General features: G+C 39.5%; 7 protein-coding genes and 1 pseudogene across 11 annotated transcripts in view; 4 read left to right on the top strand and 4 right to left on the bottom strand.

Moving 5' to 3' along the window:
* Nucleotides 1-1,376, top strand: part of LOC307017693 (thialysine N-epsilon-acetyltransferase-like) — an 8,881-nt gene extending 7,505 nt beyond the window's left edge. For both annotated transcript variants that reach the window (XM_079647395.1, XM_079647394.1), the window contains exons 3-6: nt 242-325; nt 522-623; nt 725-765; nt 986-1,376. In XM_079647395.1, coding sequence (XP_079503521.1) covers nt 242-325; nt 522-623; nt 725-765; nt 986-1,165 — 407 coding nt within the window. In that variant the 3' untranslated portion in view covers nt 1,166-1,376. The remainder of the gene's footprint in view (nt 1-241; nt 326-521; nt 624-724; nt 766-985) is intronic.
* Nucleotides 1,377-2,718: 1,342 nt separating this feature from the next.
* Nucleotides 2,719-9,232, bottom strand: LOC307019792 (claudin-15-like; annotated as a pseudogene). The gene is made up of 5 exons (XR_013810560.1): nt 9,013-9,232; nt 5,841-6,005; nt 4,694-4,775; nt 4,505-4,615; nt 2,719-3,519 (listed from the first exon to the last, which is right to left on the bottom strand). The product of XR_013810560.1 is annotated as a claudin-15-like (transcript).
* A 4,727-nt stretch (nt 9,233-13,959) lies between these two features.
* Nucleotides 13,960-22,489, bottom strand: grk1b (G protein-coupled receptor kinase 1 b). The gene is made up of 8 exons (XM_079650897.1): nt 22,312-22,489; nt 21,045-21,751; nt 19,552-19,679; nt 17,900-18,057; nt 16,748-16,831; nt 15,592-15,716; nt 15,313-15,514; nt 13,960-14,326 (listed from the first exon to the last, which is right to left on the bottom strand). The coding sequence occupies exons 2-8, from the start codon at nt 21,741-21,743 to the stop codon at nt 14,043-14,045; spliced, it is 1,680 nt and encodes a 559-aa protein (XP_079507023.1). The 5' UTR covers nt 21,744-21,751; nt 22,312-22,489; the 3' UTR covers nt 13,960-14,042.
* A 5,202-nt stretch (nt 22,490-27,691) lies between these two features.
* On the top strand, nt 27,692-36,440 carry slc25a35 (solute carrier family 25 member 35). Its single transcript, XM_079651679.1, has 5 exons — nt 27,692-28,181; nt 28,282-28,347; nt 28,691-28,843; nt 29,942-30,076; nt 34,729-36,440. The coding sequence occupies exons 1-5, from the start codon at nt 27,810-27,812 to the stop codon at nt 34,903-34,905; spliced, it is 903 nt and encodes a 300-aa protein (XP_079507805.1). The 5' UTR covers nt 27,692-27,809; the 3' UTR covers nt 34,906-36,440.
* A 2,581-nt stretch (nt 36,441-39,021) lies between these two features.
* LOC307020059 (mannose-P-dolichol utilization defect 1 protein-like) lies at nt 39,022-47,754 on the bottom strand. Of its 2 annotated transcripts, none has more exons than XM_079651161.1 (8): nt 47,737-47,754; nt 46,084-46,318; nt 45,233-45,298; nt 43,833-43,965; nt 42,189-42,274; nt 40,734-40,849; nt 40,103-40,213; nt 39,022-40,017 (listed from the first exon to the last, which is right to left on the bottom strand). In XM_079651161.1, exons 1-8 carry the CDS (start codon nt 47,737-47,739, stop codon nt 39,907-39,909), a joined length of 861 nt encoding a protein of 286 aa, XP_079507287.1. In that variant the 5' UTR covers nt 47,740-47,754; the 3' UTR covers nt 39,022-39,906. The 2 variants fall into 2 exon arrangements, with proteins under 2 accessions (XP_079507287.1, XP_079507286.1); XM_079651160.1 differs by lacking the exon at nt 47,737-47,754 and adding an exon at nt 46,955-47,103.
* On the top strand, nt 43,612-51,739 carry LOC307020061 (transmembrane 4 L6 family member 4-like). Of its 2 annotated transcripts, none has more exons than XM_079651164.1 (6): nt 43,612-43,687; nt 47,743-47,999; nt 48,712-48,777; nt 49,676-49,809; nt 50,596-50,811; nt 51,176-51,739. In XM_079651164.1, exons 1-5 carry the CDS (start codon nt 43,627-43,629, stop codon nt 50,804-50,806), a joined length of 729 nt encoding a protein of 242 aa, XP_079507290.1. In that variant the 5' UTR covers nt 43,612-43,626; the 3' UTR covers nt 50,807-50,811; nt 51,176-51,739. The 2 variants fall into 2 exon arrangements, with proteins under 2 accessions (XP_079507290.1, XP_079507289.1); XM_079651163.1 differs by having other exon boundaries at nt 50,596-50,816.
* A 2,266-nt stretch (nt 51,740-54,005) lies between these two features.
* On the top strand, nt 54,006-62,863 carry LOC307019402 (transmembrane 4 L6 family member 4-like). Its single transcript, XM_079650265.1, has 5 exons — nt 54,006-54,350; nt 55,065-55,130; nt 58,606-58,739; nt 60,324-60,510; nt 62,613-62,863. Exons 1-5 carry the CDS (start codon nt 54,174-54,176, stop codon nt 62,619-62,621), a joined length of 573 nt encoding a protein of 190 aa, XP_079506391.1. The 5' UTR covers nt 54,006-54,173; the 3' UTR covers nt 62,622-62,863.
* An 86-nt stretch (nt 62,864-62,949) lies between these two features.
* Nucleotides 62,950-68,524, bottom strand: LOC307019403 (mitochondrial ornithine transporter 1-like). Its single transcript, XM_079650266.1, has 3 exons — nt 68,251-68,524; nt 64,536-64,693; nt 62,950-64,145 (listed from the first exon to the last, which is right to left on the bottom strand). Exons 1-3 carry the CDS (start codon nt 68,271-68,273, stop codon nt 64,024-64,026), a joined length of 303 nt encoding a protein of 100 aa, XP_079506392.1. The 5' UTR covers nt 68,274-68,524; the 3' UTR covers nt 62,950-64,023.
* Nucleotides 68,525-69,445: the final 921 nt, after the last annotated feature.

Genomic DNA, 69,445 nt, shown 5'->3' with positions numbered 1-69,445 from the left:
AGCTGTCTCCCTTTATAACGGTTTAAAGTTGAGTTGTAAGTCATTGAGGGTCTGTTTAGAAAGCAGCGGTGAACATAAACGCAGCAACCAGACAGTACAAAGTGTGACTATGACGTGTACAATACAAACCAGGGTTGAGTTTTTGAACACTAGTGTAGTTGTACATAGATTTCTACTGGTGTTGGAAGAAGTACTAGTTTACTTAAGTAAAAGTACTTGTTTGTTTGTTTGTTTACTTTAGAACTGGAGCGGGACGGTTTCTGCCAGAATCCTTTCTTTGAATGCCTCGTTGCAGAAGTGCCTGAGGAGAATAAATCTAAAGATGGTAAAGTGTCGATCAAAGCCATGGTTATCTCCCCCCGTCAGCATGCTTCAAACTTATAGGCATCTAGCACAGATAATAAAAAGTCAATAATGATTTTTTTTTAAATGCAAAACCAGAAAACAATGCTCTTATTTGCCGCCATTTCAATGTTTCTGTAACTCTTTCTGCTTGTCTCTGTTCCTTTTTGTCCATGTAGGATTCACAGTAGTTGGATACGCGCTTTACTTTTACACTTACAGTACATGGAAGGGGCCGACAGTGTTTTTGGAGGACTTATACGTGATGCCAGAATTCAGAGGTAAACTATGTGTACTTCTCACAAATACGTTTTACTGTCTTCGTCTTGCGATTTCTGTTTCATTGATTTGGTGAATGTTTTGTTTTATTTACCTTTTACAGGAAATGGATTTGGAAAGGGTTTACTTTGCAAAGTTGCTAAGGTAAGAATGTGCTTTCTTAAAAGATTATTTTTGATTATTACAGCTTAACATTGACAGGAAAGGGAGAGAGTGAGAGGACGACATGCGGTAAAGACTCCCATACATTTGACACACGTTGAGCTAATGGGGCACACCAAGGATGTTTGTTGGCCTCTAAAGCACATTTAAAGAAAAACATTTCCAGTGTGATGAAGAAGAAGATGGCTGTTCTGTTTCTCAGGTGGGGAAGGAGAAGCAGTGTGTGCGGCTGCAGTTATCAGTGCTGGACTGGAATACCCCGTCCAGAGACTTCTACGCTGCTAAAGGCGCTCAGGACCTCACAGACAGCGAAGGATGGCACTTTATACGCTTTGACGGACAAAACCTGGACAATTTAGCCAATGAGGCTCCAAAAGATTAAATATCTGCCGTGGAAAAAATTGATATTGTTCTGAAAACATTTCACTTTCAAACAGTGCCAAATTAAGCTTCACTAAACCTGGAACCCCACCTCCTTGTTTTCTCCTGGTTTAACAATCATGAAAACAAATCTTGTTTCTTATTTACACAACCTACATGAAATCTATATAATTGTAAAACTCATTATTTTATTAAAGTACCTGCATGGATAATCTTTGTCTCCTTTCAGTGAAGAATGCTGATTTTGTGTGCATTTACATTATACTATCAGGGTTCTTACGGTCATTAAAAAAACCTGGAAAAGTCATGGACATTCAAAATGCTAATTCCAGGCCCTGGAAAAGTTATGGAAAACAATATTTTCCCCAAAGTTTTAGAAAAGTCATGGAAATGTAACTAAAGTTGCATCAAATATAATTTATATTTTATCTAATCGCCAAAATAGTAATACTATAATGATATTAAATACTGTATCGTATAGCAATGAAACGAAAAATGCCATTTAACTGACGAGGTGTTTTGCTGGTGAGAGATGTTAATTGCTTTAGCGTGTAGAAGCTAGTACGCCTGCTATTTGATTTGTTTTAGAGAGGCTCAACATGTTTCATATGCAGACCTTATTTTCCTGTTCTATGTTAAAATAAACCATTTTCAGTGGTACCGCTGAGAAAGAGTAATTTTCTTGGTCATGGAAAATGAGGTAAAGGTCATGGAGAAGTCATGGAAAATCATCGGTAAAAAAGTGTATGAACCCTGTACTATATATTCTGTATATATATTTCGGGACCCCCTTGAAAACGAGATGGTGCATCTCAAGGGGTTTATCCCAATCAATAAAATGTCCATATATACCCTAAATATGTTTGCAACCTTAAAAACAAACACTCATTTTTCATATTCACAAAAACCTGCACATAATCAAACTACCACCTTTCAGTGCAAAGTGCTAAAAACCTATTTGCAACTTTCATATCAATATTTGTGAATGAGTGGAAAAAACTGAATATTGCCTTAATCAGGAAATTAGACATAGTGATCTAGTCCTGAGATTATTCCCTAATCTATTTAGTGTCGGTGACGTTGGTCAAAGATTGTGATCAGTTTCCCAACAACACTGGTATTTCACCAATCAATCCTAGGTGTAACACCAAGTCACTCCAGTAGGTGGCGTATTTAACGAACTGAATATGGAAAAATATGTATTTACTGTAGGCATAATATGTGTCATGACTACAATATTAGCTGTATTCTTTTTTTAGTCAAAGGAGACGATTGCAAACAAGCTTTGTAACCCAAAACACATGAACTAGTTTAATTGTTGTATTAATATAACTATCTTTTCATGAAATATGTTGGAAATCACGATCTCCAAGGAACATTTTATATGGTTTTATGCAATCAGTTACTAGAAATATTATACTATAAAACTATAAAACATACTTAAAATCCACAGTAACAAATGCAGAATTACCCAATGTATGACATTACATTTAAAAAAATAAACCTTTATAATGAATAAAGTCATTTACATTTGTGTTTCTCAAATGTTCTGGTTCAGAGGTGGGATTCAAAATAAAATCACACTGTGACTGGAAACACCCACCAGAGTTGACCTGAGAGGAGAGCTTATTGAGCTCTGTGTTTTTAGAGACAAATGATTGACCAGAAAACCTGAGACAGATTTGAGGATACATTACAAAGGATAATTCTTTATACACTAACTGACTACACAATTGTAAAACGGTTAAAGGTGGTCCATTGATTACATATATCTAACTTGAATTTATCCATAGTCCTACTAAAAAGTGATAAAAAAGAAATTAAAAACCATAGAATCTGTAAACCTGAGTAAAATGACATAGTATACATGTCCTAATGTCAGACAATCAGATTCGTCATGGTATATTTATCAGCATATGATAATTGATCCATGCAATCATTATAACAAAGCTGGATAGTACAATTCAGGTACAGCAAAATGTAGCTTTAAAAGGTTTGCATTAAAAAAAATCAAATCAATAAAACATCTTCAACTCCTAAACATTGATTATGATCACTGACAAGACTTAAATGTTGACTTGAATTACATCAACACATTTCACACAACTGTATTAGGTTAGTTGAAAGGAATAATATTAAGTTGCATCTAATATTTTTTCATTTAAACTTCATATTATTGCTTTCAACTAACCTTTTACATTCTTATCAAAAGTGTTTTCCGCTGTCATGGTCTGGTGAACTGGTCAAGTCAACTCTCAGACATAAGCATTTCTTCCATAGTTGCTGGGGGCAGACTGAGTCGCCGCCCCAGCCGACAGCACGTGTCCTCTGGAGGATGGTTGGTATGGATATTGTCTGAAACACAAGACAAGTTTCAGTACTATGCACCATTTCTACTTGTTGGGGAAATACTGAATGTCCTCTTCCAATATCAGAGTAACATGATAACAAAGGTATCCCAACTGTAGCTGTGTCCATGACAGGATGTTTGATTACCTAGAACAGTGGTTCCCAACCTAGGGGCGCGCCACGCCTCAGATGATTTGAGGCCAAATATCATATTTAGATTTTATTTTCATTTTTTATTTTTTATATAATTGTAACGCAATACATGATTGTCACTAAAAGCCTTGTCTCTACATTACAATAAGATATACAAAATAATTGATTAATTAATTTGAATAAAAAGTCAGGTTAGTAGCTATTACAGGCATAACAAGACAGCAATGTATAAGTCTTTCTTTAATAGAAATGTTTCTTCTGCCCGTAAAGTGTCCAAACCAGGCTTGTCTGGATAAGCGCATTTTTAAAACATAGTCATTGTCCATACCGGTTTCAGTTGGATTATTTGTCACAGTTGCTCCGATCAGATCGGTCTCCTCCATTTTGTAGATTATTTACAATTTTTTGAATCCACATAAACACATCGGCAAAATCCGGCTTACTTTGAGCATGTGTTTTAAAACCACTGACCTAGAAGAGCATCAGGACTGTTTGAGGCATATGATAGCTATGTGATTAACATGATGATTCAGCCTCTATGGAGAGAGACATATGACAAGCATGCTCATTTCTGACGTGGAGCTAATCTGAAGTAAACATTGAATACTGCTTTCTATTCCTCCATCTTGTGACTGTGTAACTGCCTCTCTTGGATATCAGCATGTGAAGGACACTGTTCAGGAACTAGTTGATGCTCTGTATGTGATGACTACTTCCATTCTGGAGAGGATCACAGATACATGGATCCTGATGTTGAAGCTCAAGCCGGTGACGACGAGTGATATTTTTCTAACACTAGACACACTCAATGCCAAAAGTTTGCTCAACACATACTCACATTTTTTCGTTGGGATCGTTGACTTTGCAAGCACACAACAGGCATGCTCCTCCACAAATGGCGAGTGTGCCTGAAGACCAGCCGATATACAGGCCCTCTCCGATCTCATACCTGCGACACAATAAGAGTGAAAACATTAGATATTGAGCCACTCTTCCCAACGTAGTGATGCAGAATGTATTTACTCACTTTGTCCCTGGATAAAACTGATCAAAGAACTGCTGCGTGATGTTGGCTGCGTACCAAGAAATGGCAATCATGGTGCAAATCCCTTCACAAAACAAAACATTGTTTACTTTAGACAAGCGGGGTGTATTCTTGATGAATACAAAGCACACAGCTACGATAACATGAACAACCTTTTTTAGTGCTCGAGTCATTTTAAGATTCGATTTGAGCAAAAAAATGAAAGCCATGTTGGGAACATCAGTCCCAATTCATGCAATGGTGGATACATTTGGAGAGCTAGATTTTTTAAAGTAAGAAACTGAAAAACCAAGCTCAATCTTTCCAAGTCCTTCAGATGAAATAGGTAGCAGCACCACCTGAAAAAGTCAGCGTTATCTAACAAGAAAGTTGCTAAGTTGGCCCCACTGTCAGCACCTCCCCCTGAAGCCACTCAAAAAGATCATAATGAAATGTTAAAACGTTGTCTTTGGGTACTTTATTCATTGATTTCGGTCAGGATGTGAGGACTATTTCCCATCTTATCTTAAAAAGCATTAACCCATTCCATCCAATATTATACAATTATTAAGAAACCTGCGATGGTAGACGTCAGCTTTATATCCACATTACAAAATACTTCAACTTGACTAATTGCAAGAGTTTTTTGCTCGGGACACAAAGTACTCTGAGATTACCAGTGTCCGCTCACTGCATTCATTTATGTTCTTAACATAGTGGGACTTATTCTCACAATCCAAATACCTTTGTTAATGGCAGGTAATGCAGGTTTGGATAACCTTTTGAACTGGTGAGCCACTTACTGATCGCTTGTCTTCTGTACACAGAGAGATGGGTGCCAGAGGTGATTGACCTTTCTGGGTGTTTGTGTGTGTGTGTGTGTGTGTGTGTGTGTGTTTATGTGTGTGTGTGTGTGTGTGTGTGTGTGTGTGTGTGTGTGTGTGTGTGTGTGTGTGTGTGTGTGTGTGTGTGTGTGTGTGTGTGTGTGTGTGTGTGTGTGTGTGTGTGTGTGTTCTCCAGTGGGCTATTTTTTTCCTCAGTCATTTTAAAGTACTACGCGGGGACCTTTCTTCATTACCCAAATATATTTCAAGAAACCAAACATTTCCATCGGTTGCATCGCTATTCCCATCCATCCATAAGTCTTTACCCTGTAGTAAAAAGAAGACCTCCTCCAATGGCTGCGATCCTCCCCTTCAGACGTAGTTTTCCTCCTCCTATCCTTGAGCACTTCATTCCTACGAGAGTGCCACGAGGCCAAATGTCCCGAACACGATGGCAGTGATCATGAGCGCCCGGGAGGCCTGAATGTACCCTGTGTGCAAACATAAAGAAAAACACCCATAATGTGGACTTGTATCAACATCACAATTGTTTCCTATTGTGTTAAAAACTCAAGTTGTAGACACAGTAATGACGTTTATTGATACAACAGTACTTGTCGCGAGTGGCTCACTAATGGTTACCCTGGTCCTTTGAGCACATGCAGAACCTTCTAACAAACATAAGGATGTTCTTCAATCCATCCAAACATCCATCGTATTCCAAATGATGGGATATGTTTGTAGATGTTAATGCCTCTGTAGATTCAGTGAGTTGATTCTTGCTTCCTTGAAGGGGAGCCATGCAGCAACTTTTTGAAAACTTAATTCCAACAAACAGAAGTATGTGTGATTGGAAAAGCATGTACTGGGATGTTCACTCCAGGGCTCATGACTAGGACTAGGCATCCAGTTTCACGTTTCATGTGCTAAACATCCCTGGTCTCTTGTATCACTTTGCTAAATGCCTTTACTGGTGGTTTTCGTTAACAGTGTCCAACGGATTCACAAAGATTTTATTAATTTACGAGTCTATTAATGCGGGTTCACGGTGGCTGTGCTTGCTTATCTTCCCTCTCATTTTATTATATCTTATTACCCATTTTGAATACAGATTATGGCCAGTACAGTAGAACTCTCCTAAAGGTACACTACAAAGCTGTCTATGAAAACAGAGGAAAGTAAGGACAGCCGTTTCTCTACTGGTGAGTTTGATCCGGTGGTATAAGATTCAACATGTCAACTCTGTTTTTAATCTGTTCATCATAACCTGTTACAAAAGCCACTTCTCCCCACACAACTTGTACTGCTTTATGAGTAAGGTCTTGCTCATTGGCTACGTGGCAATCCTGATTCAGAATCCTGACTCCTTGAGTAGGTGGATTAGCATTAAAGCCAGATAAGTACTAATAGACGCTAATAAATAAATAATATTATATTGGCCACGTACCATTTAGTGCGAGCAAAGATGGAAAATCCCTGCAGTTGTGAACTCCCGTAGAGTCAGTTGCACAGGACATCCATAGGTTTTCATAGATGGTTGATGTAGTGATAACATTACCATCCACTGAAGAAACCTTCCAGTATCGGTTTGGAATTGCGATCCCAACCATCAGCCAGGCCAGAAACCCCAGGAGGAAGGCCAAAGCTTCAACTGTGGAATTCATACTCGCTAGTTTCCTTTATCCGACCAATGTAGAGTTATCCCAAATAGGAGAAAAGAATACAAACGTTGACTTCCAGATATCTTCCTCCGCAAACGTGTGGATTTGTCGACCCCAAAGTCCCAAAGTGCCAGACCCATTCCCACCAACCCAGATGATAACGAAAGCCACAAATTAATGATTCATCCCAAATAGACCACTTATGATTTCCCCATTTATTCTCAGCTCTATTGAAGCTATTCAAAGACTCCAAATGTTTACCCAAGTCAAGTTTCAACAACCTTTAAACCTGCGTCTGTAGACTCCCAGCTATTTGTCACCTTTTGACGTTTCCTTTGAACACTCTGTCAATAATTTCAAAATGTTATTGATTCGAGTCACGTTTTTTGCTCCTCATGTTACCCAGTTTCCGAGGGATGATGGGTAGGTGAGTGGTGTTGGGTTAGGGTGAAGGTGCATCACACCCAGAGATGGCAAAAGCACACACATCCTTTACTCAAGTAGAAGTACAGATACTCGTGTTTAAAAATACTCTGGTAAAAGTAGAAGTACTGACTAAACTTCTTTACTCAAGTCAAAGTAAAGAGGCTTTGAAATGTACTTCAGTAAAAAGTACCCATAACTAGCAGCTGTTTTAAAGAGTACCTGACCTCCCTTTATATTAATAGAACAATAATGTCATTGTTAGCTAATGAATGTTTCCATGCTGAACAACGGCAGCATGACAACGTTTTCATTGGTCCCTCTTCTTTAGAGAAGACCAGGAAATGATGGATACACGGATCGTGTTCAAATCAATAGGCACGCAATGACTCTAAATAATAATGATCACGCCACCAAACACACATTCAAACTAAAGGAACCAGCCTGTTTGAAAATGTAGGAAGTAGAAAGTATAGGTATTTGAGTTCAAAATGTAAGAAGTAGAAAGTACAGGTATTTGAATTCAAAATGTAAGAAGTAGAAAGTACAGGTATTTGTGTTCAACATGTAAGAAGTATTAAGTAAAGAGTTGTCAGAAAAATAAGTAGTGGAGTAAAGTACTGATTTATTTGTACTCCACTTCCCACCTCTGCTCACCACACACCCAGAACCAGATGTTCCCCAGCTGATAAACCTGTTCTAACAACTGAGCCCAGGAGACGTGAGATATTAGTTAACAAATGAAACGTTGTTTGTCCGCTATCAGGCCTTTATCGTCATAGTGATGTCTTTAGGCCACACAAACAAAAAAAAGTTGACGGCTTGACTAAACTGCTAAATAAGCAAAATAAAATATGCAATTACCACTTAATACGGTAAGACTCATTGGTACGCTCTTGTACAATGTAAGGATATCCTAATTTTGTATTATTGAAAATGTATTCATGCAATAATATACATGTAATCAAGTACAATCCATATTGCTAAGTGGATGTCGATTCCTCTTATTCAACCTAAAAAAATATATACAATTCAAGCTCCACGAACGAGCTAATTATGTATTAGTATTATGCAGCTGCTGTTGTAGATAACACCTCCAGTATAGCATTATATATGTTAATAATCTGAAGTAGGGCTTTCTGATTCTGTATGTTAAGTTTATATACATTTTTTAACAAAGGAAAGTTGTGCTACGATTGTAATATCATGTATATAAAGCAATTTTTCTCTAAGTATGACGTAGATTTGAGAATGCACAGTCAGCTATTACATAAAGCTGATTAATCAAAAACTGAAAGCATATCTATAGAACCTAAAATACATTATTATTAATTACAGTCACATTTCTTCTTCTTTTCGTACAGCAGTTACAACACAAGTGACAGCTGATAGAAAGTCACATTTTCTCACTTACCTGGAAGAGCGAAAAGAGATGGAAAGTCCCGGCAGTTATAGATTCCCGTCGAATCACTTGCACAAGACATCCAGAGGTTCTCATAGATTGTGGAGGTTGTAATTACGCTGCCCTCTGTTGAGGATTCTTTCCAATACTGATCTTCCAGTGATATGAAAATCATTATCCAGCCTGCAAAACCTAGGAAAAGTGCTATAAGCTCGATGATCCCTTGCATCTTGAAAGTGATTGTCTATTAATAATTAGCAAACCTAATAAATAATGCTTGTGCGAGGAGCTCTATTCGCAACTGTATCTGATATACATTTTGGAAGTGTGAGAACTGACTCAGGGTTTCCCCCCCCCCCCCCCCCCCCCCCCCCCCCCTCATGTACTCAAACCTGGGCTAATTTGAACATTGATTTGTTGGTTGAAGCTACATTATAAGTTTTCAATCCCGCCCAAAATGGATGACATTTCACATGTTTGGAATATTACTATAGCGATGTAAATATACATTGAGGTTTTTTTCTCCCTCTCTTTTGATTGGCGGTGGAGGTAAGGTACAATCTTGTAAGACGTTTATCACGGCTTTGAATTTGCGGATCATTCGGCACTGATTGCTTTCATGTGAGGCAGTAAACATTACAATTCACTATCTTACATTGTTTTAAGAGGAACTGTAGTTTTAAATACATTATAATGCATTTCAATATACCCAATGAGACATTTTAAATGATATGATCTCAGTAAGTGATGATATTGTAGGTTTATGGGGGTCATTTTTTTGGGCTGCTCCCATCATCTTGTCCTCTCGCTTGGATCCCCCTCTTAAAAAAAAACGTAGCTTGTGTTTTTAGGGAGGTCATTTGAGGTTCTATCAGCAAATAGCATTGTTAAAATACTGAATATGAGGGCAGAGCAAACATGAAAGCTGGGGTATGGTGGGTGATTTATTGAAGGCAGAAAACGTATATTTCAGTACTGGTTAAGCATTAACAAAAATCTGCAGCGGGACAAAAGATGCATTGCTCTTTGTGAATACATTATTTGCTCTGGAGCGCATAGATTTAACCCTGATGAAATTCTGTGTTGAAATAGTAAAGATAGGCTGTTCAAACACACCCTAATAATGAATTACTCCACCCTATGCATTAAGTACATGGAAGCATGCCCAAATCTATAATATATATATATAAGTACTCATATGTGTACATTTCTCTAAGATGACTATAAAAAGTGAGTCCACCCTTGTTTATCCTTTGTTTGTGTCAAGCTATTTATATATGCGAAACTTCACCATTTACAGTCTATATCTTATCAAATGTGAATTCTGTTTTGCAGACCAGTAATCAGACGCACAGTTCAAAGTACCGTCATATACTTAAAGCATATTGAATAGACATTCAGGCTTTAAATCATAATCTTTTGTCTGTTAATATTTTATTTGCTTGCCCTTGCCTCAGTCTGTTGAACGATTTATTTGGTTGTGTCCCCGTTGACCTCCTCGCTCTAAAGGGAAAGTTCACTCAAATTTGTGTTAAAATCCAAAATGAAATGCACACTTTTATTGGGTGTTTTTCAATCTTTCAGTGATTTGATTTCACACATTAAGTTAGTACATGACTGTAGTTGACACTGACTGTTTAATGTACATTATTTGCTCATTTTAAATGTTGTTTGCTGTAAATTGGCCCCCTTTATTGTGTATATTCAACACACACAGTATTCAACATATCTTTCACTGTCATTATTTATACATTATTATTATTATTATTATTATTATTATTATTATTATTACATGTTACTTGATAGACGCTTTTACCCAAAGCGACTTACTTACTCAACACTGTGGACAATCCCCACATGAGCAATTTGGGGTGAAGTGTCTCAGGGACACAACGACATGCTGACTGCAGTGGGGTTTGAACCTGTGCTCCCCTGATTCAAAGTCCAGCACACTATTCACTGAGCCACAGCCCCCCTATACATTTTGCTTTTTTGTTTTGTTTTATTTTCAAATGTTGAGATGTTTTTATTTCATTCTTTACTTTCTAGTCTTTTTTTAAAATTATGTGAAATGAAAAAAAATAAAAATTTGGATCAGTAAATCTGATATCTTCTTCAGAGAATTTTTTTTATAATAATCATTAACGTGTTTCCATGTGTAGCTTTTTTTAAATCTTTATCTGCTGGTATTTTCCTGAGCCCCTGAGAGTCTGAGCTGGGAGTGGAGGCTGCTTTTTTTTATAAAGGGGGCAAGAGAGTTCTGGATGATATTGGGATCGTTTTGGGAGAGACACAAAACAAGTGTGAGGCAAGAGCAGGCAAAATGCAAACAGGTAAATACTTTGTTGGCAAAATTGTCAAAAACTTGCTGATGAGCAGGTGGCAGGGCAAAGAGAGAGAGAGAGAGATGGACACACAGGCAGGAAAACAAACACATACTGTACACACACTAACAGGGGTTTCAGGGACGGGCAGTGACAGCTTCAACATTTCGAATCCTTGATTTTATTTGTAATAGTGAGAGTTCAGCAGACACTGTAGTGATTGGCTGTGGTGCCATGATGCTGCAAAACATCGGTAACAATGACTGATGATATTAATCAGGAGTCAAGATTCAAGATGACTTTTATAGTTCAGAATATTATGTAACTGAACAAACCTGCACTTCTCCACTGAGCTAACTTTAGATTATGATTCATGTGTGGATTCAGTAATAAGCGCATAAAGCTGTATAAATAATGAGAGTTTTGCCTGACTTTGAACAGTTGTGTACTCTTTGTAGTCAAGTTTCGGTGAAGTCAATGTGTCATTACCTGGTTTCACACACACACACACACACACACACACACACACACACACACACACACACACACACACACCCACACACACACACACACACACACACACACACACACACACACACACACACACACACACACACACACACACACACACACACACACACACACACACACACACACACACACACACACACACACAGAATCACCATGGGTCCCCACAAATTATTTACTTAATTTCTCGCTTATCATGAAATTGTGTATCCATGGTGCCCAGAGGATGAACCCACATGATTTAAGTGATCCCCTGACTTATTCTCTAGCGCCACCATCAGGTTAACATTTTTTTTCTGTACGTGTTTAAGAACTAAATCCTGCAAATACTTATCACCCTCGGCTCCACTCTGAATTAAGTGCTGCTAATTAGAAAGTGTTAGCATGCTAAACTAATGTGCATTTGTTGACTGATATCCACCAAGAGGTGGATGTCGCAAGACGGCTTTCTTTTCCCGGATTTTGTTCATACATCTGATCAGACCCTTCGCGGTCAAATGCATCCCAGGATTCAATGCGCTCTGGTCACAAGTAGGCTACGTTTTGTTTTTGTAAATGACATCTCCCGGACTCAGCAGCAGTATGGGTGTTAAGCAGGCGGAGGAATATGCTGGTGGTGATCTTTCATGAATTGTTCAACAAAAAAAAAGGAAAAGCAACGTTTCTGGATTCTTTTTAACTTAGTTAGCCTACAAGTTAGCTTGTAGGCTAATGTGAGCTGTACAGCTTCTAGCCAGTTGCTAAATGGGAGTCTTCGGTAGTCCCAGCCTCTGTCGATCGTGTAGGCTGGGATTCTGACACATAAAGCATTGTTTTGTGAACAGGTTAGTTTACATGTTTCTACCCTCTTAATCTTGTTAAACAACAAATAATTTGTTCACGGTTGAAAATAACAAAACCATTCAGAAAAATGTGTTAAAATTGTGTTAAAATAAAACGGCCATTCTCAGATAGACTCACTTTTCTCGTTGCCAGTCAGCAGGGCCGTCCCTCCCTACAGGCCGATCATGCAGGCTGCGTGGGGCCTCACATACTGATAGAAATGTGTGTGTAGTTGTTGATACATTGCTGACAGAGGGAACTACATTTGAATACAGATTTAAGAAATATCAGTATTTGAGCATGTTATAAACATGTTTTGTCTTGGCTATATTACAATTATATTATAATAAAAATAATATAGTATTTATATTATTGAATTGATTATGATTATTATTATTTTTAGAAGTAGTTTATTTGCATTAATTATATTTTAATCTTTTTGAGGCTAGTATTCGGCAGGAAATGCAGACGTATTCACTAAACGATTAGTGAACGATATACATGCACATTTACCATTACCTCACTGTATAAAAAAGTAACTGTTGATAATAATAATAATAAACAGGAATTATATTTGCAAAGTATTTTGTTTCCAAAAAAAATTGTTTCACTCCTGTCAGTTGGGGGGGGGGGGCTCATCTCACAACGTCGCTTGGGGCCCCAAGTTGGCAAGGGACGGCCCTGCCAGTGAGACATACAGTATTCATGAGATTGGTATGTAATAAATATAATCACTTTTACTGCTTAATTGCTCTCCGTGTTAATTTAAGATTAACTAGACCTGAGATGCTAGCTGGTTTAATATTTACCCTAACAATAACCCAAGAGACTGAGCCAATCCAAATAAACAAGCACTGATTATTCCAGTTATTGTTTGACCAAAGTAAACACTTTTTAGTATCCTTATCTAAAATAGAGCATCTTAGACTGAACCACTTCCATAAACAGTATGATATAAACAGTTGTGGTTTAATGTACAAGCTGGAAATACAGTCTGATATATTGTATACTGCAGTTTCAAATTCACACAAGAATATCTGCAAAGGGCCAAAGGTGTCTTAATGACAATATTTATATGATAATGAAGATAATCTTTAACCATGAAACATACATCCTGTTCACGAGCACCTCTTTTCACCCTCTGTCTGAAACCAGAACCCAATGTATTCATTAACTTCAGCTAATTTGTTGAAAAGCGTCAAAGAAACACATTGATGTGGATAGTAAAAAAAAAGCGGACTCAAAACACATGTTGCTTTTCAAGCTTTTATTGATTGCTCTTCTATCTACAATGTCTGCCATAATAATAACTTTAATAATAATTGGTATATAATATATATTCTTTGCTCTATTTCCATCTGTTGCAACTCAAAGCAGAACACACCCTCCTCCTTTGGCTTCTACAAAGCTTGAGTCAAGGTCATTTGGCAGCTTGCCGTTCTCTCCCCAGATGTTCATCTCCCCAAACACACCCGTCTCGATCATCTCCTCCTGCCAGGGGATCGGGACGTTGCCGGAAGAAAAGTCGTTGTAGAAATCTGTGTCTTCCTTATCCAGGACCACACCTTTGATCGAGCTGAAGGCGCCCACATCGTCAATACCTTTAGCATAGACCGCTTTAGGATCAGGGACAAATGGTGGCGGTAGCATTCCTTTAGATGGAACACAGACGAAGACCAAATTAAAGAAGATATATTATGCTCGTTTTCAGGTTCATATTTGTATGTTTTGTGCTCTACTCTGACATGTCTCCATGCGTTAATGTTCAAAAAGCTCTTTATTTTTCTCATAATGCCTGTGCTACAGCACCTCTTTCCACCCTCTGTCTGAAACCAGAGCCCTGTCTGCTCTGTATAAGCTCCCAGCGTACCGGACGTTGATCCTAATTTTCGTTGTGGCCAAAGGCGGTACTGCAACTTATGTGTCTCTCTATGACGTCATTGGGCCCAAAAATACTTTTTCCTATTGATTTACATTGGGAAAGAGACATCTGTAAATCAGCTGATAATTTAACTAAATCAACTACCCAGTACGAACACTTTTATATCCCTTATTTAAATCGTTAGGGTCTAAAAGTTGTGAAATGTGCTAAAAGCTGAATCCAGTTATTTATTCATTTGACTGAACCGAGAGTCGGAGATCGGAGTCGGGGCTTAAGAAAAACTCAAGTACGCACTCTCTATGGAGCCAGATACAATACATTTACTCTCGAGAATCAGACCATTTTGGCGTTATGCCCCACTGAGCAACTTTAAAAGGAATAAACGTGGTCCCGCCTCCAACGCTGTATCCAGTTCTCTTTATACATTCATGGCTGTGATTGGTTTGCTGTCCCGCTTTGTTGTGATTAGTCAACTGCGTAGAGATGTCCCGCCCCTTAGTCATGTACAATGTGTTGGAGCACTAGCTAATAGAAGTGCGAGGGTTACATTGTGGGGCAGGTGAGAAACAGAAACTTTGGGATGTCAGCCTTTGCAGACCATTTACATGCACACAATCACATAAATAACAAACTACAGCAAAGGGAAAACCCCAGAAAGCATAACAAAATATGACAGGAAAAATCTATATATTTCTTTATTTGGACCTTATTATGCAGATAAGCCTTCTTCGATTGTATTTGTTAGACGTCACCCACCTCCTTCCAGGCAACCCCAGTTAATATCTTTGAAGAAAGGCTGTTTTTTCAGCTCCTCACAGTCGTTGTTTTTGAACCCGAGACGTTTTTCTGGGTCCTTGTGCATCAGGCCTTCACAGATATCCTTGCAGTCTTTGCTGAAGACCGGTGTGTATGAAACTGGATCATTCAAGATTCTGCGAGCAACCTCCGTATTCTCAACCTAAAGAAAGAGGATATTTGTATGGTTTGGCATTGGACAAGAGCAATTAGGGGATATTTTTGTTACATGTTAGGTACCTTCTCTCCTCGTACTCTAAAGGGCCCTTTGGCGGCAATCATCTCATACAGGGTGACTCCCATCGTGAAATAATCCACTGTGTAGTCATACTCCTTCTTCTGGATTAGCTCTGGAGCCATGAAACCTGTATTCATAGACAACATGAGTGTGGTTTCACCGTAACAATAACCTGGATTAGAGCATTTTATCTACACTTACAGTAAAGGTCCCCTATCATACTGTTTTTCATCAATATATTATAGGTTTCAGATATATACAAAACATGTCTCTGAAGTGTTTGGCTCCAAACACCAAACAGATCATTGCAGCATCCCATAATCCCCTCTGTTTCAGCCCTGTTTCAAAAGTGCTGATTCTCACCAACACGATTTCCCAATTTTTTTCGTGTCACACAGAACAAATTTAAAAGCTATAAATAATAACAAATTAGAAGGAAAAACAGATTTAAAAAAAACAGATTTCAGTATTCTGACACAGAACGATTTCAGAAGCAATGTATTTCTATTGGTAGTATGTTTCGTGCCTGCACCAAATAATAACAAATTAGAAGGAAAAAAAGATTTTAAAAAATACAGATTTCAGTATTCTGAGGCTCTGAGGCCCATTTCTTTTCCTTACCGACGGCAAAAAAGCTCTGACATTATACTATTTAAAATAAAAGGGATAGGGTTAGGTTTACTAAGATATTGAGTAAGAAAATGTTTTTATGAACCACACAGCATCTGGTCTTCCAAGACCCGACCGGACAAAAAGACGCGGTGCAGGCACGAAACATACCACCAATAGAAATACATCGCTTTTAAATCGTTCTGTGTGACACAAAAAAAAATTGGAAATCATGTTGGCGAACACCAATCAATAGATTAAATTAATTACGTGACTATAACACGAAATGCCGTGAGACTGGGTAGTTACACAAGCCAAAAAATCGTAAAGTGGCCAAAATCTGATCAGCTCATTTTCAGACAGGTTTTTATAGAAATGGATCAGGACAAAAAGGGAGAGAATATTTTTTCCTGAAACTTTCAGAATCTCTTTCCACAGAGGGGACACATGGTGATGAAGAAGAGACATGAAGAAGTGGATTTTGCATAATAGGTGACCTTTAAGCAGTTTTGTTAAATGAATCCAAGAATACTGGATTTGCTCATCGACCTGGAGTTCCTGCATATCCACTGGTTTTGTCTTTTCCTGGTGGAAGTTCAACAGCGAGACCCAAATCTGACAGGCGGACGTGTCCTGAATGAAAAGGTATGGATTTTAAACATCATTACTTGAATAGACAACCAAATATGATAAATTATTTCACTCTTACTGCCCTATTAGGGTGTGTTAGACAGCCTGGTGTTTACTCTTTTTGAAGGCACCTCTTAATAACCCACTACAGGAAAGGGAGAACCCCAAAAAAAGCATAATAGGGTCTCTTTAAAAAGATTATATTTACTTGGTTCAAGGTTCAAGAGTTTCATTATCATGTGCACAGTAACTACAGTGTAGTTATGGCAATGAAAATCGTAGGTACCGAGCTCCTCCAACAGTGCAACATATTACAGAACGGACATAAGACAACAAAATAACAATAATAAAAAAAAAAATTGAAATAGTGCAAATGAACAGAGTAGCCTACGATATATTTAAATATGATACTTAAGACCAGATCAATGCTTTGGCTTATGGATGGTTATGGTGATTCTAGCACCAAGATAATACAAATCAGTGTGTCCATGTGAGTGTAAGCGAAACTTCTGCAGCAATGGAGAGTCAGGACTCAGAGAGACACGAGGAGAATCGGAGCTTTGATGCCAAACACCGATATTTATTACAAGTATACGGCTGGAGAAATTCACATCACAAGTCACAGAGCAGCCAGAGATTCTGACTGCCCGGGTGGGTTGCCATGTCAAATCTGCCGCGCCTCTCTCTCTCGATAGACCTTTTAACTAGTTCAGAGAGAGTAAACAACATATTTAGGGAGATAAACTAAACAGCTGGGCAACCTGAATCACTTGCGTCTGACCCTTAATGGCCTCGAAGCCAGTGTTCCCACAACCGTAAACCATTTCGTGACCGAGAGTTGAACTGTTTTATCAAGAAAGCTGGAGCCTCGCATTCCTTAAGAGAGATACCAGAGCCAGGGTTGGTCGTAAACGTCAACACACAGAAAAGGTTAAATATCTAGGAGTAAAGACAGAAATATTCCCTCACAGTGAGTAAAGAAACATGGTTGAAGAGTCAATAATGGACAGGTTAAGACATAGTGTCGTCACAGCTGTTATTTCAGTACACCCTGCAGAGGAAATGTTTCACCTGCATCATCCAGCAGAACGTTCTCTGGCTTCAGGTCTCTGTAGATGATCCTGTGTTGGTGAAGGTGCTCCACCCCGCAGATGATCTGAGCTGTATAGAAACAAGCTCTGGTCTCATTAAAACCAGGATTCTTTTCATCCACATTGTACATGTGAAACCTGCAAGAGATGGCGGGTGTTTAAAGTGTGTTCTGAAGAGTTTGAGATCAACAAGTGCAGAAGTAATCTTCAAATTGATAAAATAATCAATGTATATGGAAGCCTTAATAATGAGCTCATAACGGAGAACCTTTGTACCATGATTGTCTTTCTATATGCTATCAGTGTTTCCTGCTGAATAGTGTTCAAGAATAACGGGATTATTAATGGTTCAAATGTGCGGTGCGATTTAGGCTGAAGGAGATACTGTATAATGTGTGTCTGTGTTTCTAATGGGTTGTATCATAATGTCCTGAGTGTTCAAGGTATTGGATCAGTGACCGACGCAATACAAGACTCTTTATTCTCTGATTTAAAGCATGATACACTTGCAGGCAAAGTATATAGTAGTCCCTCAGCCGTGAGCTTTATCTACTGTAGGCTGATTGTGAGCAGAAAGAAACACTGTTCCCATATTTTAACACAGAAACTAGTAAATGGCATGTTTTTAAGTCAGTCGATGGATGTCAGAGAGTGTGCTGTGTGTTTGTTTGTGTATGTCAGTGTGTGTTTATGTAAGGCTGTACTCAGTGTATATTATATTAAGTATTATGCGTCCACTGGCTCCCCGTCCGTCAAAGAATCCACTTCAAAGTCCTCCTCATTACTTACAAAGCCCTCAACAACCAGGCCCCCCCCTACCTCACAGACCTGCTGCACCACCACACCCCTTCCCGCTGCCTCCGCTCATCAAAAGCCAACCTCTTATCCATCCCCACCCGCACCAATCACCGGACCTGGGGGGACAGAGCCTTCTCCGTCGCTGCCCCCTCCCTCTGGAACTCACTCCCACAACCCATCAGAGACTGCACTGACCTCACCACCTTCAAAAAACTTGTATTATTTGACTTTAACTTTAACTATATATTTATTTGTTGTTCCTTTCTTCTCTTTTCTTTTCTCTTCACTATTATCTGTAAAGCGTCTTTGAGCACCTGTAAAAGCGCTAACAAATTAAATCTACTATTATTATTATTATTATTATTATTATTATTATTATTATTATTATTATTATTATTATTATTATTATTATTATTATTATCAGCAAAATGTACTTGAAGTATCATCAGTGAAATTACTTGTTATGCAGAATGGATCTTTTCACAATATTTTATTACCAAGGTTGTTATATTATCCTGTTTATATACATGTGAGAGCATTTAGGTAATGCAGTTGGTTTGGACCAAATTGAGATACTTGAAATACTGTTAAATTACTAGTACGATGCAATATGCCATATCAGCACATCATGTGTTTATATGTGTACAAAGTAACTAGTGAGTGTTAAAATAAATGTAGTGGAATACAACGTACAATACATTTATCTCTGAAATGTTGTGTATTAGGAGAATACTTAAGTACAATTGTGTCAAAAAAGTACTTAAGTAAAATACTTGAGTAAATGAACTGAGTAACTTCCCACCACTGGCTGTACTTGGTGTTTGTAAAGCTCACCTGAGGTCTCCACCGTTCATGATGGTCATCACTAGACAGAGGTCAGACTTGGTCTGGAAGGCGTAAGCCAGCGACACGATGAAGCGGCTGTGAACTTTAGCGAGGATGCGCTTCTCCACGATTGCTCCCTAAAAACACACATTTAAAAATCAGGAAATAATTGATGTCCAACAGAAGCAACAATGCCAACTTTTAGAAGGAATGAAACCCAGTACCCTCACAGGCATGAGGCTCAAGAGAGGGAAAGCTTACAGTATATTTGACAAACTATCATACTTGTTATCAACACCACAGGAGATGTAGGCTATGTATAAAACAGCAACTGTGTGCAGCTACTGACCTACAATTACACACAGCACAGAAGCTACAGGGGACTGGATGTTTGTAGCAGGTGCTATTGCATTTTGACGCAACAATCATCAATACTAATAACCCCTACAGAAAGATGAGATTCAACAATGCCGGGCTAATATTCTACCTTTAAAATGCAGGATGGATTGTTGAGTGTTGTACACAACAAATTACGTGAACAAATGCATAGACACAGTTTATTACAAAAGCGCAAACACAACCACAATCTAAATCGTAGTCTTTAGATTTACTAAAGGCTGTTGCTGTGAGCTAAAGCGATCGTAATGAAGAGACACCACGGTCAGTGTGCAAACAAACAAAGTCTGTGTGAACGTCCTGCTCATACATCCTGCTAGCTGCAGCCCGAGGCGACAGAACTTCAGAAATATACGTTGAGCTCACGGCACTGAATAACATTTTAGATGCAGCTCGAGAGACAAACACACGTTTGTGAGTTTGTTTGTTTGTTGTGAGTAACGTTTGCTAATGCGCCACTAACGACATGCTGCTACATTTTCTACGAGGCTACCTCTGCTCGGTCTGACATCATTTAAAACATAATTAGCACCCTGAAGTTCTTAACAGTTATCTTATCATTAACTCAATTTGTTGATTGTAAAAAAAAACGCGGTCTTATACTACTGGCTGATATTTGAAGTCACTGAACATTTAGCTTAATTGTCTTGGGGCCTGGTTTTTCTGATCCTGGCTTTTATGCATGGTTTACTCACGGTGTGGCAAACCATGTGCCATAATAACAATTTAGTCTGCAGGGTATTTTAAAAGACTGAAGACTTTCCATAACACATGACACCCCCTGCTGGTACCGTATGGATAGGGGAATGTGATAATGTTGCACTGAAGCTTTTCTTTTATCCATACAGGATGTCTAATATTTTTCCTCTTTTGGTAACGCCTGCCAGCTTTACCAGTCTTGCTTTTAGAAGCAGTGGGCTTTAGTTCAGTATCCCTGAGCGGATCTGTTAGGTATTCTAGAGAGTCACAATTTTCTTTTCATTAAACCATTTTGGTAAAATAAATGTCTGGGTTAAATCCCCTCTAACCTCTTGTTCGACCTCACTTTGTGTCGTTACTCTTGTGATTGCCACTAATGGTTATTTGCTGCCACATGTGTGCTTTACCTGGTAGCCCCCACGTTTCTTCAACCTCTTCTTCTCCAACTTCTTGTTGGCGTACATTTTGCCCGTTGCCTTAGCCTGACAAGCAAACACTTCTCCGAAACCTCCTTTACCCAGGACCCTGAAGTCAGAGAACCAGTCTTCATCAAAAGGCTGGCTCTCCAACCATTTGAACTGGACATAACGCAGGAAGTACATGCTGTCCTTGAAACCAGTGAGGGCCATCTTCTCCAGGTGTTTGAGCATCTGCTGCTCGCTCTCTTTGAAAAGGTCCCCGCGGGCGTTCTTAAAGTCTTCAACGACCCGAGCAACGGCCTTCTCCTCCAGGAAGCTGCAAAACATCTTTGAAGCTGACTTATAGTATTTATTGACCATTTTCTGGGCCTTCTGCGCTCTGTCTGCTTCTTGGCATACGGTGTAGTCTTCGATGTCCTTCCACAGCTCTCCAGCATTTTTATGGGTCGCCTCACTCTCCAGAAACTGCAGGAACAGGTGCTTGCCAATGGGCTGATTGACACACATGCTGTCAAAAGCTGTGTCTACAGATGTTTTCATGTGTTCACAATCTCTGATGTGTGGGAGCTTCAGCCTGGCACGCATCTTCTTGTCACGCATGGATGCTGCTGTCGCTCCATCAATACAGCCACGTGCTGAAACATAGGCAGAGTTTGCCACAACCGTCTCCAAGTCACCGAGGTCCATAGCTGCACCTTTGGCCGACACAAAACAAGAAGGGAAGTTAATGAGAGAATTATGTCTATTCAAAGGGGCTCAATTACGCTTAATGATAATGATGATTAATGTTGATAAACGATCTGCATATTTACATTCTATTCTTGATATTTCTACTCTGGTTTTCATTGATCTGGGTTTTACAGTTAAAAGCTTTTTTCTCCTCATTACATTCATATTTAAAGTAGCAATTAAACCATAGCAACAGCACAATGTTTTCATCTTGTTCATATTTTTAATTATTCACTAAAACACACGTTTGGACAAAATTCTACATAAGTAAAGATGCAGAGTTATTTCCTTTTTACAGTTGAATATAACATTATTCTGACATTTTAATATATGACATCGACATTCCATAATACTTCTTCAGTTTTCTAATTTCTCAGGGGTCTGCCTCATATACAGAATAGTAAAGTTATGAGAATCTTTCCCACAGATGGATTTTGTTGTGACGTGCTGCTCCCTGCTGTTCATAAGACAAACGGCACTGAAGAGGGCTTTATTTCAGTTTCAAAGGGCAGTGAAATTAACCTACGTGCACTTGCTTGTGAACACAATCACGCCAGCAAGGGATTTACGGAGCGGTGAGGGAAGCAGAGCATCAGCTCAGACTGCGAGCACATTATGCAGATTACCCTCCTAATGATTTAATTTGAACTAAAACGAGCATATCCCATGCTGAAATACACTGTGCACCAAATCAAGCGTGCAACATGAAACACAGCAGCAGGAACATGAACGCAACAATAGCAAGTGAACACAGCAGTGGCAGCAGCAGCATTAGCGAGGCAGAGGCAGGAAGCCCTGGCATGTAGGAGAATGTGTTTGGTTGGTTGTAAGAGGGACGAGGTGCGTCACGTGTTAATGTATCATTGGTGCTTGAGTTGACTGCCTGAACTAGCTCGGAGGCTTCGCTCCATTGAACATTGTTGCAAAAAGGCAAGCAAGGAGTTTTTGCTTTATAAAGATGGATGTGTTGCATTTGATTCACGTTTTATCTCTGCTAATCCCACCTTTATCAGTCTCTATGTGGGTATATTTCATGTGTATAAACTGTTTTGTCTCCACCTTGCCCAGTAGGCTTGTTGCCAAAAGTGATAGTTAGCTGACAAAGCATTTTCCTGACTCCACATAATCCAATTTACACTGATTGTTGATACCAGGGATTAACAATACAGATAATTGACCTAATTGTTATTAACTTCATTTTAAGACTTTCTAAATGTGTTAAAACAGGGTCAGAGAGGATCTAATTACAGATCAAAAGCTACTGTACTGTTGGTAAAAGTATGTCAGTAGTATCAGCAAACTTTAGTTAAAGTATCAAAAGTTAAATGTACTCATTGTGTAGAAAGGTCCTCTTGAGCATCAATATTAACCTTTAAGTGTTTGTTCACTTTTTACTGCTTTAGATGTTTAAGTTTGTGCTAGTTTTTACTTCTTTATATATTGTAATATATATATATATATATATATATATATATATAAAGAAGAGCACAGAACAAAGATTCAGGTTTTCCGATGCATTTTCAAGCTGAGTCAGGGGAGTAAAGACTTTATTTATCTTAAAAAGTGGGACTATTTTCTCCAAACAGAATCAGAATCAGAATCTAGAAAACACATTTTTCTTCCAAAATAAAACTGGTGTCTGGATATAGATTTTTAAGTTTGAATTAGGTTATGAAGCTAAACCAATCAAGACAAAACAAACGACAACATCTTTTATGTGTTATATTCTACAGCAAAACCAATAATCATGCCATATTAATACACTGTTGTTTTATTGACAACAATTAACATTGATAAAGCAGCACTCACCGTACTCTTGTTGAAGCCGGGAGTCAAATGAGGAATTGAGGTTTTTTAATTAAATCCAACTGGGGAAAACCCAACATATATTTTACTTTCTTATATTTCTGCCATTAACTTAAAGTAATTGAAATCATCTTGTTGAAGTCCTGACAAAAATCCTGTATTTCCTTTCTTCCCCGACTCATGCCACCTTGTCCCTAGTTTCTCCAATGAGTTGAAAAGGTTGGGGGATCAAGTCGAGGTGCACTCACATCTGAAATCCACTTGGTCGTGCATTAGCCAGTGAGGATTACACCCTGACATTATTAGCGGGAGAAACTCGGCACAACGATTAGAGTAACCCAGCAGCAGGAGTGATTACTGATGATGGGCAACTCAACACACATTTCATGATTGGGTTTTGCATTGTAAAGTAAAATCACCACAAAGCTGACTCTTTGTTTGCAATGCAGTCTGCAGAGGGATAGTCCAGATCAGACAGGCTGCAGATAGATAAGTGGATTGTCTTCTGTAGGTGTGAGAGAACATCACTGCTGCAAAAAGCTCAGAACTATTCTGTGTCTCTATGCAAGGTTGGGAGGGTTATATTAAAATGTTATCCGTTACAATTGCTAGTTACCTTTAAAAAAAAGAAGTAATCAGTAACCTAATCTGAGTATGAAAAATGTGTCCTCCACTCAGAGATTTTATTTATAGAAAAACCTGCCCATAATAATAATAATAATATTAATACATTATCGCTTTTCTTGAAACTCAAAGACACTTTACAGAGTCAAAATGCATAAAAATAAAGGTAAAAAACACAACATTAATTACAGACTAAAAGCAGTTCTGAAAAGGTGAGTTTTGATTTGTGATTCGAACATTGTGAGATGTATTGAGCATATTCAGGCAGTAGCCGATACAGTACACCAACAATGAAACTCATGAGCACAGACTACATTTAAAAAAGAGGAAATAATATCTGAGCAGACAGAAAATGCTCCGTATTATTTGAAAACACACAGTTAACCTGCTGAATTAAAAACAGAACAAATGAACAAAAGAAAATGAAAACCATGAAGCAGATTCAGGGAGTTGCCGTTTGGATTCACACTTAAAGTATTAGCCCACAGAACAGTACAGCTAACAGAGAAGAAATTCAAACTTATTTAGTAACATTTTAACCCTGCTAGTAAACCCAATATTTAGAAATGTGACAGTAATCTGATCATGTCTTTTTAAATGCAAGGGAAAACAGCTACTATTCGTTGTATCATGATAACGATATTATTATTACATTACATGTAAATCGGTTTCTCCCCAAACCTGTGTGTGAGCATCGCTGTATAAGAAAACACTTTTTAAATTCACAGCAGATCAGCACGTGAATCAAAAAGCTTAGAAAGGCTTTCCTGCATGTGTCCAGCAGGTGAGAAAGCCATTATATGTGTAGCTTTCAGGTGAGAGGGTTTAGAGTTTGGCTGAGGAAACAGAGAAGGGATTTGGATCATCTGCTAATGAACAGGACAGAAACAACGTCAGACAGCGGATAAACTGCGGCTGAGCTGCTGTTTAAGATGAAATAATTCCTCATAATCACAAACACAAAGCTGCTTGTAGTGCTGGAATAAGTACTCACATATTTTACTGAAGGAAATACTACGGCACACAAATACTTAGTTACAAAAGACCGCATTCAAAATGTTACTTAAGTAAAAACAGAAAAGTATTAGCATGAAAATATAGCTAAAGTACCAAAAGTAAAAGTAGTCATTGTGCAGATTGGTCCATTTCAGAATAATATATATGATATGTTTTATAATGATTGATTATTAAAGTGTTCTCAAAGCTGGTAAAGGTGCAGCTAGTTTGAATGACTTTGTATACTGCAGTGTAGCTTGTGAATTTACTCCAGGTGGAACTAAGGTTTCACATCATTCATCCACATCTGTAAAGTAACTAAATGTATTAAATACATGTAGTGGAGTCAAACTATACCATTTACCTCTAAATTGTAGTGGAGTAGAAGTACAAAGTATCATACAACGGAAATACTCAAGTAAAGTAACATCAAACTCAAAATCGTACTTAAGTACAGTACTTGAGTAAATAATCTCAGTTCCTTTACACCCCCCCCCCCCCCCCCCCCCTCCCTGCCTGAAATGCATGTAAATGTAATAAGTCACAGTAGATGCACAACTACAAATATGAACCTGAAAACGAGCGGAATAGGGCCCCTTTAAATGTTTACTTAAGTACTGTACTCGAGTAAATGTACTTGACTTGTATTTTCCTGCTGGTTAGCCCCTGCTCTGTCACACTGTGCTTTCAGAGGCTGAGAACACATAATGAGAAGCCTCCGGTTCAATTTGCAAAGCACACACAGCAAATCCCACAATATGCACTGCAACATAACGGGGAGAATTGGCTGGTGCACCTTTGCATTTAGAGTTTGGCACGTAGGCAAAGCAATCATAAAACCCCCTTAAATAGCAGCACGTTTTTAAGTTTGAGATATGTTTACATATTTTGTTTAGAATTGTACAACTTAATTAATGTAACAAAGGCGAGTGTAATAAATTGAGGATTTAATCTACGGTACATCTTTTTAGTCAGTATATATTTATTTTGTCACTATTTCAAAAGTAGTTACTTATTACTTTTAGTAGAAACCTTTGACCTCAAAACATACATCCTAACTGGACCACACTTCTTCCGGTGCATTAATAGGGTTAGAGGTGAAACAGATTTTACTTTGCCTAATCCAGCTCAGTGACGGGAAACGAGCCCACCCGTCCAAGCTTGGAGCTCGGGTGAAAGACCATGAAGTCACAGGTGGGAGCACACAGAGTGTCTTCAATATCAAACATCATCTAATTCATTCAGTTCAAAGCAAAACACCCATAACATTTGCACACGCATTGGGAGTTGTCCAAATGCCTGTGATCCGTCGGCAGCTTAACTGTCAGTGTGTGTTAGCTGATTAAAAAGAGATGTTGTTAAAATCCAATCCTTACGACACCGTTCTCCCTCAGACGGTTATCTCTGATTAAGAGTGAGTGTGCTGCCCTGGTGACCCAGTATTTACCTGAGATCACTTCATTACACTGTCATTGTTAATTAATGCTCAAATATTGATTTCATTAAATATTTTACAATGATTTAAAGTGTTGAAATGTGATCAGTTGAGTTCGTCGCTGTTTAAAAAAAAAAAAAGTGATATGAAGATGCATGGACTGGTCCCTACAATGTGTGTGCAATGATAATCCGACAGAGAAATAGGTCACTGGGCCTGAGGGCCTTTTATAAACCACCTCAGTCACTCATCCTGGGCCGTATGGGGCTTCTGATTGGCTAAGAAGATGAGCGTCAAACTTACGTCTCTACCATACATGGTAAACTGTGATTCCAGTCTCCAAGATGAGACGTTCAGGGGGCGAAAGGAGTGTAGGTTCAATACACATGTCTCCAGATTCCCCCTGTAAATGATTATAATTATTTGTTTCAATTAAATTGTATGTGACATGCATTGTTTGTTATTCTCTTTGTGAAATAACTCTTTTTTTTTAAATCACACAGTTGGGAGGTTACACTGTATGTTACTGTTTTTCTCAGATTTGGAGTGAAATATGTTGAAATGGTGATACCAAGTGTTATTGATTAAATTAGACACTATGTTGTTTTTTTCTTTCCTTTTTGTATACACAGTACATCCCTACAAAATAGGGAATTTAATCAAACATTATATAAAAATAAAAATAGCTAGATATGTCGGTGGGTTATTTGTCGGCACTTTTTAATAGCGGGTAGCTGGCAGGAACTTTTTCATTTCTCAAAATAACAAGCATTAATCCTGGGTTAGGGACTAATTTAGGGTTAGGGTTATTTAGAGAGTCTGAACAAAAAAGTACCAGTATTTCTTTATTAAATTAACTCGTAAACATGTGTTCACATAGGGGAAAAAACGATTACTGTCTCAAGCCATGTAGCCTACCTTTAAATATTTTTGACTCAACAACCAGTAGCCTCTTCTTCGTTTTGGATTATCGAGTTTACGAGGCGCTCTTGAAGTGCTCTAATGGCTGCGCGCTGATGCATCCCACTGTGGGGCTTGTGGTTTGTATGGGTGTGTGTGAGTGTGTGTGAGTAGTTATGTGGGAGGGGGAAAAGCCACTGAGCACAACTCCTGTGTCATGAAGAACGGTTCACTAGCAGGCCTGTGACCGCCGGACAACCGCGATGGACTTCATGCTGAGCGGGGCGGCCGCGTGCGGAGCCTGCCTATTCACCAACCCGCTGGAGGTGGTCAAAACTCGGATGCAACTCCAAGGAGAGCTCAAGACCCGGGGCTCCTACCAGGTTTACTACCGAAATGTGTTTCACGCTTTTTACACTATCGGTAAAGTGGACGGACTTGCCGGCCTGCAGAAAGGTCTCGCGCCGGGGCTCGTGTATCAGTTTTTAATGAATGGAGTCAGACTCGGCTCGTTCGCCATCATTGAGTCCTCGGGTCACATCCACACGGAGGGCAGGGTCAGTGCGGTTAAAACCACGCTAGCAGGGGCTTTGGCCGGAGTGGTGGGAGCCGTAATGGGAAGCCCCGTGTACCTGGTCTGTATCTGGCTTTATTTCCCTTTTATTGCAGGTGTGTGACATTTCAAGGTGAACTGTCCCTTTTGTAACTGTGGACACACATTGTCTCCTTTGATAGGTAAAGACTCACCTGCAGAGTCAGTCTACCTCCTCTATTGCAGTTGGACATCAGCACAAACACCAGGTAACACACACTGATGGTGTTTCATATGAATGACAGCTGTCAACAACTTACCCCTAGTAGACCCCCACACACACACAGCAACATAGATTATAACACCCCTTGTTGTTAAATACCAACTATGTGCAATATGCTGTTAATAACTGTGCAATATGTACCTGGCTGCTACATCTTCTGAACTGTTACAGGATGTGTATTTTGTAAATTGTGTAATTTTTTTAATTTGTTATGCGTGCTTCTTAGTTAACATTAAGCTGTCTTCTGCTGTAACACATGTACATTTCCCCTCTGTGGGACGTATAAAGGTATTCTGAGTCTCCTCAAGTGTTCTTCCTCTTCCTGTCAGGGGATGATCCACGCTCTGGCAGCCATCTACAAGCAGCATGGCATTCTGGGACTGTGGAGGGGCTCCAGTGCTGCTATCCCGAGGGTCAGCGTGGGGTCAGCTGCTCAACTCTCCACTTTCTCCTCCGCCAAGGAACTGGTGCTTGACTTACAGGTTGGAATAGTTTAATACTTCTCCGCTGAGGTTTAATCTCAACGTGGGTTAAAGGCTAACCAGGGGGATGTTGGTTCCTCAGCTTTCCACACTGTTCAGTCTGTTTTTGGGGATATTGCACAACTCACATTGAGCTGTTATGATTAGTTTAGGGGCTGGAAATCACTCTGAATATCAATCATACAATAGCTTGTTTTGATGTTGAAAACATGCTGCTTTTCTTAGACTTATATGATTGTGAAATTAGTATCTAGAAGTCACGTCGAGCCCGCCCTCTCTGAACCTTTCATGGGCGTTTTTCTTTATTTTTTCCTATTATCTAGAGCCCACATTGGTATAGATTGAAGACAAACTTTTGATTATTAAAAAATCAGTAGTCACGTGATTTGGGCGGGATCATTTGTAGTCAGTAGCCGTGTACAGATTACAAAAGCAGTCATTGTGTCCCGACAAAGCATTGCTCTCTTCTGGAATAGAAATTCGATACCTTTCATTGCCCCCCCCCTCACTCTGAAAAAATGTAGCTTACATAACCAGGGCACCAGTTTACCAGCCTTACATCTTTCCAAATGTTCAGAAAACAATTCAGACATCCTGGTTTTCTATTACTACCAGACTTTGAGCCGTTGTGTGTTTGTTTGTAAGTGGTAACAACTGTTGAGTTGCTACGGTGTCGTCTGTTTATTATTTAGTTTATTGACGTATGAAGCAGTGTGTGTGTGTGTGTGTGTGTGTGTGTGTGTGTGTGTGTGTGTGTGTGTGTGTGTGTGTGTGTGTGTGTGTGTGTGTGTGTGTGTGTGTGTGTGTGTGTGTGTGTGTGTGTGTGTGTGTGTGTGTGTGTGTGTGTGTGTGTGTGTGTGTGTGTGTGTGTGTGTGTGTGTGTGTGTGTGTGTGTGTGTGTGTGTGTGTGTAACAGGCACTAATAATAGTCATTCCTCTGTTTCTCTGCATGTATGAGATCACCGCCAGTTAAAATTAGGAGTGGTGGTGATAAACTGGTCTAACATCAATGCACAGTTGCACGAGGTGTGCTACATTCTGTCACTTCTCACGTCTACATTAATGAGCCTCACATTGTGTTGTTCTCTTCTTGCCAAGGTGTTCCCTAAGGACAGCTGGCTCGTGGCCCTCACTGCCGGTATGATCAGCAGCGTGGTGGTGGTGGTAGCTATGACGCCTTTTGATGTCGTGAGCACGCGGCTCTACAACCAGCCCGTGGATCATTTGGGCAAGGTGAGGATATGAGGTTACACTCCTTTAGCTCTGTTTTTATCACGTAGAACCCCACCTTTTCTACCATGGTTGCGGTCCAATTGTCACCCTTTTGCTGAGGAAAGTTTCTAACTGAGGGAACTGACCCGAAAGTACCTGCGTGGCAGCTGTGGTGGGAATGTATTTATCAAATGTGGATAGAGAATCAAACCATTCAGCTGTCTTTGTCGTATTTTATTTATTGCAAGAAAGTTCAGTCAGTCACACAGAGAGCATACGGTCTGCAGAGTGAAAGACGAAGTATAGAGTTTGGGTTGCATATGGAAACACAGAGAGAGGAGAAAGGGAAGGGTGAAGCTTGGTGATAATGAAAGGAGCATTCTGGAAGTTAGGGAGGCCGGATCAGGAAGTTCTCAGTTCACTGAGGTGAAGGTCATACTCTCGGTGCACATGGAGTGGAACTAACAACATTGCAGCACTTCTTCTTAATATGGATTTTTCCCAAGCTTAGCTAAGATGTGTGGGAAGTAGTAATATATACGTGAATACGATTCACATAATGATATTATCAAAGTAAATAAGTGAGTATAATATGTTTCTATTACACAGCCATGATAAGATTTGTTTGGAATCTCTAGATCAGGGGTTCCCAAAGTGGGGGTGACCCCGAGAGGGGGTCGCGAAATGATTACAAAATAAAAAAATATATTATTAATAATAACGTGTGCATAGACATTTTTCAGGGGCGGACTGGCCATCTGTGTAATTTCCCCGCAGCGAGGCTCCCCCCGTTGACAACCCTCTAGCGCAGTGTTTCTCAAACTTTTTCATACCAAGGACCAGTAACCAATAGAAAAACACTCACGGACCACCTGACTCCACAAATATCCAAAAACAATATGCCTGCTTACCACTCCAACAGTTTATAACAGCCTAATAATGACAGCTTCACCTTCTCTATATCGCCTCGTTCACACAATAAATCAACAATACAAACACAACTACAGATTATATAAGCATTTAGTTCAAATGCGATTTTAAAATGCTCAGGTTTTACACCTCTTATGAAATGTACATTTATTACGGAGTTTATGTCCGAGCCAACAAACTCACAGATGGTTGGCGACTGAGAGATATGCAAAATACACCGCATGTAGTACGACACAAACCTCCGCTGTGGATTTTCAAAACAAAAGACAGTAGAACTATGGTCGCAGGCCCAAGTTTAACTCTGAGGTCTAAGCCCTTTTTTCATGTTAGGCTCGCCTGGGCTTTTTTTGTAAAAATGCTATTAAAACATGAACCTTGGTGACCATGGGGCTGGCCTGCATGGTCTGCCTACAAAACAAAAATAAAAAAACGTTTATGCAGCCCCAACATCAGCCTCTGATCATCAACAGACTTCATGAAATGCTTCATTGGATGCATATATTAGATAATAATCTCTATCTCACTCCTAACACATCTAAATCTGCTTCCAGCATGGATAAATGTTCATAAAATACATCCATTGTTTGTTCTATATGCTTCTTGAAATCCTAAAAAACACATAGTTTTTCTAGAACAGATTACAAATCAAAGTGGCAACATGTGTGACGAAGGTGTTGCGCTGAGCTATATCATGCAATCGAAAGTGAAGCTTAAGCTCGCTCCATTGCGGTTATTGCAGATATTCCCGCGAGAGTGCGAAAAACTTAAAGGTGACCTATCATACAAAATGCACTTTTGTACGTCTTTTCTACATGAATATGTGTCCCCGGTGTTCCAGGGAACTCACCAAGTGTCAGAAAACACAACCCTCTCTATTTTCATCCATACCCAAATCTCTTAAAAAGGGTCTGCAACGGATCTGATACAGACTGATCCAGATTTGAACACTTCACAGAAGTGACGCTACGGCTATTGGGCCAACTCCACCAATCAGGAGGAGACAGCCACGGACATTGCAGTTCCAAAGCGCTGGAGACGCTGTAGTACATATGCCAGGCCTGTAGGTGGTGCTGTTCTCACAGAATCAGCCCATGCAAAGACAGTGTTAAATTGAGCGAAATGAGGAATGGCTAAAATGCATGATCTGTTTGGTATTTTGAAAAATAAAAAGTATAAATATGCCTTATATAGGTATGGTCCTACACTATATTATTCAAATATAGCATGATAGGTCCACTTTAAATAAATAAATGTATTCACTAGCACGCCACGTTGACAGGGGTCGCCAGTTTCTGCCACTGTTATTTTGGGGGTCGCGGGCTGAAAAGGTTGGGAACCCTTGCTCTAGATCAGCGGTTTTCAAAGTGTGAGGCGCGCCTCCCCTGGGGGGCGCCAGAGAGCTTCAGGGGAGGCGCAGCGTGAGACACAAAAGAACGAGAATAAGACGAGTAAAGTGACACTTGCCCACTTTTGTCTGTCTGTGGAGACCGAGTTCCCCCACCTCGCCAAAAAGGCTGTTAAAGTGCTCATTCCCTTCACCTCCACCTACCTGTGTGAGTGCAGGTTTTCCGCATTGACTTTGATCAAAAGCAAGTACCGGTAAAGGCTGCAGCCAGAGTATGATCTGCGTTTATTCCTGTGTGCATCAAAGACGCAGACTCATTGTTCCCACTAAAGTAGGGGTGAGTGTGATAAGGAGGCAAAGTTGACGTTCAGTGTGTTGCCGGGAGCATATAAGGATTTATCCACCATGTTGAAAATGTTAAAAAATATATGTCTTGAGAACACGGCGTGCGGAAATATACGGGTCGTGCTGCAGCTAGATGTGCCTGTCCTCTGTAAGAAGGTGTCGGCGACTGACATGCAAGGAAGAACGGCTGTCCACAGGCTGTTCCAACTTTAACAACTGTATGAACTTCCAGGGTAGTGAATTGGACATGCAATTGTAATTGGGTGTGTGGTATATTTTCATGCACGGCACACGCATGTTCCACAACACACAAACTGAACAACACTCAATTTCCCGATCGCTACCAATGTCCTTGCGATCTTGTTATAACAACAAGTGCACGTTACTGATGCAATATGGTTGAGACCATTCGGGCTTATTCTAGAGGGGTGCAAGGAATAGTCCAAGTATTGGGGGAGTTTTATACAATATGTTTAAAACATAAAAATAAAAAGGTTTAAAAAAGTTATTGTTTAATGTTTTAAGGAGGTGACGCTACTCAGCCAATCAAATCGGTGCAGTCAGCACGAGAGATTCAAACACAGAGACGAGACAAGAGGAGAGAAACAGTCGGAGTAATTTCAAATGGCGGAAGGTAGACAGCGAAAACAGAGCATTTAATTACCTTTTCTCTTACTGGACCTCTTTCAAATACAATTGAATACCCCTGCATTATAGCAACAATAATAATAATAACAGCAATAATAATTGGGAGGGAGGGCGCGGCTGTTCTTATGTTCTCTGAGGGGAGGCTCACCTTCCCACACTTTGAAAACCTGTGCTCTAGATGATAGGAAAGGAGCTTCAGCTTTCCTTTATTATACCCTTTAGCTTAGGATACACTGGACCATCCTTTTTGTGATAGGAAAGATATTGTAAGTTAACGGTGCTTATCAAGCATCTTTCAATTTACGCCATAACATTTCATTTTTTTACAAATGTAAAGTCTGTTTACAAGATAACTAATGCAGGTGTCAAAAATAGTTGTATAGAAAGGTATTTGTGACTCTAGAGGGGTTCAAGTGAAGTCTTTTGCCTCAAGTGATGTCAGTCGAGTCAGCTTTGGTTGAGTCTTAAAACTTCCAGTTTGAAATATGGTTGTTGGATTTAGAAAAAAGCTTACCAGCTCTCTGTAGCGCTGAGGCTAACGGCTCAAGCTACATTAGCCACTCCTAACCAGAGGATGCGTTTGATTTGTCCGTTTAGCTTAGGAAGGTTCCTAATGAAGTGAAATGACCCGGATGAACCTCAGTGGCCGCTGAGAAACTCCTCTTATAATCTCCTTTATCTTAGGAAACACTGGACCCTCCTTTGCTGAAGCAATGTCATAACATTCATCTGCTACTTAGTCATTATTTATCTATTATCTAATATATCATGCCAATAACTTGTATATAGACTCGTATTGCACTATTCCATTCTCACTTTAAAAAAAACTATTTTTCATTTTTGTATTACTTTTAATATAATATACTTTAATATTGTTTTAATATTGTCTGCTTATCTGTATTATTGTGTTGCATTGTTGGAGAAGCCTGTGACCTAAGATTTTCAACGACATAATTACTCTCTAGCTATGTTAGTTTGACAATAAAGAACCTTGAAAGGAAAGGAAAAATGCTGTCCCACAATGCCTTGCAGCCGCAACATTTACCGTGACAACAGAACATAAAACTGTAGTTTCCCCACAGCACACACACATTAATAACATCCGCTGGCGGGTCATAAACATGTCGGATAGTGTCAGTGCAGTCGGAATTGTCTTGAAGACCGTCGTCTTTTCCTAAGACCTTTTGAATTCTCCTATCCACTATTCCTTAACCCTTTGACATTTCACACGGAGGTGAAGGAATAGTGGTTCGGAAAAGGAGACAAAACAACTCCATCTAAACTGTCGCTTGCATTGTGGGTAGTATACCTGCCATATTTGGACAGATCTCTGGTTCTGCTGCATGGATTTTTAGATCTCAAACACTGATCACACTCAGGCTGACTTTTCTTTGTCATATTTCAGGGGCAGCTTTATAAAGGCTTCACTGACTGCTTCTCCAGGACGCTGAAGAAGGAGGGCCTGATGGGACTCTATAAAGGCTTGGGAGCCTCTTATTTCCGGATCGGCCCACACACCATTTTGTCCTTGTTCTTCTGGGACGAACTGCGCAAAATGTACCAGCGCAAGCAGCTCAGATAACACAAGGGACAGGGGAGCTGGAAAATGGGTAACTCATTAAGCTCTGCATTTAATGAAGTTAGGAGGAGGGGCTCTTTTTCTTGGTGTGAAAGAGAAGAAGCAAAGGTTACATTTTTAAACTCCAAGATGAACACAAATAAGTACTGTCAAACTATGTCAACCTGCATAGGAACTCAAAGAGAAACGCGTTAGACCTCATGTACAGTTTGCTCTGTGTCAAACACTAGGGCTCTTTTGTAGCAATGAAACTCCTCAGGTGTGCCATTCCACATTTATAAAATAGCATGCACTGGACACACGAGAGTAGCTTCTGGAGAAAGCACGACATATGGCCACAGTTTGAGGAAATGAAGGGATTGTGCCAACACACACATCAGAAGAGTATTTTAAAGGGAAACACAATGTATGATGTCAGGGTGAAACGGAGCGTTCAGATTTTACTGTGAAATTGTTAAAACAAGGCAACGTTTTGAGGAGTGTTGAGTGCTTATACAATGTGCGTGCTGGGATATTTTACAAACCAAGCCTTACAATTATAACATATCAAGTGTCTTACTTGTAAAAAAAATACACTTTCTTCGTTTAATTAATAGAAATAGCAAAACATGTACATTTTTATTAGTTATTGATGACATAAAACATACTTGTTTAACAATTGTCCATGATTAAGGTTACCTGAATGTACTTTACAATACTATTTCATATATTTTAAACTTTTATGTGTTGTTTTTGTTTATTTTTAAAGGGTCAGATACATAACAAATTAATTGTTACTGAATAGATAACTCCATTGAGCATTTCACTATAGATTTAGCTTATCTGCTTGTGCACTTTTTTTTAAAGAATATATATATATAGTGCAATACAAATACACAATATAACCAAAATAATGCTCATGAAGTACAGTAAGAGTAGATGGAGGAAGACGTGATTGCCAAACGACTCCTTAAAAACTGCGCTTTGAGCAACAAATTGTCAAAAGTCATGAAGTTTAAACTACCTACAGTATATTTATTTTACATGTAGGTGCTGGTAAATGTACTTACTGCAAAAAAGTCTGTTTTTGTTTTACAATTTTAAGAATGAACTATAACTATTTAAACTTTACATATAAATACATCATTATGCTGTTACAGTATGGGTTTTTAAAAACTTGCTTTTATTGTTATTAATAATATTTAGTTTCTAAAACATTACATTTGTATTTATGTAACTTCAATCCATTTTTAAGCATTTCTCAGTTTTTTCAGGCCTCCAAAAAGTACCTTCAAGTTCCTTAAAGTATCGGGTAATTAAAGTTAGAGCACAGAGGATGTCCACTCATTATGGGCTGGACAAATACAAATACATCCTGTACATATTTTAATTTGACCCTCTCCAGGTCAGCAGAAGTATACACCAGTGTTCCTAAATGAAATAAGCGTATAGCCAAAGTGAAGACAGATTACATGATGAATACAGTTTGTTTCCTCACAGTCTGTTGTAGTATCAGAGTGAATCACATTTAACATGAAATAAAGAAATTCAACTGTAAATATTTACATATTTGGTGCTTTCTTCACAACATGCACAATACTCCACAACGTGCCAAGGCTTTAATAATACATTATGATAAGTTTACTGTAGCTTTAATAAAACATTTTGTTCTGTTTTAACTTTTTTTTAACTTTCCAAACAACCTGGTTTTTAATCAAATAAAAAATGTCCACTTGTACCGTGAACACACGTGTTTGTTTTGAGTGTTCTAGTGTAATATAGAACAGGGTAAACAAGTATCAGCTGGAGCAAACAGACTATAATAGTCTCTCCCATGACGCATTACTAGACGATGAAGAGGAGTCATTAAAGTAACAGCTTCAACACGTCAACCAGAAAGTATTCCTTTCAGACGTACTAACGTTTGTTTACTTCACATCGAGAATCTGATGACTTTATAAAACTAAAAGCAGATTAGAAACCATACGGCTGTGGCGCAGTGGGTTGTGTGTATGTGTTCGGATCAGGTTCAAACCCCACTGCAGTCAGCATGTCGTTGTGTGCCTGAGACACTTCACCCCAAATTGCTCCTGTGGGGATTGTCCACAGTATTGAGTATGTTAGTCGCTTTGGATAAAAGCGTCTAACAAGTATCTAATAATACTGTGAAAAGTGACTGGCTACACCAGGGGGGTCAAACTCAAATACACAGTGGGCCAAAATAAAAAAATGCCTACTAGTTGAGGGCCGGACTGGTTCAATGATTATTGCAAAACTTATTGAAATTAACTTATTGCACATATTAAAGCTTAAATGGTTGCCTATAAAAACAACATTAAACATTAAATAATCAGTTGCATTCATTTCTTATGGCTCTATCTGCAGCTTTTCCAGAGACATTTCTCATGATTACATTTTTCCACAGGCCAACAACAGCTTCAACAAAACTATTCCCCTCAAAGAACAAACCAAACATGCCCTGTTGTCGTGAGAGAAAAAGTGCAGAAGGAAACATCCATTAAACTCAGTGTGCTGCTCTGTGATGCTAGCTCAGATACTTGGCATCTCGTCTTGGCTGCAAGTTCATCGATGTTTGGGCTCAGGCTCTGAGCTGAGGAGACCCTCAGGATGGAGTGAAGGTGTGAGAGCAATATACCGGCGGGCCAGATCTAATAGTAATTAAAAATTATCCTGCGGGCCGAAATTAAATCCACCAAGGGCCTGATTTGGCCCCCGGGCCTTGAGTTTGACACATGTGGCCTCGACTGAGCCTTTAATAACAATTATTCAGCTGTAAAAGATTTCATTTGTTTTACGTGCCACACTGTCCAAGTTGGCGATGTCAGATTCTGATGATGAAGCCATTTGCTGTAGTTAATTTGTGTGGAAAAGAGAGAGGGTGAGTAAGGCTCAGATATTCTTTTAGTCCTGTTTTAGTTATTGTTTGACCTCATTCAACATAGCTAAACTATAACTTCAATACGGACTCTTTTACTTGAAATACGTCACGTGATGAGCCCGAGGGGAGTTTTGGCTGGAGGTTAATTTCCTCCAGTTTACCAGAATGACTGTGATCTTCTGACTAAATTCACAATTGTGCAATTGATGAATTTCCCCACCAACCTATTGCCTAATTGGAGAACAGAGAGTGCAGCACTGTGAGTTACAGCACTCATCAGGTGACGCCATTATCACATTGGGCTTAACATGCACAATTATTTTTGAGGTTATTTTAGAAACAAAGAAAATGCATGTTCTGAAATATGAAAGGAAAGCTAGGGCATCAATCATTTTGCATTACCGTTATATTTACCTGTGCACTTATTTAGATAGAAGGCAAGTGGACGGAGGAAGTATTTAGATCCCTTACTTTAGTAAAAGTGTAAATACCATACTGTGAACATACTTTATTCCAATTGAAAAGCCTGAATTGAAATCAGAATACATTTATTCGTCCCACATACAGTAGGGGAAATTTACATTTGAGCATACATGCACTCAAAGTATCTAAAGAAAAACCTAAAACAATCAATCGATTAGAAACTGTTCTTGTATGAACTGTGGTTTAATTTAAAATAAAAACATTACATTTCTTAATACAAATATTTACTTAAAGTAGCTAAGGCTGTAAATGATATGTAGTGGACTAAAAAGCATAATATTCCCTATGAATGGTACTGAAGTAGAAGTATAAATAAGATATCAAAGTAAAGTACAAGTACATGTTATACTTGAATAAATGCCACCACTGATATAGTAAGATACAAATGGTGATGAAAAACACAAAGAAACTATTAACTATTATTTGATCTACCTGCAGGCACCAGGGTTTTGTTTTTTCACTTGCAGTAATGTGTATATATCATGTCACATGTGTGCAACAACAGGCTTTAATTTTGTATATTTTGTTTGTATTTAGTCATTGTAGTTTCACTCGATTCACTTGCAGGTTTTCTTTGTGTGTATGACACGTCACATGTCTCGTGTCAGCTGGGTCACCATGGCATGGTGCACAAGGCTAATGCTGTGTGAAAGGCAAACAAAGAGCAAACTGGAGGAGGTCAGCTTTGTATGTACACCTTGATAATGCTCGACTAAGGTCTTCACAGTGCCGACACAAAGGTGAGTGAAGGTGACAGCTCTTTTAAATCTTACAGTTTATTACAGAGACAATTATAATCAGCATAATTAAATAAAGAAATGGTTTATTATCTTGTGATATCTCATTTTGTGAGCTGTTGGACAGAAAACACAAACAAGGTCAACACGGTTACCTCAGTGTGTCTTGGCTGAGCTCCTGCAAACATCCAGTGTTACCGAGCAACAGTGAGCGTTTGACGGCGGGCGTGAAGCATATAAACCTGTTAATGGAAAGCTACTTGCATACAAAATTAAAAACGGGTGCTTAGGAGGAAATACTATACTTTGTTGACATAATATACCATAATTAATTTCTGACATACTAAACTAACTTTTATGACGTTACATTCAATGCATTTTATTCACAAACAGTTTCAAATACAATCATAATACATGATGGAGATATGTGGAATGGGACATAAACGATCCAGACACTAAACAGGAAGTCCAACACATTGTACGTGATGGAGCGGGACTTCTCTCAGCAGTTGACCAATCACAACAGAGCTGGCCAGCTAACCAATCAGAGCAGACTGGGCTCTGGTCTCAGACAGAGGGTGAAAAGAGGTGCAGCAGCACAGGCAGTATGAGAACAATAAAGAGCTTTTTGAACCTTAAAGCATGGAGACATGTAGAGGCAAGAAATACAAATATGCACCTGGAAATTAGCATAATATATCGTCAATATGAAATATCTTAATGTAGCATACAGCCATATATATATATATATACAAAAAGTGTTCTGTACTGTAAACATTTCCTGCTACATCTGTGCTGTATTTGTAGCCATTCTTATTCCAACATCTGGCTCAGAATCCCAAAGCATTTCCTCAAAGGACAGGAAGGATTTGCACATGAGTGTTTGTTCATCACTGTCCTCCACCTCTACTCGCTCTTCTTCTTGGTGGCATCAGGGCAGAGGACCTGAGCCAGGAGGACGCAGCTGAGACAGGCTGACAGAGTGTGGGACACCGTGGCTAACCAGTTTCCTGTCTCCTGTAAGACACAGTTTGGAGCAGTTAGTAAAGGTAACCATGAGAGATTGGAGTATAGTGCATGCTGTGTTTCTGTGTGAGCGTACCTGTAGAGACACAAAGATGAATCCCAGAGAGCCGGCCCAGGACAGAAGCACCGACAGAGAGGACAGCTGGCCCGTGCTGTCGTTACTGTGGTTTGTTCCAGCCTGGAAGACCTGGAAACAACGATAACAGCAAATACATTCTCTGTCCTCTGATAGATTTACATTTTACATGCTTACTTTTAGTTTGTCTCAAAAAGCCATGTGTGTAAAAAAAGTGATCCACTAACAGAGATGTTAGAAAGATATTCACGAGTGTGATTTGTTTAGTTGTATTTTATAATTAGAGAATTCATAGATTTTACTGCATGATTTTCCAGATTCAAGACTGTTATTGTCATTTGTACAATAGCTACCGTGTAGTTATGACAATGAAGATCTGAGGTCCTCCAACAGTGCAACACATAAAATAGTGCAAGTGCATTTGTAGTTTTGTATGTGTACTTGCTAAATATTTTTAGACAGAGAAATAATTTTTTCTTATGCATTTGTGGAAGGTGTTTTACATTAACACATTTCACGCATTATTGGTCTGTTCATACATAATAATTGAAACAAATCTACCTCCATACAGGTTGTAATGGTCATAGGACAGCAAACATATTGAGCTGCAGAGATATGTTTGAGTTGCTACCTTGCTTGCTATTAAAGCCGGCAAACAGGAGGCCTGCATCGCTGAGACGACTGCTGCCGCTGCATAGGACGCCAGAAGGAAAATGGCCCCTCCGAAAGCCAAGAGGAACAGAATTCCTGCCATGAAAAGAGAATAACAGGAATGAATAAAGAATTTCCTGCACAAAGAAAAAAAAAGGCTACACTGAAAACCAGCTCTGGTTTCAGACAGAGGGGGAAAAGAGGTAGGCAGTGCAGGAAGACCTTTTTAAACATTAAACAGTAGAGGCACAAAAAACAAATATGAACTTGAAGATGAGCACAACATGTCCTCTTTAACTCAGTGAAATGTGTTCTTTGAACACAAGGTCCCTCTGAGAAGTTTATGAGACACAAGATAACACCACAAGAGGGCGCTCCACGAAAGCATTGAGCAAAGAATTAAACAGGAAGACTTTATGAGTCACTGATAAACCCTTCTTCACATAAACATCAGACTGAACAACACAAGCGTTTTAGTAGCAGAAATATAAATACTATTAATATACTCATACAGGATGCACAGGAGCTTTTCATTTTTCAATAAAGCATTTGACTTCTTAATGATTGATGTGACTGATGACTCTACAAAAGTCACCTTCTGTGAAAATACAGTTATGACTTTTGACTATATACATTTTTATTGAATAACTCTGTAGAGTGTTTAAGCTTGAAAAAGGCATGAAGGCCTTGCTGAGGCTTCATCTAGTCAGTGCTTCTCAAATGGGTCCGCGGACAACTGGTGGCCCGTGAGCGCCCCTTAGTGGTCCGTGAGTATATTGGTAAAATTTCACATTTGAAATAAATAAATACATTTAAGATTTCCGCACTCTCGCGGGAATATCTCCGCAATGAAGCGAGCTTAAGTTTCAAGCCCAGCGCAACACCTTCATCACACATGTTGCCTCTTGCTTGTACCATTTTCAGGCGATTTGTAATCTGTTCTAGAAAAAGGATGTGATTTGGGATATTTGTGGAGTTAGGTGGTCCGCGAGTGTTTTTTTATTGGTTAAGTGGTCTTTGGTATGAAAAAGTTTGAGAAACACTTATCTAGATAAACCTAATCAGAAGCTATTTCAATGGTTCTTAAATGTAACTACTGTACTGACAAAAGGTGGTGTGGTTTTTGAAAGGTGTTCAACATCAACAATTGTAGGCAATGTATTGAGGCTATCATTTTTGGATAAAAAAGTAAGTAATGACAAAGGATTGGAAAACAAACTATGAAAGGAAATGGTTTAAAGTGATCATAACAGGCATTATTTTGTAATGACAAAGCTTGGGGGGGGGGGGTAGAAGATGCAGCCGCCAGATTCCTCACACACCAGATCATGGCACCACATCCCCCCCCGGCATCCCGTTAAAAAAAAATGCATTAAAAGTACATTCATATTTTGGAATATGAAATAAGAAAAATTGTGCTTGAGTGTGCGCTAACCTGGGAGGGTTCGGCCACGATAATACAGGATGAGGAAGACAATGGCGGCAGTCTGGGTCAACGTGATGAGCCTCTCACCCCAGGCACTGCGAAGAAGTAAAACACATCTATGATAAGTATAATAACAGATATACAGTCAGCTGCAGACAAAAGCTCTCAGAGAAACATCCTTCCATACATGCCAACCTTTCCAAATCCAAAAGAGGTAGGTTTGCACGCGGCAAATGTGCACGCCCAAATGAGGTAATCAGAAGAAATGGAACCCCAGTAATCACATGTATAAACCAAGTATTTAACATGTATTGCATCATTTTATGCATTTTTCAGAAAAAGTGGTAGTTTGGTAAACAGTGACATCAACGATATGTCTGGTCTGTAAAATGCCCGAAAAGTAAAAGAATGGGAGATAAATATCCCAAAGTCTCCACATTTTATAATATTTTTTAATGTGTTTCTGGTCCTCTTTCAGTTGAGACAGTGCAGATGAAGGATGTGTCAGGATGTAGAACTCTTGTGTGAACATTGGATAAAGCCAGGCTCATATTCTTGTTTCATGTTGTTGATATATTAGAGTCAAAGGTTTGCACAGAGCAAAATATCTTTGTGTTGCGCCATAGATCAGAAAATACTGCATTAAAAAAGTAATTTCCTGCATTTTTCTACTGATAAAGTGTGATATAAATAATGTACAGGCTTTCAGATTGCTGTAGTTCACTAAACAGAGACATTAACGACATGTTTGGTGTTGAAAATGACAGAAAAAGTTAAAGAATGGGAGATAAATATCCCTAAATCTCAAAATTGTATTATATTTTGTGTGTGTTTGTGGTCCTCTTTCAGTTCAGACACTGTAGGATGCTTCCGGAAAAGACCAAACACTGGATGTCTTTCAGTCGCCAACTGTTTGAGACACTGATATTAACGGGGAAATCCTGCAGTACTCAAATGCCTCGTCTCTGTTCCCTCACTCACTTAATTGGGGGTGATTACCCATCAGCCCCGGGGGTGCAGAGGAAAGGCAACGTTACCCCCGGTCTGCACGTTGTTTCTCTTTCAGAAACACAGAGGACTGTTTGTATGATGCGATCACGCTGCAAACGGTGTCCGCCAAAAGTCGAGTCCAGTGTCTACGGAGTGTCATTTTTATTTGTTATAGTTTGGGAAGATCGAAAATCGGTAGAGAAAACCAGCTGAGTCGGAAGGCGGTAGAAACATGTCAAAAGCGGTAGACTACCGCCCAAATCGGTAGGGTTGGCAGGTATGTGTCCTTCTCTCCAGAACATTAACAGACTTCCTGTTTAACTTGGCGGATTGACATTAAGGAGTGTACATTTGTTTGAATTGATGTCATCAGTGCACACCCAGTGGCTTGTTCAAACAGTGAGTCATATTCATAAACTGAAGCTAGCTGAGGAAATAACTGCTGAAACGCGCTTTGATGTTGGGCTTGTTGTTGACATCGGAGTATACTAATAGCATCACAGAAATAGATGTAAACGGTAAAGTGAATGCATCTCAACTCAGGACACAGTAGTAAGAGGAATAATGAGTAACATGCAACTGATTAATTAATGACTTGTGGTCTGATCTACCAGTGAATCAGACAGAGAACTCTTTTGTGTTATTTCGATGCTATATACGTACAAGAGGGGGAAGTGGTGTGCTATGGCGTACACGACAGGACAGGAGAAGGCGTAGAGCTGCAGCAGGGCGGAGGTCAGACTCAGACCATCTGCACTTCTCCTCCACAATATCTTCAGCAGCTGGGGGAGCTGCGCTGCACAGAGACCACAACATGCAGTCAGTGTCAGGATTAACAATACATATCTTTACAAATGAGTAAAACATTGAACAATTGCAGTGGAAGACGGAAACATTTCGCTCTTGATTTGCAATTATTGTCTGTATTTCGTTGAGGGGGAGGTTCTTCTTCATCTTCTTCTTCTTCTTCTTCTTCTTCTTCTTCTTCTTATTATTATTATCATTATTATTATTATTATGTGTGGTTCAGTCAGTAGGGGCTTGGACTGGGAGCTGTCGGGTCGTCGGCTCAAGTCCCCGACCAGACCTATAATATGGAGTGTGGACTGCTACTTGGAGAGGTCCCAGTTCACCTCCTGCCCTGCCGTGGAGCCCTTGAGCAAGGCACCGGACACCCCCCTTCCCCCCTCACTCCCATTGCTCCCCGGGCGCTGTACAATAGCTTCCCACTGCTCCTAGTACTAGACTCCTGGTACTAGGATGGGTTAAAAGCAGAGGCCAAATGTCACTGTGTGTGCTCTGCACGTGTGACCATTAAAGATTCTATAATTATTATTAAAAAGAATGTGGAAATATGAAAGATTGTTGTACGTCACAGCTAATGTCATAATATAGTATTTTCATCATATAGCAGTTAGCCATAAAAGAGTCATAAAAAGGCATAGCATCATATGCAATAAAAATGAGTTAAAAAATAAAGTATATCATACAAATTTCCCAAAAAAGTTGTAGTATAGTTTAATGTAAAAAAGTACTTGTATAGTACGTCATAACATCTCACTTTAAAGTCATAATAGAGTATGGCATGAAACAGTATAATCATAATTAATGGTATTTCTTTTTAGAGTTTTTCCCAGTCCTCAAAGTGCTTTACATTACATGTTACGTATATAATACATTAAATACTGTTGGCAATACCCACAGGAGCAATTTAGGGTGGAGTATAGTAGGTCATGGAAAACTCACAGTACAGTACTGTATGTCTTCTTAGTATCCAGATACAATGCTCTACTTTATTTTTGCAGTGGCAGGGTTCAGCTTCTAAGAGATATTTAGAGATGTCACTGTTTCTGCATTTCAGATATTTAAATGCAGTGATGTTGTGATGCCATCAGCAGGCCTGATGTTGACATGGTGATCTACAGGGTTCAGCGTTACACAACAGTTTATCAGAAGAGTTTGTGACTCATCACTGTGGTGGCCATTGATCAATCATTATGGAGAGGACAGACTTCTTTGTTACTGTTGCATGATTACATCAGATGTAAGGCTTATCTTCTTACCCAGGAGAGTGTCCAGTAAGATCAAAAATCCCATAACTCTGCTCATCACAAACCTAAGGCAAGCCCCTGAAACATAGATACAAACAAATATTAAAAACAATAAGAAGTGGGAGAAGTACTCAGATCTTGTACTTGAGTAAAAGTAGAAGTACCAGAGTGTAGGAATACTCTGTTACAGTAAAAGTCCTGCATTCAAAATGTTACTCAAGTAAAAGTACAAAAGTATATTTAAAGTACCAAAAGTAAAAGTACTCATTCTGCAGTTTGGTCCATTTCAGAATAATATATGAAGTGTTTTATAATTATTGATCATTAAACTGTTCTCAAAGCTGGTAAAGGTGCAGCTAGTTTGAATGACTTTGTATACTGCAGGGTAGCTTGTGAATTTACTCCAGGTGGAACTAAAGTCTGATTCCACACTTGATTATATTTCACATCATTCATCCAGATCTGTAAAGTAACTAAAGATATTACATAAATGTAGTGGAGGAAAAAAGTACACGATTTATCTCTGATTTGAGGTGAAGTAGAACTAAGTACAAAGTAGCATAACATGTAAACACGCAGTTAAAGTACAAGTACCTCAAAGCACAGTAGCCTACTTGAGTAAATGTACCTAGTTATTTTACACCCCTGCTTTAGTTTGCATTAAACAGGATTTTGTAGACGAATTACGGAAATAATAGCCACATTTAACACATTATATCACAGTTTGTAAAAACGCTAAACACAGTGCTAGGCTAGAGAAGAAACGCCTCCTCACATCTGGAGATTTCTGCAGGATTTCCCCAGAGACTGTTTATATATTAATAAACAGTCTTCGTTCCAAAAAGTCCTCACGAGGAGCTCACCGTTCATGTGGAAGTTGACGAAAAACCTCTCGTAACATTTTTCTGGCATTAAAAAAGTAACCAGGAAGTTTTTGAAGGCAGACGGGGCCATGGTGGAGCTGCAGCCGGGACTGGTGCTCTGTGCCTGGGGGAGGGACTCTGAGGATCCCCGGTGTTTATAGAGGAGCCGGAGGGTGCCCTGACCTCTGAAGACCCCCCTCTCTCTCTCTGATAGGCTCCCCTGTCCAGTGTCCTGCTGTTAAATATAGGCATCTTAAATAATGATAGCTGAATATATATTTTGTTAATCATTTTGTAACTTTAACAATGAACTATACAAACAACCTTTATTATTAATATGATGTATTCATTATTTTAAATATAAATACGTGACTTGATTAGTTTTTGGTGTAAAGTTTTAGCTTTTTCCCCCCATGTGAAGAAAGGGCCATTTAAATTACTTGTTGCTCTCCTTCCTTAAAAAAACAGATTATAGGAAAATGCAAAAATATTAATTTGTGTTTTCAATTTTATTTATGTGAAAAATAGGCCATTAAAACGAAATCTCTTTATAACTACATTTAGAAGAAGTTTTATTTTTCACTTAAATCAAATAAATAAATAAATAATAATCATAATAATATAGGTGACAATACATATTCAAGATTTTGCACAATAACGTGATAAAAAAAAAAAAATTGCAGCGGGGACTTATACAAAGAAATAATTGAATAAATACATTCCTTAACATCATTTATAAGGGAATCCTAAATTCATTACACTTAAACAATACAAAAGACAACTTCCATATTGCAACAGCCTCCTATGGTTCACCTGCAAACATCCTCAACAAACTTCAATACATCCAGAACTCCGCCGCCCGTCTACTCACCCACACCCGAATCCGTGACCACATCACCCCCGTCCTCATCAAGCTCCACTGGCTCCCCCTCCCCCAGAGAATTCAGTACAAAATCCTCCTGATGACATACAAAGCCCTCCATAACCTGGCCCCATCCTACCTGACTGACCTCCTCCACAGACACACTCCCACTCGCTCCCTCCGCTCTGCTACTGCCCCCCCCCCGCACCCCCTGGAACTCACTATCCCAATCCATCAGAGACTCTTCCTTCCTCACAGCATTCAAAACATCACTCAAAACCCACCTGTTCAACACTGCATTCAACCACTGACCCCCCCCCCCCCCCCCCTATTTTCTGTTTTGTTTATCTCTTTTTGTATGTCTTTGTTTGTTTTGTTTGTTTTTTTAATTTATTTATTTTATTCTCTGTCAAAGCGTCTTTGAGTTTCTAGAAAAGGGCTATTCAAGTCACATGTATTATTATTATTATTATTATTATTATTTCTAAGTTTTCATCTTCCGACATTAAAGCCATCAATTACATTTTATGATGCATGCATTCATTGCAGGTTTGACTCCCTGGTTAGATATATATATATATATATATTAGGGATGATTAATCAGGTAGTTCATCTTTTACAGAGAAAATTGCATTGCATGAAATGAGGGGAGACGGTGTAAACATATAAAATATACACACACATGACAGATACCCCCCCCTATTTAAGTAAGAATAGTGCAAAATATGCTAAATTAAAATTACTCAAATAAATAACTGAAGTGCGTGTGTAACTTATCACACCTCCCTCACCATCAGGGGACTTGTCTTCTCTAAAAACAGGAAGGAATAGAGCAGAAGAGTCAGTGCAGCCGTTAGTCAACAACCACTCTGACAAGATGTCTACTGCAAAATGTTCCAAATTCATCGCCTTTTCTCTGTATCCGTTCGTGTTCATCTCCATCCTCTGTAACATCGTGCTGTTCTTCCCCGACGGGTCCGTCAAGTACGCACAGCAGGGCCTCATCACCGAGGAGGTGAAATACATGGGGGGGCTCCTCGGAGGAGGAATCATGGTGAGTGGAAACAGACAGCAGAATAAAGGCAAACAAATAAAAAGACAAAATAGAGACAAGCCCATATTAGTCCAAATTAAAATAAGGACTAATAGGTGCACATTTTAAAAGCGAAGTGAAATTATGAATGTATATAAGCTTGTGTATAATGCATGTATTGCACGTTGTATTGCTGAGTGAAGTTGCAGCAGAATAACGACTGCGTTCTGCTGCAACTGTGAATGCAAAAGAGTGTAGGCCTATATCGCACATACGGTAGCAGCGTTATTGCACGAGATTGTCACAGTCAGTATTGTTTGGTGGTCTACCAGGGGCCGTGGTGGCTGTACCGTCTGAAGGAGGTGACTTTGGAATAGATGTAACTTGTTTCAGAGTTGTGCTGCCTATGGTAAATGAACAACATTCTCTATAGCGTTTGTTAAATTGGTTTCAGTAAGTTAGTCCTAATTTGGGGCTAAATTGGTCAAAATATGTGTTTTTCTTAACTAGCTATAGTCAACATGTATCCCATTCTGGTGTAAGAGACCGTCAAGAGGCACCAAGACTTCCTTTTTCAAGAAAGGTTTGAAAAGGAATCCCTCTAAACGGACTGTGAAAAGGTTTCTTCGGTGCGGATCTTTTTTTTTTTTAAGGAATGTCATTTGCTATTTTGAACATGTTTTCACACAATGGCGTCCTCTTATTCCCTGACAATTAATGTGTTCCTCCGTAGGTGTTGATCTCATCGATTTACATCCACTTCACTGGAGATAATGGCTGCTGTGGGAATCGTTTTGGGGTGAGTCAGTCGGAGTCAGTAGTCAGAGCGCCTTGAGTTCACATTGTTTTGTCAATCTATTTTTCTCCGGGGAAGAAGAACGTTCTACTAGATTCAAGTGTTCGATGGAGGTTAATCAAGCGGAGAATGACTCAATACAAAAAAAGGAAACGAATATGCTGCATAATGCTGCATCACCATTGCAGAACATGAATTCTCGATAAAGGGATGAAGATGCACATTTAGTTTCCCCTTTTCTTACTTTTCTTAAAAAGCACACTCATTTCTATCGTAATGGCGTCGGTTCAACCAGAAAAACCACTGGTATAATGATACCAACTGAAAATATTTTAAAGGTCCCCCATGATACTGTTTTTCATCAATATATTATAGGTCTCAGATATATACAAACATGTCTCTGAAGTGTTTGGCTCCAAATACCAAACAGATCATTGCAGCATTACCCATAATCCCCTCTGTTTCAGCCCTGTTTCCAAAGTGCTGATTCTCTGTCTGTTACTTTAGATGAAAATAAGGAGCCCCTCCCCACGCCCCTCTGAGAGAGATTTGGTTAAAAAGAACTCAATGGTGCTCTAGGAGGAGATTCAGGTGCTAAGGTGTGGGGGGCGGGGGGGGGAGGGGGTTACTTTGGTTGGTGATTGCTTAATGGTTACACAAGCCAAAAAAATCGTTATGACATCATAAAGTGGCCAAAATCTGATCAGCTCATTTTCAGACAGGTTTTTATAGAAATGGATCAGGACAAAAAGAGAGAGAATCTTTGTTCCTGAAACTTCCAGAATCTCTTTACACAGAGGGGACACATGTTGATGTAGAAGAGACATAAAGAAGTGGATTTTGCATAATAGGTGACCTTTAACATCTAAATCTCTGACCTTTCTTTGTCATTTGACTGCAGATGTTCCTCTCCATTGCCTTCGCTGCAGTGGGGGTGGCCGGCGCTTTCTACAGCTTCATTGTGGCGTTGATCGGTCTGAACAGTGGGCCCCTCTGCTACGCTGACGGCGAATGGACGACACCTTTCAAACACAGGTTACGAACAGATTTCCGATTTAAAAAGGACATATTATGCTTATTTTCAGGTTCATATTATAGTATTTAGTGTCTCTACTGTGACATGTCTCCATGCTCTAATGTTCAAAAAGCTCTTTATTTTCCTCATACTGCCTGTGTTGCAGCACCTCTTTTCACCCTCTGTCTGAAACCAGAGCGCAGTCTGCTCTGATTGGTTAACTGGCCGGCTCTGTTGTGATTGGTCAACCGCTTACAGATGTCCCGCACCTTAGCCTATCATGTACAATATGTTGGAGCGTTAGCCATTGTTACTAAGTGATGTCACTATGTTACGGAAGTAAACAAAGGAGTCCAATGGAGGCGTTTCTCCCTCTGATGGAAACTTAAGCCTTTGTCAAAGTCAAAGTCAACTTTATTGTCAATCTTCCAGTTTCTGTTTTACAGACAGAGAGCTCGAAACACGGTTTCTCACAATCCTAAATACAAAAATAAATATGTATGCAAATATGTTTATACCTATATATACACAATCAAAAGAAACATTTATGCACACATTAAGACCTAAATAAAAGCACTACAATCAATATATACAAAATAACAGTCACTTCAATATCTTTGAGAATTTAGTAGTGCAAGACTGTCCATAGCAGCGTTAATAAAGTGTCTGGTGATGGAATTTTGCAGCCCATTTACATGCACAAAAACCTAAAACATACTATATGAAAAGGAAACCCTCCAAAAACAGAATAGGGCCCCTTTAAAAACGATGAAGTGGTTGTCATTTAAGCATCTTATTTCCCACAGTAACACCTCCTACCTGGCCGACTCTTCTTTGTGGGCAAAGTGTGTTGAGCCTAAGAACGTGGTGCAGTTCAACATCGGGCTGTTCCTCACCCTGATGGCCACCAGCTGTCTGCAGGCGCTGCTCTGCGCCGCGCAGATAATCAACGGCCTCGCTGGCTGCATGTTTGGAGCCTACAACGAGAACAAGCTGGATGAAGCCCCACTATCATAAGCAAGGCGAGGCAAGTTTATTTACATAGCACCTTTCGACACAAGGCAATTCAAAGTGCTTCACAAAAATGAAAGACATTAAGAAACATATTATGAAATGGCATTTAAAAACACTCATTTAAAAGCAAAGATGATACAACATGAATATCAAAGGTACATGAATTTAAGTAACAGAGCAGTGTGAGAAACACACATCTGAAATGTTTAGGTCTCTCAATCATTGCTCACTTTTTAGCAGAAATTGTTTTCTTTGACCTCACTTTCTTTCTACTTCTTTTTTAACTTAATTCGTCTGCAGCAGATAGATGGATTCAAAAAGTTCTGTCCACCAGTTTATTTTTACATTTGATGTGTGTTTTTTTTTATTCAGGAACCATGAGTCAGGAGGAACTAATACCACTTCTGAAGATTTCAATGGCGCCACCTACTGGAAAGCTGGGAGAAGTTTGCTTCGCTGCATCTGCATCAAACGCTGCATGGCTTTTAATAACTTACTGCTGTTGGAAGATCATTAGGGCCATAAAGAGGAACAATTATGAGATGAAGTTTGAGTAAAAGGCAATGAGTTAAGATGTCAAGAATAAAGACAGATATCATTATTTTGCCAGGTATAATATGATCATTTGTTTTGTAATTTGAATGCAGATTTAAATGCTATAGCGATAGCATGTAGTTTGAAAAACAACTTAATTCTGGAAATGTTTAAAATAAATTGTGCATGCGTTTTTTACCCTGGCCCTAAACTCCACCATACTCTTGTGTCCTGTATTTTTTCAGACTTTAAAAACGTTAGCTTAATTTAATTATGCTTTACAATGTTACAGTGTATTAAAGATACAAATGCTAATTATAGTCAAGTTTTACTGTCAAGTTACATCATTGTATTGTTGACTGCAATAAAGCAATACGGTTACAGTATCTTTATCTATACAAATGTTTCAGAGTTATCTCAACTTGTTGGACATTTACTTTTGAACAGCTGACTGTTATGAGAGCCAACAGGTTAGATATCAGGAAGGTTAAAGTGTCGTATTCACCTGCTGATTCTCCCAGCAGTGTAATGCTGTTTAACAAAACAAACTAAGCTAAATGTCACTGCTTATTGCCTGATAACGGGGAGAGAAAGTGGATTATGGCACACTTTATTTTATGATGCAGCACATGTACTTCTGTTTAACCCTAACACAGGAGTAGTTACTTTCATCCTTTGATGAACATGTCAATACACAATTTATGATACTACTATGATTTATGTAAGATAACAGAACAACGAGACCTTAGAAAAGAGGAAACCAAGATATCAAAGGTATCAAAAATGTGTCCTTCACACCAACAATGAAACACATGAGCACAGACTAGAGTTTAAAAAAGCAGGGACACAATCTGAGCTGACAGAACATGTACATACAGTTAAGCTCATACACACTATTTTATGAACATATAGGTTCACCTGCTGAATTAAAAAAGAACAAATGAACCAAAGAAAGTTAAAACCATGAAGCAGATGCAGGCAGTATAGTATACAGAACAGTACAGTTTACAAAGTAGAAATACAATCTGATCCTTTAAAAACAACACAACATGCTCTTTTTGTAACATTTTAATACTGCTAGCATTTTTGGGAAATCTCACTAATCTGATGACGTCTTTCTTTTATGTAACTCTAAGGCACATGTGTCAAACTCAAGGCCCGGGGGCCAAATCAGGCCCTTGGTGGATTTAATTTCGTCCCGCAGGATAATTTCTAATTACTATTAGATCTGGCCCACTGGTATATTGCACGCACACCTTCACTCCATCCTGAGGGTCTCCTCAGCTCAGAGCCTGACCCCAAACATTGATGAACTTGCAGCCAAGATGAGATGCCAAGTATCTGAACTAGCATCACAGAGCAGCACCCTGAGTTTACATGGATGTTTCCTTCTGCACTTTTTCTCTCACGACAACAGGGCATGTTTGGTTTGTTCTTTGAAGCTGTTGTTGGCCTGTGTAAAAATGTAATCATAAGAAATGACGGAGGAAAAGCTGCAGATAGAGCCATAAGAAATGAATGCAACTGATTATTTAATGTTTAAAGTTGTTTTTATAGGCAATAATTTAAGCTTTGTTAGTTCCTGGTTTAATATGTGCAATAAGTTCATTTCAATAAGTTTTGCAATAAACATTGAACCAGTCCGGCCCTCGAATAGTACCCATTTTTAAATGTTGGCCCACTGTGTAGTTTGACTCCCCTGCTGTACAGGGAATACTGTTACCATTTTTTTTATATCTAACTTTATCCTGTTAAATCTGTAACTCCTGTGGCCTGGTTGTCAGTGATGGTGGTTGTGTTGCTAATAACAAATGGGAACAACTCTCCTCTTTATGTGAGGAAGGACACTAATCAATATTTACAACCGTTATCACTGAAGACTAACAGCCTCGCCCTGGTGTTGCCTGGAGACAGCACGTGTTTTGGGAAGCTCTTCTTGCTTTAACTTACTGACACAATTTCCACAAAACCGCAGTCAACAGCAGAGGAACTGAAACAAGTGTTCTTGCATGTAACTCTCTGTAATGTTGTCTAGTATCACCATTTTGGGGTTGAATGTCAATGACACATTGTTCTTGCTAAGTGTACACTTCAGATCTAAAGTCCAACCGTGCTCTGATCCTGAGGCACAATGTCAACATTCACCAGAATACCACACACATAGTGGAGTTGAAACATGTTTCAGTAAATCATGCTTTTCACAATCCCCTCTTTAGTAGCACTTAATATTGATCTATTACAGCACGCTAAGTAACTGAGATTTACAACTGAAGACCCATCTTTTCACATTGGCTTTTGAGATGTAGTGATGTGTTCTGTTTTTATGTTTGTTCCTTTCTGGACTCTCTGTGTTTTGTTTTTATGTTAACCTTAAATTCTGCCTCATGTTGTTACTGTATTCATGTTGTGGTCTTAATTTTAACTTTTGTTCTTTCTTGTGAAGCACTTTGTGAATGTTATTTATGTGAAAGAGAATATATTATTATTATTATTACAGCAAGCTAAGTAACGGAGATTTAACTACAATTACCTCCTTGTAGGACCTTAACTAAACAGCAGTAGCCTATGAGAAAGCGGTAACTTGTCTGGCTCATATTCAACAGAAGACACCACAGTGAGTCACACAGAGCGTTGCGACCATAGACTGGTTGCGACCTATCCCTGCCTCTGTTTAACCAAGTTATCAGCTTCTCATTACGCCTCCCACACCCATCACTCCCAGTATTTAGTTTATGCGCCCACTGCAAACACATTTCCGTCTTTGGGTCAGTTTCTGTCAGAACCTCCCTCTGAAAGCAGCTCAAACTTTGCTGAGTTATTTTTCCACTCTGACAACATGTGCACTGGAAAATGTTCCCGTTGCGTTGCCATGACTCTGTATCCATTGGCATTTATATCCATCATCTGTAACATCGTGCTGTTTTTTCCCGGCGGGGACGTGAAGTACGCCCAAGATGGACACATTACTGAGGAGGTGAAGTACATGGGGGGACTCATCGGAGGAGGAATAATGGTGAGTGTTTTTCCTCTACTCTGTTTGTGCAGGGCGTGACTCTGGGACGCACACTGCCTTAAATTAGTGTCTGGAATGTGCAGCCTCAAAAGTATTGTAGATATGTAAACTAAATCAAACGAATAATGGATGTTAACAGCAGTGCAGTGCGCATGTAATAAGTTTAATGCAGTTTGACGTTTTTACTTTACTTTTTAACTCTTGCTTTCTTTACCAAGCTTTTTTTATTTGCATTTTTTGCAATGACTTAACCCTCTTAATGTTTTCTGTTCTCTACTTTACCCATTTCCCCCCTCTCTCATCAAAGATATAAACTTGGTTTCTTACTTCATGGTTATTTTTTACATTTCCTTTACCATATTCTTCCATTGTGCGTCATTATCTTTTAACTAGTTCCTTGTAATTTGTGCAATAACTGCTAATCAACTTGTTGTGAAAAGCGCTATATAAATAAAATGCATTATTATTATTATTATTATTACTCTTTTTCCAAGGAATAGAGCAGGGATCCTTTTTTGGATGTCCTCTAGGGTTTTCCCACTGTTTTTGTTTACCGAAATTCCATAAACAGTTGGCATTTCTCTTACAGCTATTTCCCAGAACCCACTGAAAACTGTGCAAGACCTAAATATATGACTTTGGCTTGCTCCTTGTCCTACAAGTTAAAAATTGAGTGAACATGAAGAATTGTTTTGTATTATTGTCCTGTTCCAGGTGCTGCTCCCTGCGCTGTACATCCACCTAACGGGGACGCAGGGCTGCTGTGGGAACCGCTGCGGGGTGAGTCTGAAAACACTGTTTCAGGAGTTCAGTGAAAAACGAGTGGCGAATGCTGGGTGTTTCTCAATCTTGAGTAAAGCTGCTCCAGAGCCACTATTTCAAGCATACTATGTCATCGAGTGCCACCGAAGTATTGTTCCAATGTCCAGCATACTTGGAATTCTACAGAGCCCGGCGTAGGCCTACTTCGTTTGGAGAAATGTCGAGGCTGCAAATGTGTAGACTCCGCCGTCTTAAAATCCCTACAATGCTTTGCACACAGACCAATTTCCCCAAATCTGTGGTGGAAAATGTAAGGCGGGGCCTCTCATATGAGCACACCTGCACACTTGCTAGCCTGTTCCACTCGAATGCCAGGAAGTATTCTTGCCTCGCTACTGAACCAAGATCGTCGAAAGATGTGCTACCAAGCAAGCGTACTCGAAATTGAGAAACACGCCATGTCTATCACAACTGGGCCTTCTGTAGACACACACAGGGCCGGCCCTGACCAATTTGCTGCCCTAGGCAAATTTTTTGCTGGCGCCCCCCCCCCCCCAAAATGCAGACACTAGGATTGTTTGAGACGAGCTGCGGCTCGCCTCGAAAGTAGACGAGAATAGCTGATCGCAGCCGGACGAAATAGAGTTTAGCTTCTAACCAGGAGTGCAACAAGCAGTAAAGTGAAAAGTAATGTAGGCTACACAATCTACAGAATAAAATATAGAATTAATTGAATGATGAATAAACAGTGAATGGTATGAATACACAAGATCAGGGGTCGGCAACCCCTGGCACCGTAACCAGTGGCACACTAGAAATAAGTGGAATAAGTGTGCACAATATTTAAATTGTATTGTCGGATCCTGAACGAGAGCGCCGCCAGAGCGCGTCTCCCCGTTACCTGCAGAAGGAAGCCATGCACGCAACGCAGCCCTGCTCTCTTTAACTTCAGGCGACTTTCTGCCGCTTTCCTTCGTGGTGCCGTGCTGATCGTTTCACCACGGAGGAAAGCACTTCACTAATTGCAGTACCCATAAGGAGCTGTACAAATGCCGCAGTTTTTGCGTGGCTGTGTATTTAGTTGAAAGCCCAGTGGCGATCTGCTCATCTCTCATCAAAATAATATGCTACAAAGGGGCGGACTGGCCATCTGTGTGTTGAACTTTCCTGTCGGCTCCCAGACCGTAGTCGAGGAGGGCAGAAGCAACTAGCTTCAGGTTCAATAACCCACTTTAGCTTAAATGACTGGAGAGAGGCGAGCTCTTCTTGGGAGGCCGTTGCATTTATTTAGCTGTTCTTCTGTTTCACAAAATACATCACAGACCTCTGTTTTTCTGCTTCCTCGTTTCACTTCCAGAAACTTACACACGTTCCCTCACTGTCGCTCTACCATCCACAAACACACATGCACAAGCCACACCCCTCTCTCTCTCTCTTAAAGGGACAGCGATCTCATCTCACTCTGCATGACCCTAATATCATAACATGTGTGCTCTGGAGAATCACAGAACGGACGATGGTCCTTATTATTATGCCGTTTAAACCAATTATTTAAATGTGTTTGTTAAATTCGGCATCATGTAAGTTGCGCTGACAGGTCCACACACTGCTTCCCCGCAGCGAGGCTCCCCTGCCCTCCTGCTGATAGTTCACAAGCGTCAAGCTCCTCAACCGCCCCCCCCCCCCTCCCGTTGATAATTCTCGATCGTTGGCATGCTGATACATTTTTTTTTTTTTTTTAAATGGCACTTCATATCAAAAAGGTTGCCGACCCCTGCACTAGATATATACAGCAGCCTGTGAGCAGTATGAACAACAGTCTGTATGAATATGCTAAGATATATAAAGTATGAAAACGGTAAGCAGTGCAAGTATAGTATAAAATATATAGATATGAATTTCATGATGATAAACACTGTGGAACAATGAGGAAAAATGTGAATGGAAGTGTACTGGAAATTCCAGTAAATTCCAATGTTAATAAAAGCTGTAGGCCTATATACGTTTTTTGGGAGTTTGATTTATTTTTAAATTAACAGAAATACAACATTAAAACCTATAATTGCACACTAAAACCATTATTTTAAAAAAAGAATTATTTCACATAAACCTTTTTTGTTTGTTTTTTTAACTTTCGGCGCCCCCCATAGATTGATGCACCCTTAGCATTCACCTATACTGCCTATGCCAAGGGCCGGCCCTGGACACACACACAACCGGAACCACTGGAGCACGGGCTGGAATCTTGGTCTTGCGTCTCCTAGAGATTCTTTGAAGGATCCGTGGGCCTCCCAAGGCCTGGTCATACCCCAGGGAAGGGTTAGAGGCTTCGGACAAGTCATCAGGACAACTTGTGAAAAGTTGTAGCCACTCAGGCAACATGCTCCTGAGCCAGGGCTTGCGAGCAACCTCCTGACGTGCCTCCTTCAACGCAGCCCCTCTACCCCGTCTAGATGAGGCGTTATCCCAAGTGTAAAAAATGTACTCCAGAGAGTACCCAAGACATTCCGCCTGTAGAGCAAAATAATCAGAGTCTGCTGAGTCCAAAGTGGGTCGGTTCATTCTGTTACGGTTTGCGGAAAAGGCAGGACCCAAGTGCAGACTATAAAAAGGTAAAAGGTCTAGAAAACAAAAACAAGCTTTATTTAACAGCTGATGAACATAAACATGGCACGAAAAAACACCAGTAGCACAAGGTAGCATTAACAAACAGAACTGACCGTGACCAACATGGAGGGAGACAGACAAACAATGAACCGACACCGAACACAGGAAGAGACAAGACTAAAAATACAGGGAGGGGTAATCACAAGACGAGAAACAGCCGGGCAGGGGAGGAGAAACACAAGGGCCACAGGTGAACACAATCAGACAATTAGACACACCAGGGAAACTAACGACAGGAGGAAAAACACAGGGAAAAGGACCAGACAATAAACCAGGAGGAAAACATAACAGGGAGAACAGCAAAACACCCAAACCTAGACATAAAAACGTGACATAACATGAATATCGTGACAGTAGGTAGGAAAGCATGATCTTGTAATACATGATTGAGCCTTCACAACAAGAATATTTAAAGTTCAACACCTGCAAGTTTTTAGAGCTTTTAAGAGGTTCTGATAACCTATTCCGTATAATTGCAGAAGTGTATATAATAATAGCAGTACAGGAAATAGTATGGGAACCTGCCTCAGATAAAACAAATGTCACCAACCAACCTCGCTGATGAGAAACATGTCTCGGCGGGTTTTGTGCAGCCTGTCACTCACCCTGTAAGTGTTGTGAAAAGCAGCTGTGAGAGTTGAAATGTGAGGAATTCGAGAAAAACAAAAGTCGTGCCTGTCCTCCTTAAACACATAAATTACTAATTCATCAATTGCCCGACAAAAATGTGAGCAAGGAGTGGAAGAGTAAACATGGGGAATCATTCAGTATAAATGAGCGATGTGTTGCACAGAGACGTTTCTGACCTTTGCCCTGCCTCCTGCAGATGTTCCTCTCCATTGCCTTCGCTGCGGTGGGTGTGGCCGGCGCGCTGTACAGCTTCATCGTGGCGGTGGTCGGTCTGCAGAATGGACCTCTCTGCAAAGTCATTCTGATCTGGTCGACACCTTTCAAAGACGGGTGAGGCACTTCTTTCAAGATTCAAGGATTCAAGGCTTTTATTGTCATGTGTACATAGCTACAGATATAGCAATGAAAATCTTAGATCACAGGCTCCTCCAACAGTGCAACACAATAACACTGATAACATAGTTAAAATAGTGCAAGTAAATACAAATAGAATAGAATAGAAATAGACACTGAAGTTCTGATGACATTTGTTATCAGAAGGTTCTAATAACGTTCTAAAGTCCTGATCACCAGGGCCCAGGAGTTCAAAACTTTTAATCCCTATCTGATCAGATCAGATTTGGATTTTGGGGAGTTCAAAACTGAAAAACAGGATTAGTATCACTTTCATATCCGATCAGATCAGGAAATCCAATCCAAGCTTTAATCTGGATCAAATCTTCAAAATGGGTAGTTCAAACCGACAACACAGGATTGGGATCAGTTTGATCCCAAGAAACTGGATTATCCTGATCCCACCAAAGGGGTGGATTTCCAGTGGATTACCAGAGCAAAATGTACTGTACAATTTATTTTAAAATATGTTTCAATTTAAATAAGATGGCAAAGTTTGTTGACTGAAATAATATACAATTTTTAGCCTTTATGGGAAATACATTTTATTTTTTCCATTTTTGCTCACGTTTGTGGTGGCCTATTTTGTTTTCAACCAAATGTTGATGACATAAATGTTTATGCTCATAAAAGTATCACAGCAAAGATTGTCAATCACAAATGTAATTTAGATTAAAGTAAAAATATCTTCAACAAAAAAAAAGTCCATCATCTGTCATCACCTTTCAAATAAAAAAATATAATTAAACATTATAGATGTCTCTGCAATGTGGTCTCTTGTCTTCCTTGTATTATTTTTCATATCCACTAGATGGCGATCGGTAGGATTAAAGCACTGATATTCAGGATCTAGTCATCTTGAAAAATCGTAGTCTGGATCAGGGTGATCCTATCCTGAATTGCTTTGAACTCCAGGGAGAAAAACTGGCCGACTTGTCTGATCCTGGATCACAAAAAATGGGATTTCAAAATTGGATCGGATCTGATTGAGATTAAAAGTTTTGAACTCCTGGGCCCAGGTTTTGGGAGATTACGTGTAACAGGATGATGTAATCAGGATACAGGATTAAAATGTTACTAAAAAACTAAAAAGACTATAACGTGTTTGTTTTAAAAGGAGCAGATTGAATTTCTTCTTTGTAAACTGTACTCTTCTGTAAGCTAATACTGTAAGTGTGAATCTATACGCCTGAATTTGATTTATTACTGAAGCATATGCTCATAAAATAGTGTGTGTGAGCTTAACTGTATGTATTAAAATAAACGAGCATTTTCTGTCAGCTCAGATATTATTTCTCCTTTTTTAACTGTAGTATGTGTTCATGTCTTTCTTTGTTGGTGTGTAGGCTACTGCCTGAATATGCTTCATGAAAGGCAGCTTTCCCTATAAATACAATCTCTGACAGAAAACACATTTTGATACTCAATATCTTGGTTCTTCGGTTACTAGTAATTGCAACCAAATACCTTTTTAAGTAACCCTCCCAACCCTGCTGATGAGTGGCTTCCTGTTTCCCATAGTGACCAAAGTTACCTGACTGACAGCACGTGGTGGGGCGTGTGCACCGAGCCTAAGGACATTGTGCAGTTCAACATCGGGCTGTTCGCCACCCTGCTGGTCACCAGCGGCCTGCAGCTGATCCTCTGCGCCATCCAGATGATCAACGGGCTGTTCGGCTGCCTCTGTGGCGCCTGTGGAGACAAAGGGGTAAAAACAGAAGCATAACAAAAACAATAGTAGGGTTTTATGTGTTGTGAGGGCATCCTGATGGCTCCCACAAGATTGCTGACATCCTCGTGGATTCATCTTCTTATTACAGACACATGCATTTCCAAACATTTGGTCTACCTATGTTGTAAATGTATTATCTCTTTGATTTACACACGGCATCTATTGCACGTCTGTCCGTCCTGGGAGAGGGATCCCTCCTCTGCTGCTCTCCCTGAGGTTTCTCCCATGTTCCCCTTTAAACTGTGGGTTTTCTCTGGAAGTTTTTCCTTGTACGATGTGAGGGTCTAAGGACAGAGGGTGTCGTATTGTCATACTGATATTCTGTACAAACTGTGAAGTCCTGAGACAAATGTAACATTTGTGATATTGGGCTATATAAATAAACATTGATTGATTGATTGATCCTAATTCAGACACTTCTCCGATTAGAAATGTTCAGTGGTGTAAAGTAACTAAGTGGATTTACTCAAGTACTGTTCTTAAAGGTCACCTATTATGCAAAATCCTCTTCTTCATGTCTCTTCGACATCAACATGTGTCCCCTCTGTGTAAAGAGACTCTGAACGTTTCAGGAAAAAAGATTCTCTCTCTTTTTGTCCTGACCCATTTATATAAAAACCTGTCTGAAAATGGGCTTAATGATGTCATAACGATGTTTTGGCTTGTGTAACCATTAGCCAATCAACAACCAAGGTAACCCCCCGCCCTTATCACCTGAATCTCCTCCTAGAGCACCATTGTGTTCTTTTTAACCAAATATCTCTCAGAGGTGCGTGTGGAGGGGCTCCTTATTTTCATCTAAAGTAACATACAGAGAATCAGCACTTTTGAAACAGGGCTGAAACAGAGGGGATTATGGGTAATGCTGCAATGATCTGTTTGGTGTTTGGAGCCAAACACTTCAGAGACATGTTTGTATATATCTGAGACCTATAATATATTGAAGAAAAACAGTATGATAGGGGACCTTTGAATGATCATGTGAATCTGTTAAATCTGTACAATTTTGAGATACTTGTGCTTTATGTTGGGGAATAATTTCCTTAGGTATTTAACCTTTGACACAGTTCATCGGTTTTGCCTTTCACCGTCTCTTTTCCCATAGCATTGGTAGTCTAGGGCCTTGGGTATAGCTACTCTCTCTCTTAGGGAGGGGCAGCTTGGGCACATTGTTGATACCACACTTTATGCGCACAAACTGGCATTTGATAGTTTAATGTTCAGGGACATCTCTAGAGGCCCTTCTTTTCTGGGACGTAGGTTCCCTGGCACATATTCTTTTCTATGGACGACAGCTCTAGTTAGATTCAGGGTCCATATTTGTTTAGTCTTGCTGATGAAGAATGTTGATTATTACACTCTGAACTAGTTAAAACCTCGAGCTGCAGACGAGATCTTCAGAATTTGTTTGGCAGCAGCTGTGTCACCTCGTGGCAGCAGCACATGTCTCGTCCAATTCTCCGCCTGTAACTCTATAATAAACCATTAGTGTTTGCCATCAAAGCTCCAGCTCTCCCCGTGTCTCTCTGAGTTTCGTCTCCAATGCTTCAGAAGTTTCCATCACACTTTACTAGAGTATTTCCATGTTATGTTTCTTTGTTTCTCTCCACTACAATTCAGAGGTAATGGTGTACTTCTACTCCAATACATGTATTTAATACCTTTAGTTACTTTACAGATCTGGATGAATGATGTGAAATATAATCAAGTGTTAAATCAGACTTTAGTTCCACCTGGAGTAAATTCACAAGCTACCCTGCAGTATACAAAGTCATTCAAACTAGCTGCACCTTTACCAGCTTTGAGAACACTTTAATGATCAATCATAACACATATCATATTATTCTGAAATTGACTAATCTGCACAATGACTACTTTTACTTTTGTTACTTTAAGTGTATTTTGATGCTAATACTTTTGTACTTTTACTTGAGTAACATTTTGAATGCAGGACTTTGACTTGTAACAGAGTATTCCTACACTCTGTTACTTCTACTTTGACTCGAGTACTTCTCCCACCTGTGGTAATCGTAGAGAATCTTGACTTCCTGTTCTAATGATGTGTTCTTTCCTTACAGCCGCTGTGAGTCTGACAGATGACCGGCGCCCTCTGCTGGAGGATGGAGAGAAGTGTTCCTGCTACAAGATATGCACTATGACATTTTTATACTTTTTGTGTTTTTCATGAGGCTAAATTATGCATTTTAATAAAATAGACATCTTTAATGTCTGCAAGTGTTGGTGTGCAAATGGCACAGTATTAAAAACAATATATGCTTATGATTTAATTTGAAATAAATTGTTTAAAATAAAAGACGCTCATCCAGTTCTCTGCGATGTCACATTATATTTTGTAGGAAATCGATAATACTTTCGCTTTATCTAAGTGTTTTCTTACAATAATAACAGCTAATGAAATAACACACACCATTTAATTATTCTACAATGACACCTTTAATGTAGGTCGTTTTCTGCAATGAATACCAGGATGTACAAACATGTCAGTGTCATCTCAAACACAGTAGTTAGCATTTTAAAATGTGTCCATTAACATTGAAGGGAATAGGACTGAGATTTCTGAAATGCCAACTAAGCACAGGAAAAACCCTGCACGCCAAATGCATTGTGCAAAAGGCCCATTTGATTAAAATAAGGGATATTTCTTCACTGACTTTTACAGAATGGCCACAGATAGAGGTTACACAACAGAAAAGGCAAAGCGTAGTCATCAAAAAAGGCAAAAACTGGGTTTAAAGAGATTGAAAATAAAAAAACAGTCAGTATGAAAAAACTCCTGCTGGCAGTGTTTGTTTTAGTTGAGGCTGGGGAACCCTGTTAGACTTGAGTTCATTAAAACAAATCATTTTTAACATATTTATTACCAGAATAGTTATTTTCTTTACTCTATGATTTAAAAATGTTAAAAAAAACAGGTCATCAAAACCCATTTTAGGCAACTTCAATTGATTAGTATATTCTACCTCACATTTCTAACTTCATGCATTAGGTTTATGTGCTTTAAAAGATAACCTCTCAACCTAATGGAGTGTTTCTCTGTGTACCTGCATACACAGAAAGTAAAGAATCATTTGAAATGTCTGTCAGAGAAACACGTTTCTGTGCGTATATGACTTCTTTTGAGGTAGACATAAGAAATAAGAATACACTGGAGTGTTAACATCCTCAAAGAGGCTAGTTATGGTTGCTTCTATGCTGCACATACATTTTCTAATTTTAGTATGCAAGCTGTATGCTGGCAGTAGCAATTTTGGAGTTTAAAATCAACTATATATAACACAAAAAAATAAATTAATACAATGATCTAAATACTATGTTAGAAGGGTAAGTTAAAAAAGAGATGAAGCGTGGCAGTTTTGAGGGAAAACCAGATCCCTAAATATTGAGCTTGAATGCTTCAACTGGAGTTTTGGCGAGGTTTTATGGCTGTAATACTTCACTTCCAGTTCCATCATTCGAGCTGTGCGTGTTTTAGCTGTCAAACTGCTTCATCATGAGCTTCCGGCTGACCTCGTATCCCAGGAACAACGCTCCGTTAGCAGGGAAGGTGCGCACCATGGTGGGGGTGAGACCGGAGTACAGTGCCCTCACACCTAAACAAAACAAACCACAACATTTATGAATTCAAGGTTCAAGGCTCAAGGCTTTTATTGTCATTTGTACATAGTTACAGTGTAGTTATGACAATGATAATCTTAGGTCACAGGCTCTTCCAACAGTGCAACACAATAAAACAGATAAAATAGTGCAAGGAAATAAAAATAGAATATAATAGAAATTGTGCAGAATAGTAGGGTTAGGGTTAGGGTTATTGGAATATTGATATATAAAAGTTGCAAACAGATGGATGTTATGGATGTTCTTTCAAAAGTTCAGATGTGTCTCATGGCCTGTGGGATGAAACTGTCCCTTAGTCAGCCAACCTCTCTGCAAAAACTGCTAAAACATCACAAACTGATTATAAAAACTGCAACGCTTCCCACCTTCGGTACGAGCGATGGTCATGAAGGTCTTGAAAAACCCCGTCTGTTTGCCCATCATCGACATGACCTGGATCCGAGATTTGAAGCAGTCCATGGTATAAACAACGAGCCACAGACAAGCCCCCCCAGACGCCCGCTGAACATGATGGGCATCACACCTTCAACACACACAGTAACACAATACATCAGATGAGGGAGGGCAAATATGTAGACGATAAAGAAAAGGAAAAATTGGAAGTACATCAGTAGTGATATTCATGCTCCTTTCGTCTCATTAGTATGCATACAAAGTGACAGGTGCTGTGACAGGTCACACCTACTACTACTTATGCTAATGAACCCCTTTGTTCGAGGTTTTATCACATGTAGGTGTGATATCACACACCCCTTAATTAAGTCTTTGATGTGAGGGGTGAGGTGTTATAACATGTTGGTGTAATTTAATTAACCTTTGATGTCCGTCCTTTGATGACAGTCTGATGACAGATATCATGTAGATGTGACATGTTTAAGACCCTTAATGAACCTTTGATGTAAATCTAATCTAATTAACCTTTGATGCCCGTTATTGTCCTCTCTAAATTCGATTAGTTTTAATTTGATTAGTGTTAATTAAGGCAGTCTCTTTGAATTTGTGTAAGACTCTCTCCCCCCCGTCCCCCTCTCCCCCCTTCCCCCTCTCCCCCCTTCCTGTCACCCCCCTGATTTTGCTGTTATCCTATTCCAGAAGATCGGGGGGTGGAGCTAGTAAAAAAAGAAATCTGCTCAAACTAAATAAAAAGCCACTCATTTTCACTCACTAAGTCACCTAAAACGTTCAAAAAGTTAATGGCTAAGAGACGCATCGATATGGGTTTAATCAGCGAGACTCCTGTGACAACTTACCGCCATCCATCGGGAGCGCCAGTCAAGAAACGGATGCAGCATCTGTGCCGGGTTCAGACCCCTCCGTCTGAGGCTCTTCGTTAAAAATGGAGTCTGGATGTGTGAGACTGTCTCCCCGTCCCCCTCACACCCCTTCCTCCCCCCCTTCCTCTCCCCCTTCCTGTCACCCCCTGATTGATGTTAGTGAGGACTCGAGCAGCGGTGTTCTGAATCAGCTGCAGCTTTCTAATAGATTTTTTTGTTAGACCTGTGAAGACACCATTGCAGTAGTCCAGTCTACTGAAGATAAAAGCATGGACAAGTTTTTCCAGATCCTGCTGTGACATTAGTCTTTTAATCCTAGATATGTTCTTTAGGTGATAGTAGGCTAATTTAGTAATTGTTTTTATGTGATTCTTGAAACTCAGGTCAGAGTCCATGACTACACCTAGATTTCTGGCTTTATCTGTTGTTTTGAACATTGCAGACTGAAGCTCAGCGCTAACTTTTATACGTTCTGCCTTGGCTCCAAAGACCATTACCTCAGTTTTGTCTTTGTTTAATTGGGGAAAAGTTCTGACACATCCAGTCATTGATTTGTTCAATGCACTTACTCAGGGTTTGAATTGGAGCATAGTCTCCTGGTGAAATGGTTATGTAAATTTGTGTGTCATCTGCATAGCTATGGTAACTTATTTTGTTGTTTTACATTATCTGAGCCAGTGGTAGCATGTAGATGTTAAAGAGAAAAGGCCCCAAGATGGAGCCTTGAGGAACCCCACATGTCATATTTGTCAACTGTGATTTGTATTGACCTATAGAAACATCGTTTTTTCTGTCCTTTAAGTAGGATTCAAACCAATTTAGAACTGTTTCCGAAAGTCCCACCCAGTTTTCTAGTAGGTCTAGTAATATGTTGTGGTCAACAGTGTCAAACGCAGCACTGAGATCTAATAATATTAACACTGAAGTTCTGCCACTGTCTGTGTTTAAGTGGATGTCATTGAAGACCTTTACAAGAGCAGTCTCAGTGCTGTGGTTTGGACGAAAGCCTGACTGGAACACATCCAAACAGTTATTTAAATGCAAGAAATTACTCAACTGTTGAAAGACTACTTTTTCAATGATTTTACCTAGAAATGGGAGGTTTTATATGGGCCTGTAATTGTTCATCACTGAAGCGTTTAGATCAGGGGTCACCAACCTTTTTTAGGATGAGGCCTACTGGTGCACTTTGAGCACAACATGAATTTGTGGATACAGCTCTCAACACTCAAAGGGAGCTGTATACTTTTCAATAATCCAAACATCTTTAGAATATGATCACAACCAATAAAACCAATAACAAATCATTTAAACTGGTTTACTCTTATCTTATGTTACCTAGTTAGCATTATTTCTTTTTATTTATGCATATTTGACTAATCACTCCCCTTTTAAACTGTTTTTTTTTTACTGTTACTAGTACACATTGGAATGATTTCTTACTTTATCTATATTAAAAAGATAAAGGTGCTCTCTCTCTCTCTCTCTCTCTCTCTCACAGAGGCTGTGTGCTCCTCCGTGGCGATGACGGCTTGCATTAAAAAATAATAATAAACATATTTGTAAAGTGGGGGGACACAAACAGGATTTCGAAAAGTGGGGGGACATGTCCCCCCTGTCTCCAGTTGAAATTACGCCATGCGTGTGTGTGTGTGTCAGGTGCAATAAATGTGCAAGTCACAACACACAGAGTAAAACTCTGCCACTCATGTGCAGTATAGGCTGGCACGACTAGGCTGTGTTCAATGGGGCTGATGTGTTGTATAGAATCTGCCAGAAGGGAAATCACGGTCAAACTCCTTTATGAAGCGGGGAGATGCCACATTGCTTTTCTTCCCGACTGCAACGCTGGTCCCGCAAATCAAGCAAGAACGTGATTGGTCGATATTCATTGTGGGGGTGGCGGGAGGAGGGGTGTTAAACAGGGGCGGTGGGTAGGCTACTGTAGGCTAGGGAAGGCTAAATAAAAATATAATTTATAATGTTTGTGTCTTTGACATTAGCGCTGCTATGCGGCCACCTGTGCCCTGTACTACGAAGCCAGTTCAACAGACCCTGGATATGTTTGAGTTATCTTAACTAACCCTAACAAACGAGATCTCGCTAAGCGGTCCTACGACGCTGGTTCGTCAAGCCAGGGTTTCTCTCTCCAGCTGAGAGGGCGGGGGTTAGCTACATTTGACCAATCACAAACATGGACAAGTGTAGCCTACTGACAGCGCAGCGTCATACTTCATTAATGAAAAGTAAACTAATATTAGACAAATATGAACTTTAAACATCCATGATTTAAACATATAATCCAGGATACAAGCCACATAGTTGCACCTGCAAAGTGAATATAGAACTGGTTACAAAATACATAAACTACTGAGTCTTTGAAAGCGTACAGTTTTATGATATCACTGCCCCATCTATAGACACGAGTGGATCTGACTTTTATTACATTTGAGTTGAGTGTTTCCTTAACCTAATGTGTTGGTTAAAATAACACTTCTGCATAAAGTATGTGACAATGTAAGTGTTGCACGGTCAGATACGGCTCGAGAAGCTGACTCAGATAAGGAAATATACAGTGACGTGCGGTGAGCTTCATGGCTGGTGAGGCACTGACTCTTTCAGAGTCAGATTTACAAATATTATATTTTGACCTTAATCAAAAATATTTGGTTATTTTCAAAAGCTTTTTTAGTCTGATGCTTCGATTCATTTTTAACAGACCGTTCAACAAAAGGATACCCAAAATCTAAATATTGGATTGTTCTTTCTTAGTAAGATCCCATTTTCATTACAATTGTGGTCTTACCTTGACTTGAAGATGAAGTCCATGCTCTCCTTCTGGACAACAATCTATTCGTTTTTTGTAAAAGTCCTCCTTATCTTCCTGTAGTTTCAAAAGTCTAGTTTGTTGTTTATGTCTACCGTCTCTGCGTAGAATAACAGTAGCAACAAGAACCTGTGGGCTCACGTGCGCCCCCTTCAGTGCGGCAGAGGTTATGGCTGCCTCTCCTGCTGCTTTTTTCATTGCCGTTATATGATGAGACCAGCGAGCCTAAATATCATATATACGTTAAATAAGTTATTTAGAGACTATGGATGGCGAGGATACATTTAATAAAGGGATCGACAAACATTACATTGGTGACCTACAGTGAGATGGTAACAGGCATGCGCTTAGGGCCCGCTTTCCAGCCATTTTTTGTGGGGTGACCATAGACTGTATATATAAAGGGGGTGACACATTCTGAGGTGAGGCAGAGCTCATCTGTGCCTCACCTCACCCCACAGTAACTGGCTTGAGCGCGCTCACAAAATAAGTGCCCGCGCTAAATTAGTGCCCGCGCTCCAGCAAGTTACTGTGGGCTTACGAGAGGCAGAGCTCGTTCCTGCCTCACTTCTCATCGCTACCCGTAGTTGTAGCGGAGCTCGGCAAATTTGCTGATTTTGACTTTAAAAAGCGATTGGAATCATACATAAATCACACTTACATCATAGATCAGTGGAGACATTTTATTATTATTACTATTTCGTTTTTCTTTAGTTGTTTTCCCGTTACATTGGAGTATGACAGGTGAGGCTCTGCCTCCCCTGCCTCCCCTGACTGCACGTCGCTGGAAATATATGATATATTATGATATTGTATGATCGATGATCTGATTGATGATGTGATATGAATGATAAGTGCGACACGTCGGCGTCTTCTCTGTATACGGCAGTTTAAACTGTATTTATTTTTATCCTGTAATAGGACTTGATAGATTTAAACCCGCACACAGAGCTCTGATTGGTCAGCAGGTGGTGCTTTCACTGAGTTCACTTTTCTATAGACGCCGGAGGCGGGCAGCGTCAGGTACAAAAGCCTTCCCAAACCTGAGCCTCACGTGCCGCCTATGGTGTTAGATATAGATAGAGTTCGCTATGATTTAGGTTTCTTTTATGAACAGGTTAGATTATTTCAATTACATTTCCTTTTTGTTGTTGTGTATTTTATACATTTTGGA

Source organism: Notothenia rossii, assembly GCF_949606895.1.
Source record: "Notothenia rossii genome assembly, chromosome: 9".
NCBI classification, from domain to species: Eukaryota; Metazoa; Chordata; class Actinopteri; order Perciformes; family Nototheniidae; genus Notothenia; species Notothenia rossii.
This window is presented reverse-complemented; position numbering and strand designations above follow the sequence as displayed.

What these genes read in the sequence shown, in the direction of transcription:
- grk1b (XM_079650897.1), bottom strand. Translation starts at nt 21,743, where the DNA reads ATGGACCTCGGTGACTTGGAGACGGTTGTGGCAAACTCTGCCTATGTT. An exon ending in CGTTCTGCTGGATGATGCAG is followed by an intron (nt 16,832 to 17,899) that starts GTGAAACATTTC and finishes CTTTTCATTCAG; the next exon opens with GACACGTCCGCCTGTCAGAT. An exon ending in TTAGAGTACGAGGAGAGAAG is followed by an intron (nt 15,515 to 15,591) that starts GTACCTAACATG and finishes CTCTTTCTTTAG; the next exon opens with GTTGAGAATACGGAGGTTGC.
- slc25a35 (XM_079651679.1), top strand. Translation starts at nt 27,810, where the DNA reads ATGGACTTCATGCTGAGCGGGGCGGCCGCGTGCGGAGCCTGCCTATTC. An exon ending in TGGGAAGCCCCGTGTACCTG is followed by an intron (nt 28,182 to 28,281) that starts GTCTGTATCTGG and finishes CTCCTTTGATAG; the next exon opens with GTAAAGACTCACCTGCAGAG. An exon ending in GACATCAGCACAAACACCAG is followed by an intron (nt 28,348 to 28,690) that starts GTAACACACACT and finishes TCTTCCTGTCAG; the next exon opens with GGGATGATCCACGCTCTGGC.
- LOC307020061 (XM_079651164.1), top strand. Translation starts at nt 43,627, where the DNA reads ATGTTGGGCTTGTTGTTGACATCGGAGTATACTAATAGCATCACAGAA. An exon ending in CACAGAAATAGATGTAAACG is followed by an intron (nt 43,688 to 47,742) that starts GTAAAGTGAATG and finishes CCTCACCATCAG; the next exon opens with GGGACTTGTCTTCTCTAAAA. An exon ending in ACGACACCTTTCAAACACAG is followed by an intron (nt 49,810 to 50,595) that starts GTTACGAACAGA and finishes TATTTCCCACAG; the next exon opens with TAACACCTCCTACCTGGCCG.
- LOC307020059 (XM_079651160.1), bottom strand. Translation starts at nt 46,993, where the DNA reads ATGAGGACGGGGGTGATGTGGTCACGGATTCGGGTGTGG. An exon ending in TCGTGGCCGAACCCTCCCAG is followed by an intron (nt 40,850 to 42,188) that starts GTTAGCGCACAC and finishes TTTTCATGGCAG; the next exon opens with GAATTCTGTTCCTCTTGGCT. An exon ending in TCATCTTTGTGTCTCTACAG is followed by an intron (nt 40,018 to 40,102) that starts GTACGCTCACAC and finishes TGTGTCTTACAG; the next exon opens with GAGACAGGAAACTGGTTAGC.
- LOC307019402 (XM_079650265.1), top strand. Translation starts at nt 54,174, where the DNA reads ATGTGCACTGGAAAATGTTCCCGTTGCGTTGCCATGACTCTGTATCCA. An exon ending in GCTGTGGGAACCGCTGCGGG is followed by an intron (nt 55,131 to 58,605) that starts GTGAGTCTGAAA and finishes TGCCTCCTGCAG; the next exon opens with ATGTTCCTCTCCATTGCCTT. An exon ending in TCGACACCTTTCAAAGACGG is followed by an intron (nt 58,740 to 60,323) that starts GTGAGGCACTTC and finishes TGTTTCCCATAG; the next exon opens with TGACCAAAGTTACCTGACTG.
- LOC307019403 (XM_079650266.1), bottom strand. Translation starts at nt 68,273, where the DNA reads ATGGACTTCATCTTCAAGTCAAG. An exon ending in GACTTCATCTTCAAGTCAAG is followed by an intron (nt 64,694 to 68,250) that starts GTAAGACCACAA and finishes TGTGTGTTGAAG; the next exon opens with GTGTGATGCCCATCATGTTC. An exon ending in GACCATCGCTCGTACCGAAG is followed by an intron (nt 64,146 to 64,535) that starts GTGGGAAGCGTT and finishes TGTTTTGTTTAG; the next exon opens with GTGTGAGGGCACTGTACTCC.